Consider the following 72,089-nt stretch of genomic DNA (forward strand, 5'->3'; position numbering starts at 1 on the left):
AAACTTTTTACAAGGTGAGGCGGTCGGGAGCCTTTCTTTCCCTGGTGGACCGCCTCGGAACAAATGTCTGTTCTGGTGTGTTGGCTGTGCCCTCGCTGGGTTGGCGTGTTGTTGGCCGTGCAGGGCTGCTGGGTGAGTCTGGCCTTGCTGGGCTGTTGGTTGTGATGGGTTAGATTTCCTGGTCCGGGGTGGTGTCGTTGATCCTTTGGGTATGTGTTGTGGGTTCGAAAAAGGTGGTGTCTGCTGTGGGTTGTTCAGGGCAGTCTGTGAACCGCAGCCTCGTTTGGTCCAGGTGCTTTCTGCAAATTTGTCCATTGTCGTTTGACGACAAACACCCTACTCCCTTCTTTAGCTATCACCGTGCCCGCGATCCACTTGGGACCATGTCCATAGTTTAGCACATAAACAGGGTCATTCAGATCACTTTCCCGTGACACAGTGGCGCGACCAACATTTACATTTTGTTGCTGCCGCCTGCTCTCTACATGATCATGCAGGTTGGGGTGTAAGCGAGAGTCTGCTTTTAACTGTCTTTTTCATGAGTAGCTCAGCCGGGGGCACCCCTGTGAGCGAGTGGGGTCTCATGCTATAGCTGAGCAGTACTCGGGACAGGCGGGTTTGAAGTGAGCCTTCTGCGACCCGTTTAACGCTCTGTTTGATGGTTTGTACTGCCCGCTCTACCTGCCCATTGGAGGCTGGTTGAAACGGGGCCGAGGTGACATGTTTCATCGCATTGCGGGTCGTGAATTCCTTAAATTGGGCACTGGTGAAACATGGCCCGTTGTCACTGAGCAGTATGTCAGGCAGGCCGTGGGTGGCAAACATGGCCCTCAAGCTTTCAATGGTGGCGGTGGCGGTGCTTCCCGACATTATTTCACATTCAATCCATTTTGAAAAAGCATCCACCACCACCAGGAACATTTTACCAAGAAATGAGCCTGCATAGTTGACATGGATCCTCGACCATGGTCTGGAGGGCCAGGGCGACAAACTTAGTGGCGCCTCTCTGGGCGCGTTGCTCAACTGAGCACATACACTGCATTGCCGTACACAGGACTCGAAGTCAGCGTCGATACCGGGCCACCACATGTGGGATCTGGCTATCAATTTCATCATTACTATACCCGGGTGTGTGCTGTGGAGGTCCGAGATGAACGTCTCCCTGCCCTTTTTTGGTAGCACTATGCGGTTATCCCACAACAGGCAGTCTGCCCGAATTGACAGCTCGTCCTTTCGCCGCTGGAACGGCTTGATTGGTTCTTGCATTTCAACCATGATGCTGGCCCAGCTCCCAAGCAGTGCCCAGTTTTTTACTACGGACAGCAGAGGATCTTGGCTGGTCCAAGTCCTAATCTGGCGGGTCGTAACAACTGATTTATCATTTTCAAACGCTTCCATAACCATCAACAATTCAGCGGGCTGCGCCACCATCAACAAGTTTGCAGGCTGCGCCATTTCCACCCCCGTGGTGGGCAATGGTAGCCGACAAAAGGATCCGCACAGTTCTCAGTGCCTGGCCTGTAGCGGATGGTCTAGTTATATGCTGAGAACGTGAGTGCCCACCTTTGTATGCGGGCTGAGGCGTTAGTATTTATCCCCTTGTTTTCAGCGAACAGGGATGTGAGGGGCAGCTGATCGGTTTTGAGCTCAAATTTGAGGCCAAACAGGATCTGATGCATTTTCTTTACCCCGAATACACACGCTAATGTCTCTTTCTGAATCATGCTGTAGGCCCTCTCGGCCTTAGACAAGCTCCTGGAAGCATAGGCGACAGGTTGCAACTTCGCCGCAATGTTAGCTTGTTGTAACACACACCCGACTCCGTACGACGACGCGTCACATGGTAGCACAAGTCTTTTACACGGGATATACAATACAAGCAGCTTGTTGGAGCATAAAAGGTTGCTGGCTTTGTCAAAATCAATTGCTTGTTTTTTTTCCCCATACCCAGTTCTCACCTTCGCAATAACACATGTAGGGGCTCTAAAAGGTGCTTAACCCCAGTAGGAAGTTACCAAAATAGTTGAGCAGTCCCACGAACGACCGCAGCTCCGTGACGTTCTGTGGCTTGGGCGCGTTCATGATAGCCTCTGTCTTGGCGTCTGTGGGCCGAATGTCGTCCGCCGTGATCTTTCTCCCCAAAATCTCGACTTCTGTTGCCATGAAGATGCATTTCGACATCTTCAGCCGCAGCCCTACGCGTTCCAGTCGCTGGAGGACCTCCTCCAGGTTTTGTATGTGTTCGGCGGTGTCCCGGCCCATAACCTATTGGATCCACTTGGTCCCAGAGGCACGACCCATTCACCACAAGGCGCGAGCGGTACCTCACATGATGAGGAGAGAGTGGAAATCGAGCTGAAAGACCACCGTGTGTGATACCGACTTGAGTAGGCTCTCCATGTTTCTCTGGAAGATCGCTGCAGCCGACCGAATTCCAAACTGGCATATTTTGTCGCTGAACAGTCCCTTGTGCGTGTTGATGCAGGTGAGGCCCTTCAAAGACTTCTCCAGCTCCTGCGTCATGCAGGCCGAAGTCAGGTCAAGCTTGGTGAACGCCTTGCCTCCTGCCAGCGCGCCAAATATGTCGTCTGTCTTAGGTAGCTGATATTGGTCATGTAGCGAGAAACGATTCATAGTTACTGTATAATCGCCGCATACCCTGACCGTGCCATCACTTTTGAGTACTGGAACAATCGGGCTGGCCCACTCGCTGAATTCCACTGGAGAGATGATGCCCACATGTTGCAGCCTATCCAGCTCGATTTCCACTCTCTCCTCATCATGTGAGGTAACGCTCGCGCCTTGTGGTGAATGGGTCGTGCCTCTGGGACCAAGTGGATCCGCACCTTCGCCCCGGAAAAGTTTCCAATGCCTGGCTCTGAAAGGGAAGGAAATTTGTTCAGAACGTGGGTACATAAGGCCTCATCGACATGTGATAGCGCTTGGATGGTATCCCAGTTCTAGTGGATTTTGCCCAGCCAGCTCCTTCCAAGCAGTGTGGGGCCATCGCCCGGGACAATCCAGAGTGGTAATTTGTGCACCGTGCCCTCGGAGGTAACCTTGACCATGGCGCTGCCCAGGACAGTGATAAGCTCTTTGGTGAACATTCTCAGTTTCGTGTGGATGGGGCTTCGGGCTAATCTGAATGCCTTGTTGCACCACAGTCTCTCAAACATCTTTTTACTCACGATGGATTGGCTAGCGCCAGTGTCCAGTTCCATGGTTACGGGTAAGCCATTCAATTTTACATTTAGCATTATAGGTGGACATTTCGTCGAAAATGTGTGCACCCCGTGTACTTCAGCATCTGCCTCCTCTCTCTGAGGCTCTAAATTGCTTTGATCCACCATGGACCGATCTTCCTCTGCCACATGGTGGTTAGCAGGTTTTGCAGAGCTTGCAGCGCATTCGCAAGCCCGTTGGAGATGCCCCATTCTTCCACAGCTCTTGCAAACATACCCTTTGAAGCGGCATGAATAGGCTGAATTGAAGCCTCCACAACGCCAACAAGGTGTAAATTGCCTTGCATTCAACCTTTGTTGGGGACTCTGATTCATCTGGGTCACCTGAGGCCTGCTGGTGGTTTCTGCCCTGTACATGCCTGCTCACAAATACAGTTCCACTTAATTTATGAACATTGCTAGCACTTGTGTTCTGAGAGATTTGTTTGCTGTTATCACTGGTGGACATAAATACCTGAGTTATTGCAATGGCCTTACTGAGGGTCGGTGTCTCTACAGCCAAAGGTTTCCGTAGGATGGTCTCCTGGCCAATGCCCAGTACAAAAAAGTCTTTGAGCATTTGCTCCAGGTAGCCATCAAAGTCACATTATCCTGCAAGTCGCCTTAGCTCGGCGATGTCGCTCGCCATTTCCTGACCTTCAGATCGCTGGCACGTGTAGAACCGACACCTCGCCATAGCACGCTCTCCCTCGGGTTAAGATGCTCCCGAACCAGTGTACAGAGCTCCTCATACGACTTATCTGTGGGTTTCACTGGAGCCAGAAGATTCTTCATGAGGCTGTAGGTCTGAGCTCCACAGACTGTGAGGAGGACCGATCTCCTTTTTGCAGCACTTCCTTCTCCGTCCAGCTCATTGGCTACAAAGTACTGGTCTAGCTGTTCGACATAGGCTTCCCAGTCCTCACCCTCCGAGAACTTCTTCAGGATCCCCACAGTTTGCTGAAAGTTTGTGTTGGATTCGTATTTTCGTCACCAGTTATTATGGTCCAAACACAGATGATGCTGCATACAGGGAGGTAAAAGTAACAGTGACCTCAGTCTTTCAGAAGACACTCCAGAGTGAGGAACTGACATTAGGGGCCGGCTTAAATACAGTGCTCCCAAGGGGTGCTGGGATCCCATGGGACTTCAGGGGATGAGCTCCTTGGTGGCGGAACATGTGAGTGCATGCTTTACAGAAAGACAACACATACGTTGCCTCAACTTTGATTTCTGCCAACATCCCTTGTGTTTAACCTTCGCCGCACCTCCGCCAGGGTCTCTCACCGTTCCTCCACCACGACCTCTCACCGTTCCACCACCACGATCTCTCGTCACTCCTCCACCACGACCTCTCACCGCTCCTCCACCACGACCTCTCACCGCTCCTCCACCACGATCTCTCACCGCTTCTCCACCACGACTTCTCACCACTCCTCCACCACGACCTCTCACCGCTCCTCCACCACGACTTCTCACCGTTCCACCACCATGACCTCTCACCGCTCCTCCACCACGACCTCTCACCGTTTCACCACCACGATCTCTCACCGCTCCTCCACCACGACCTCTCACCGTTCCACCACTACGATCTCTCGTCACTCCTCCACCACGACCTATCACCGCTCCTCCACCACGACCTCTCTCCGCTCCTCCACCACGACCTCTCACCGCTCCTCCACCACGATCTCTCACCGCTTCTCCACCACGACCTCTCACCACTCCTCCACCACGACATCTCACCGCTCCTCCACCACGACCTCTCACCGTTCCACCACCATGACCTCTCACCGCTCCTCCACCACGACCTCTCACCGTTCCACCACCAATATCTCTCACCGCTCCTCCACCACGACCTCTCACTGCTTCTCCACCACGACCTCACACCGCTCCTCCACCACGACCTCTTACCGTTCCACCACCATGACCTCTCACCGCTCATCCACCACGACCTATCACCGCTCCTCCACCACGACCTCTCACAGTTCCTCCACCACGATCTCTCACCGTTTCTCCACCACGATCTCTCACCGTTCCTCCACCACGACCTCTCACCGTTCCTCCACCACGATCTCTCACCGTTCCTCCACACTGAACTTCCCGCTCCTCCGCTGTACCTGGGTCCCGCCGATATTCCTGCCCATGCACCAAACGGCGACCTGGGTTTTGATGACGTGCAGCAGAGCAGGTCCCCAGCCGTCCTGGTTAACCCTTGCCACTGGACCAAGACCTCGCTCTGTCAAGCCCGTGTGGTAGCTGGTGTGAATTGTCACACCACGTTAAAACAATCCACCCACAGGCATCTTCCACCCTTTGATTGGAGTTCAGGACTGGAACATCGGGTCCTTCATTGAAACACCTGTGAACCCATGTGGAAGTAAGCATTCCTCGTTCGAGGACCCACCTATGATGATGATGATGATTATGTGTGGGACCTTACCAAATGCCTGCTGGAAACCATCAGATTCAATCTAGTAAGATCCGTCCCTTGATTCACTTTTCAATGACCTTGCCTTAGGAAGACTATCTTGGCTTTGGAGGGAGCACTGTGTAGGTTTTCCAGAATTATACCTGGATTCCAAGGTTTAAATTATGATATGAGATTACACCCATTGGAAATTAGAGGGTCGAGCAGTGATTTGATCAAAATTTGCAAGGTAATAAGGGAACAGATAGAGAGATAGAGAGAAATGATTCCCGCTGGTTGGGGAGTCCCAGACTAGGGGCCATGGTCTAAACATTAGAGCCAGACGTTTCAGGTGTGAAATTAGGACACATTCCTGCACACACAGGGTGGGAGAGGTTTGGAACTCCCTTCTGCAAAGGGCAGTTGGTGCGGGGTCAGTTGGTCATTTTACATCGCATTTTGACCAAAACTATTAAGGAATATGGGCCAAAGGTGGGTATATGGAGTTTCGTCACAGATCAGCCATGATCACATTGAATGGCGGAACCGGCTCGAGGAGCTGAATGGCCTCCTCCTGTTCCTGTGTAACAGGCACGAGGGGCTGAATGGCCTCCGCCTGTTCCTGTGTAACAGGCACGTGGGGCTGAATGGGCCTCCTCCTGTTCCTGTGTAATAGGCTCGAGGGGCTGAATGACCTCCTCCTGTTCCTGTGTAACAGGCTCGTGGGGCTGAATGGGCCTCCTCCTGTTCCTGTGTAACAGGCACGTGGGGCTGAATGGGCCTCCTCCTGTTCCTGTGTAATAGGCTCGAGGGGCTGAATGACCTCCTCCTGTTCCTGTGTAATAGGCTCGAGGGGCTGAATGACCTCCTCCTGTTCCTGTGTAACAGGCTCGTGGGGCTGAATGGGCCTCCTCCTGTTCCTGTGTAACAGGCACGTGGGGCTGAATGGGCCTCCTCCTGTTCCTGTGTAATAGGCTCGAGGGGCTGAATGACCTCCTCCTGTTCCTGTGTAACAGGCTCGAGGGGCTGAATGGGCCTCCTCCTGTTTCTGTGTAACAGGCACGAGGGACTGAATGGGCCTCCTCCTGTTCCTGTGTAACAGGCACGTGGGGCTGAATGGGCCTCCTCCTGTTCTTGTGTAACAGGCTCGAGGGGCTTAATGGGCCTCCTCCTGTTCCTGTGTAACAGGCTCGTGGGGCTGAATGGGCCTCCTCCTGTTCCTGTGTAACAGGCACGTGGGGCTGAATGGGCCTCCTCCTGTTCCTGTGTAATAGGCTCGAGGGGCTGAATGACCTCCTCCTGTTCCTGTGTAACAGGCTCGAGGGGCTGAATGGGCCTCCTCCTGTTTCTGTGTAACAGGCACGAGGGACTGAATGGGCCTCCTCCTGTTCCTGTGTAATAGGCTCGAGGGGCTGAATGACCTCCTCCTGTTCTTGTGTAACAGGCTCGAGGGGCTGAATGGGCCTCCTCCTGTTCCTGTGCAACAGGCTCGAGGGGCTGAATGGGCCTACTCCTTGTTGGGAGTAGGCCCATCTCCACAGCAAGTAACTGTCCACATCTGCGTGTTGCAGACTGGCGCAATCCAAGATCCACGATTACGAGCTGAGGGACGCACTTAAAATTGGTGTAGTTACCGCAAAGGCAGGGTGGGGAAGGGCCACAGTTTAAAGCGCTTCTGACACGGTAAACCCCGGGGCAGGAATCAGTATAAAACTCCCCTCGGGCCGTACTTGTAACTTCTTTATTATGTACATGGAGCACCATGATCTGTAAACACCTATGTAGTGCCATGTATAATGTAAGGTCTGTTTCGTGATGCACGTTGAAAAAAAGTGTAAATATACCGTCACCCATTCCATGTACTGTATAGTGACACGTGTGATGTAATTTGTTGAATGTACTACAAGGTATCCTGTATTGTACCGAATTGTACTGGAACTGAAAAGCAAGGGAATATATCGACCGGAACTGCCGTCAGCACCCAAGTGTAGTGTATGGGGTTACTGACCGCAGCTAAATGTACTGAACTGCTTTTGAATGTACTGTACAAATTTTTATATGAATAAAGTATTTTTTTAAATAAAAAAACAATCTCTGCCTGACACCGGGGAAACAGTGATACAGACCTTGGAGCAAGGATCTGGTTATTGCCAAACAACAAAGGAAATATTAATTCTGGAAGAACAATGACCCCGACGTGATTTGAACACACAACCTTCCAATCAAGAGTCAGACACACTACCGTTGCACCACGAGATCCACACAATGAACTGGAGATGTTCGTCTATATGAAGGTTCTGTAATACAAGGGGCTTTATAATCCCCGCCCATTCCCACCAGGTATCACAAGCAGCGCTCACCTGACAGGCACCGTATGGTTTCTTCTTAAACATTTCTCTTGCGTTCACGGGAAACTATCATTAATTAACCCCTCACCGCCTTTTGCACAATGAAGCAAATGCTAACTCAGGAACAGTCCATACTTCAATCATTTGTCCTGTTCTTTGCATCTTAACTCGAAAACCATATCCCATTTTACTCACTGTTTTTTCGCTTTCTGGTTCAAAATTTTCATTGCCAATGACACCACGAATCTGGGGCAAATTTTATCAAATTTGCCAGCACCGGTTATTCCTACCGTGTACACAAAATACAATCAGTAGTGAAGATAAAATCCCAACATTGCGTATTTTCAGATTCAACGCAGTAGCATTTCAAATAAAGTGAAAGAATTTTACACTCAAAAGATTTGCAAGTGTTGCTTGTATTTGTGTCTTTAATTAAACTTTGTGGCGTCTGACTCCCGTTCATGCCACTGCTTAATAAGAAAGGAGGGTTTGAATTGACCAGACTGCAGTGCCCCTGATATTTGTCAGCTCATCCTTTATATTCAGTGATTTCTCGACCTTTGATGGGCTGCAGTGTAGCGGATATCACGTTGGCCTCACATTGAGTACAGTTGAGGGGGATGTCTCATCAGGGGAGGGCAGCAGCAGCCAAGTTCATGGCACCGTGGCTGGCTCTGCTGCACAGGAGGACAGGAAAAAGAGTGGGACAGCGATAGTGATAGGGGATTCGATTGTAAGGGGAATAGACAGGCGTTTCTGCGGCCGCAAACGAGACTCCAGGATCGTATGTTGCCTCCCTGGTGCAAGGGTCAAGGATGTCTCGGAGCGGGTGCAGGACATTCTGAAAATGGAGGGTGAACAGCCAGTTGTAGTGGTGCACATTGGTACCAAAGATTTAGGTAAAAAAAAAGGATGAGGTCCTACGAGATGAATTTAAGAAGCTAGGAGCTAAATTAAAATGTAGTACCTCAAAAGTAGTAATCTCGGGATTGCTACCAATGCCACGTGCTAGTCAGAGTAGGAATCGCAGGATAGCTCAGATGAATACGTGGCTTGAGCAGTAGTGCAGCAGGGAGGGATTCAAATTCTTGGGGCATTGGAACCGGTTTTGGGGGAGGTGGGACCAGTACAAACCGGAAGGTATGCACCTGGGCAGGTCCGGAACCAATCTCCTAGTGGGAGTGTTTGCTAGTGCTGTTGCGGAGGAGTTAAAAGAATATGGCAGGGGATGGGAAGCAATGCAGGGAGACAGAGCGAAACAAAATGGAGACAGAAACAAAAGACAGAAAGGAGATGAGTAAAAGTGGAGGGCAGAGAAACCCAAGGCAAAAACCAAAAAGGGCCACTGTACAGCAAAATTCGAAAGGGTCAAAGTTTAATAAAACGGCAAGCCTGAAAGCTCGATGCCTCAATGCGAGGAATATTCAGAACGCAGGAGAGGGCTCTGAGCTAGTTCGTGTGGGTGAGAGCGCAGATAAACAGGACCCCAATAAAGAATGCAAAAGGCAGGAGGCAACAGAGCAGAGTAGCACTGGGGTAAGTGTAAACCACAAGGTGATAGGCAGGGACAATATGTATGAATATAAAGGGGCTGCAGGAGGGGTCAAAACTAAAAATCATGGTTTAAAAACCAGTATTAAACATTCTACCTAAACGCACGCAGCATTCAAAATAAATTAAATGAGTTGACGGCACAAATCATGACAAATGGGTATGATTTGTTGGCCATTACAGAAACGTGGTTGCAGGTTGGCGAAGACTGGGAATTATACATACAGGGGCAGCTGACAATTCGGAAAGATAGACAAGAAGGGAAGGGAGGTGGGGTAGCTCTATAACGAAAGGATGATATCAGGGCAGTTGTGAGAGATGATATTGGCTGTAATGAACAAAATGTTGAATCATTGTGGGTGGAGATTAGAGATAGTAATGGGAAAAAGTCACTGGTGGTCGTAGTTTATAGGCCCCCAAATAATAACTTGACGGTGGGGTGGGCAATAATCAAGGGAATAATGGAGGCATGTGAAAAAGGAACGGCAGTAATCATGGGGGATTTTAACCTCCATATTGATTGGTCAAATCAAATCGCACGGGCCAGCCTGGAGGAGGAATTCATAGAATGCATACGGGATTATTTCTTAGAACAATATATTACAGAACCTACAAGGGAGCAAGCTATCTTAGATCTGGTCCTGTGCAATGAGACAGGAATAAGAAACGATCTCCTAGTAAAAGATCCTCTCTGAATGAGTGATCGCAGTATGATTGAATTTGTAATATAGATTGAGGGTGAGGAAGTAGTGTCTCAAACGAGCATACGATGCTTAAACAAAGGGGACGACAGTGGGATGAGGGCAGAGTTGGCTAAAGTAGACTGGGAACACAGACTAAATGGTGGCACAATTGAGGAAAAGCAGAGGACTTTTAAGGAGCTCTTTCATAGTGCACAACAAAAATATATTCCAGTGAAAAAGAAGGGCAGTAAGAGAAGGGATAACCTGCCGTGGATAACCAAGGAAATAAAGGAGAGTATCAAATTAAAAACCAATGCATATAAGGTGGCCAAGGTTAGTGGGAAACTAGAAGATTGGGAAAATGTTAAACGACAGCAAACAATGACTAAGAAAGCAATACAGTAAGGAAAGATAGATTACGAAATTAAACTTGCGCAAAACATAAAAACAGATAGTAAACGCTTTTAACGATATATAAAACGGCAAAGAGTGACTAAAGTAAATGTTGGTCCATCAGAAGATGAGAAGGGAGATTTAATAATGGGAAATGTGGAAATGGCTGAGACCTTAAACAATTATTTTGCTTCGGTCTTCACAGTGGAAGACACAAAAACCATGCCAGAAATTGCTGGTCACAGGAATGTGGGAAGGGAGGACCTTGAGACAATCACTATCACTAGGCGGGTAGTGCTGGACAGGCTAATGGGACTCAAGGTAAACACGTTCCCTGGTCCTGATGAAATGCATCCCAGGGTATTAAAAGAGATGGCAGAAGTTATAGCAGATGCATTCGTTATAACCTTCCAAAATTCTCTGGACTCTGGGGAGGTACCAGCGGTTTGGAAAGCAGCTAATGTAACGCCTCTGTTTAAAAAAGGGTGTAGACAAAAGGCAGGTAAATATAGGCCGGTTAGTTTAACATCTGTAGTGGGGAAAATGCTTGAAACTATCATTAAGGAAGAAATAGCGGGACATCTCGTTAGGCTTAGTGCAATCAAGCAGAGAGAGCATGGATTCATGAAGGGGAAATCATGTTTAACAAACTTAATGTAATTCTTTGAGGATATAACGAGCATGGTGGATAGAAGTGTACCGATGGATGTGGTATATTTAGATTTCCAAAAGGCATTTGATAAGGTTCCACACAAAAGGTTACTTCCGAAGATAGAAGTACGTGGAGTCAGAGGATATGTATTAGCATGGATCGAGAATTGGCTGGCGAACAGAAAGCAGAGAGTCGTGATAAATGGGTGCTTTTCAGGTTGGAAATCGGTGGTTAGTGGTGTGCCACAGGGATCGGTGCTGGGACCACAACTGTTTGCAATATACATCGGTGACCTGGAAGAGGGGACAGAGTGTAGTGTAACAAAATTTGCAGATGAAACAAAGATTTGTGGGAAAGCGGGCTGTGTAGAGGACACAGAGAGGCTGCAAAGCGATTTGGATAGATTAAGCGAATGGGCTAAGGTTTGGCAGATGGAATACAATGTCGGAAAGTGTGAGGTCATCCACCTTGGGAAAAAAAACAGGAACAGGGAATATTATTTGAATAGGGAGAAATTACAACATGCTGCGATGCAGAGGGACCTGGGGGACCTTATGCATGAATCCCAAAAAGTTAGTTTGCAGGTGCAGCAGGTAATCAGGAAGGTGAATGGAATGTTCGCCTTCATTGCGAGAGGGATGGAGTACAAAAGCAGGGCGGTCCTGCTGCAACTGTATAGGGTATTGGTGAGGCCGCACCTGGAGTACTGCGTGCAGTTTTGGTCACCTTACTTAAGGAAGGATATACTGGCTTTGGAGGGGATACAGAGACGATTCACTCGGCTGATTCCGCAGATGAGGGGCTTAACATATGATGATAGATTGCGTACACTGGGTCTTTACTCCTTGGAGTTCAGAAGGATGAGGGGTGATCTCATAGAAACATTTAAAATAATGAAAGGGTTGGACAAGATAGAGGCAGAGAAGTTGTTTCCACTAGAAGGGAAGACTAGAACTAGGAGGCACAGCCTCAAAATACGGGGGAGCCAATTTAAAACCGAGTTGAGAAGGAATTTCTTCTCCCAGAGAGTTGTGAATCTGTGGAATTATCTGCCCAAGGAAGCAGTTGAGGCGAGCTCATTGAATGTATTCAAGTCACAAATAGATAGATTTTTAACCACTCAGGGAATTAAGGGTTGCGGGGAGCGGGCGGGTTAGTGGAGCTGAGTCCACGGCCAGATCAGCCATGATCTTGTTGAATGGCGTAGCAGGCTCGAGGGGCTAGCTGGCCTACTCCTGTTCCTAATTCTTATGTTTCTTGTGTTTCTTATGGAGTAGGCGTCTACTACAACCAAAAACATTTTTGAAAGGACCTGCGTAGTCCTCGTGGATGCGTGCCCAAGGCTTGGTGGGCCTGGACCAGGGGCTAAGGGGGGCTTCCCTGGGCGCATTAGCCAGCTGGGCAAACGTGTTGCACATGCGAACACAAAGTTCCAGATCTGCGTCTATCCCTGGACACCAAATGTGTGACTTGCCAATTGCCTTCCTCATGACAATGCCCGGGTGCTCATTGTGGAGTTCTCTGATGAACACCTCTCTGCCCATCTGGTTTCTACGCGGTTTCCCCACAGTAGGCAATCGGCTTGAATCGAGAGTTCATCCCTGCGCCTGTGAAATAGTTTAACTTCCTCAGGGCCTACCCTGTACGTGGCTGCCCAGTCCCCATTCAGGACACATTTCTTGACTAGAGACAATAGCGGGACTCTATTTGTCCAGACTTTAATCTGACGGGCTGTCAAGCGTGAGCCTTCGCTTTCGAAAGGTTCAACAGCCATGACCATCTCAGCACCATGGTCGGCAGCACCCTCAGTGGTGGATAGTAGGAGCCTGCTGAGTGCATCGGCGCAGTTTTCGGTGCCCGATCTGTGCCGAATTGTGTAGTCATACGCGGCTAACGTGAGTGCCCACCTCTGTATGCGGGCCGATGCGTTTGCATTTATGGCCTTGTTGACGGCCAAAAGGGACGTTAGGGGCTTGTGATCTGTCTCCAGCTCAAATTTCCTGCCAAACAGGTACTGGTACATTTTCTTTACCGCATATACACATGCGAGCGCCTCCTTTTCTACCATCCCGTAGCCCCTTTCTGCCTGGGACAGACTTCTGAAGGCCTAACCTACCGGCTGTAACTGACCCTTGGCATTGACAAGCTGCAACTCACACCCGACACCATAGGATGATGCATTGCACATCAACACAAGTTTCTTACATGGGTCATATAGTGTAAACAGAGTGTTGGAACATAACAAATTGCGTGCTCTAATAAAAGCCCTTTCCTGGCTGTCCCCCCAGACACTTTCGCGAACTTTTTGTAGGCTCTAGCAGCGTGCTCAATTTGGGAAGAAAGTTACTAAAATAGTTCAGGAGCCCCAGGAACGAATGCAGCTCCGTCGTGTTACGGGGTCTGGGTGCTCTCTGGATCGCTTCCGTTTTGGAGGCAGTAGGGCTGATCCCGTCTGCTGCTACCCTCCTCCCCAGGAATTCTACCTCTGGAGCTAGGAAGATGCACTTCGCCTTCTTCAATCGCTGCCCTATCCTGTCCAGTCGGCGTAGCACCTCCTCCAGATTGTGGAGGTGTTCTTCAGTATCTTAACCCGTGATCAGGATGTCGTCCTGAAAAACTACCGTCCCTGGAATCGACTTGAGGAGGCTTTCCATATTTTATTGGAAGATCGCGGCAATCGAGCGAATCCCGAATGGACATCTGTTGTACTCAAACAACCCCGTGTGTGTCGTGATGGTGGTCAGCTTCTTCGACTCACTCGCCAGCTCCTGGGTCATGTAAGCTGAGGTTAGGTCTAATTTTGAAAAAGGTTGGCCACCGGATAGCGTAGCAAAGAGGTCCTCCGCTCTAAGTAGCGGGTACTTGCCTTGGAGTCACACCCAATTGATCGTGGCCTTGTAATCACCACATTTCCTGACCGACCCATCCGCCTTGAAAACCGGCACAATCGGGCTCGCTCAGTCACTGAATTCGACTGGCGAGATGATGCCTTCCCTTCGCAGGCGGTCCAATTAGCCTTCTATCTTTTCCGGCATCACGTACGGCTCCGCCCTGGCCTTGAGGTGTACTGGCCTGGCGTCCTTGTTTATGTGAATCACTACCTTGGCCCCCATGAAAGTGCCAATGCCGGGTTGAAATAATGAGTCAAATTTGTCCAGGATCTGTGAGCATGATACTCGCTCCACAGAGGAAATTTCATTGACATCGCCCCATTTCCAGTTCATGACAGCAAGCCAACTTTGTGGGTCACGACGACCGTGGCGCTGCTTAGCACCGGAATGATCTCCTTTGTGTATGTTCGTAGCTGTGCGTCAATCGGCAATAATTTTGGCCTCCTGGCCTTGGACGCCCACAACATTTTGAGCTATTTGATACCCATCAGGGACTGGTTGGCCCACGTGTCTAGCGCCACTGATACTGGGATGCCATTGAGGAGCACATTCATCATTATCGGTGGCGTGCTTGTGTATGAACTGTATACGTGCTCCACATGAACTCGCTGAACTTCAGCTGCCAGCGATTTCCCCCAGTGTCCATTTCTACAATTTCTGCAGGTATTTTGCTCATCTCTGCAAACTCCGGCTGAGTGTGTGCCTCCACGCCTCCAACATGAGCTGCTGTTGGAAACAAAAGGTCTCTTACCAGTCGATCGTCACTGACTGCCCCGTGATTGTCCTTGAGTGCACCATCAACAGGTGTTGATGGCCCCATTACTGGCCGCATTGTCCCTTGCAATGACGTGAATCGCCGTTCAGCTTGCCATTGTCTCTGTCGAACTCCCCCTCTGGGTTCGGCAACATATTGGGGCATGCTTGACTGCCCTTGGCTGCCTGGAGAAATGTGTGATGCTTTAACAATGTTGAAACTCTGCGCAACCATTGCTTAACACAGTACCTCTCGTCTGTTCTGCTAGTGGCCATGCTCGCGTGGTTTAAATCCCAGTTTCTCGTCGCCATTGATACGTCCTTACTATACAGTGGAAATGCACACGAGGCCCTTGCTTCAGAGAAGGTCAGTCTGTGACCTGTCCTTTGTTCCTTAGCACTCAAGTGATTTAAGTGGGTGGAGCTTCCCCTTTTATACCTGAAGGTCCAGGTTAGGAGTGTCTCCCACAAGTTCACCACCTCGTGGTCATTGTTCTCACAGTGTACAACTTAGGTCAGATTATACATGGGTTACAATGTTGGTTGAATACATGACAGTCCCGGCCTCACTCACTCTGGAGCTGGGGACGAGCGATCAGTCGATGGGTTGTTTGCGGCTTCGATCTGCTGTTGTGAAGCGAGGCGGAGATGCAGGATCCTTTAAAAATCTCGCACAACTCAACTGAAAGCAGCCGGAACGTGCAGATTTGAGAGGGGCTTTCTGCACCGTCAGGGCTGGAAACGGGAGGCAGTGAGAGACACTGTGTAGAGTTTGAGTGTGTACAGAACTGTACAAAGAAACCAGCCAATGTTACAGGGCTGTGAAACACTGCATTTTGTTAATAGTATAGTATTAGGCAGTCCCTCGTATCGAGGATGACTTGTTTCCAAACTAAAAAGGGATGAGTTTACAGGTTTTTCGATGAGGGACCTGACAATCTAGGTCCCGAACTGCATCCTGAAGGGTGGAAGATGCCTGTGGGTGGATTGTTTTAACGTGGGGTGACCGTTACACACCAGCTACCACACGGGCTTGACAGAGCTCGGTCTTGGTCCAGTGGCAAGGATTACCCAAGACGACCATAGACCAAGCTCTGCTGCATGGACCGAGTGTGTACACATGCGCCGACTATCCATAGATCGCAGTGTGGGCTGGCCCGTGTTGTCCCTGGGCCCTCGCCTCTGTTGAGCCCCGATCACGACGCTCCTGGGCCCCGATCTGTCAGCGCTAATCTGCCCCGATCAAAAATGGAGCAGTCAGAAACAGGACATCAATAAGTCTCTCTTATCTTGGAGACATCAAATATCAACACTGTTATTTGAAATATCAAAATATTAAAATCCAGCCTAGTTGAAGGGTTATTAACATCAGCAGAAACAAACACCAACTTTGTTAATATTGAACCATTCATGTCAATTATTCCGTTTTTTCTAATATTTAATTGAACAATGTTCAAAATGTTTTCACCCGGTTTCAAACCAGGTACTTTCTGCGTGCAAGGCGAACGTGATAACCACTACACTACAGAAACACTGCGATTGATAGGGTGTTCGGAACATAACCAGAGCTTTAACCGACACAGCTGGCCGATACTTCAGGAGTTGGTTTTACGAGAATAGAATGACGGTGCTATATTTATGAAGGCTGTGAATGTGGCAGGAATTGATCTCGTGTTTCCCAGATTTTAAACATCGGAAAAGGAGCGAGTGGTTCGGATCTGGAATGCACGGCTTGAAAGGGCGGTGGAGACAGAATCAATCTTATCTTTCATACGGGAGTTGGATAAGTGTCTGAAGGAAAAACAATTGCAGGGCTACGGGAAAAGGGCGGGGGAGTGGGACTCGCTGAGAGTCGGCACGGGCTCGATGGGCCGAATGGCCTTCCGTGCTGTAACCATTCCATGATTCGATAAGTTAGTGGCACATTTCACAGTGTGGGTGGAAGCAGAACATTGCAAATGGATATGGATTGAGTCGGCAAAACTAGAGGCATGAGATTCGCGGGGCGTGGAAATTCGGCAGTTTAATGACTTTGAAAGGAACATTTTTGTTTTTTGCCGTTTCGGTCAGAGACATGTTTGTGAAAGGAATTTTTTGCAGAAAGGGATGCAGCATTTAACCTTCTGCCTTAACACTTCTTTCTGGGAGTCAGGTCACGTTTCGTTTCAATGTTATTCTTGCAGAATTGCTATAAGAACATAAGAACATAAGAATTAGGAACAGGAGTGGGCCATCTAGCCCTTCGAGCCTGCTCCAACTTCCCCAACATCGGGAACAATCTATCCGCATCTAACCAGTCCTGTCCCATCAGAATCTTGTATGTTTCGATGAGATGCCCTCTCATCCTTCTAAACTCCAATGTATAAAGGCCCAGTTGATCCAGTCTCTCCTCATATGTCAGTCCAGCCATCCCGGGAATCAGTCTGGTGAACCTTCTCAGCACTCCCTCAATAGCAAGAACGTCCTTCCTCAGATTACGAGACCAAAATTGAAAACAATATTCCAGGTGAGGCCTCACCAAGGCCCTGTACAACTGTAGTAAACCTCCCTGCTCCTATACTCAAATACCCTAGCTATGAAGGCCAACATACCATTTACCTTTTTCCTGCTTGCTGTACCTGTATGCCAACTTTCAGTGACTAATGAACCATGACACCCAGGTCTCGTTGCACCTCCCCTTTTCCTAATCTGCCACCATTCAGATAATATTCTGTCTTCACATTTTTGCCCTCAAAGTGGATAACCTCACATTTATCCACATTATGCTGCATCTGCCATGAATTTGCCCACTCACCTAACCTGTCGAAGTCAGCCTGCAGTCTCTTAGCGACCCCCTCACAGCTCACACCGCCACCCAGTTTAATGTCATCTGCAAACATGGAGATATTACACTCAATTCCTTCATCCAAATCATTGATGTACATTGTAAAGAGCTGGGGTCCCAGCACTGAGCCCTGCGGCACTCCACTAGTCACTGCCTGGCATTTTGAAAAGGACCCCTTTATCCCGAATCTCTGCTTCCTGTCTGCCAACCAGTTCTCTATCCACATCAGTATATTACCTCCAATACCATGTGCTTTGATTTTGCACACCAATCTCTTGTGTGGACCCTTGTCAAAAGCCTTTTGAAAGTCCAAATACACCACATCCACTGTTTCTCCCTTGTCCACTCTACTAGTTATATGCTCAAAAATGCCAGAAGATTTGTCAAGCATACATCCATCCCTTTCATAAATCCATGCTGACTTGGACCTATCCTGTCACTGCTTTCCAAATGCGCTGCTGTTTCATCCTTAATAATTGATTCCAACATTTTCCCCATGACTGATGTCAGGCTAACCGCTCTATAATTACTCGCTTTCTCTCTCCCTCCCTTCTTAAAAAGTGGTTTTACATTAGCTAACCTCCAGTCCATAGGAACTGATCCCGAGTCAATAGACTGTTGGAAAATAATCACCAATGCATCCACTATTTCTAGGGCGACTTCCTTAAGTACTCTTCGATGTACACTATCAGGCCCCAGGGATTTATCATCCTTCAACCCCATCAATTTCCCACCTCATAAGGATATCCTTCAGTTCCTCCTTCTAACTAGGCCCTCGGTCCCCTAGTACTTTTGGAAGGTTATTCGTGTCTTCCTTTGTGAAGACGGAACTGAAATATTTGTTCAATTGGTCTGCCATTTCTTTGTTCCCCATTATAAATTCACCTGAATCCGACTGCAAGGGACCTACAGTTGTCTTCTCTAATCTTTTTCTCTTCACATATTTACAGAAGTTTTTGCAGTCAGTTTTTATGTTCCAAGCAAGCTTCCTCTCATAATTCATTTTCCCCCTCCTAATGAAACCCTTAGTCCTCCTCTGTTGAATTCTAAATTACTCCCAGTCCTCAGGTTTGCTCCTTTTTCTGGCCAATTTATCAGCCTCGTCCTTGGTTTTAACACTAGCCTTAATTTCACTTGTTAGCCACGGTTGAGCAACGTTCTCCGTTCAATTTTTACTCCAGAGAGGGATGTGCAATTGCTGAAGTCATCTGTGTGATCTTTAAATGTTTGCCATTGCCTATCCACCGTCAACCCATTAAGTATCCTTGGCCAGTCCATTCGAGCCAATTCACACTTCATACCGTCAAAGTAACGTTTCCTGAAGTTCAGGACCCAAGTTTCTGAATTAACTGTGACACTCTCCTTCTTAGTGAAGAATTCTACCATATGATGTTACTCTTCCCCAAGGGGCCTCGCACAACAAGATTGCTAATTAGTCCCTTCTCATCACACATCACCCAATCAAGGATCGCCAGCTCTCTTCTTGGTTGAGAAACCATTCATAATACACTCCATGAAATCCTCCTCCACCACATGACTGCCATGTGGTTCGCCCAATCACTGTGTAGATTAAAGTCACCCATGATAACTGCTGTACCACCACTGCGCACATCCCTTCTTTCTTGTTTGATGCTGTCCCCAACCTCACCACTACTAACCAGTGAGACAGACATTGCACCAAGGATCTGGTTATTGTGAAACAGCAATTGCTAAAAGAACAGTGACCCCGAAATGATTTGAACACGGAGCCCTTTGATCTAGAGGCAAACGTACTACTTTTGCACCACAAGCTCTACACAGTAGTTAAGGGATGTTCGTCTATATGAAGGTTCTGCAATACAAGGGGCTCTAAAATTCCCGCCCATTCCCACCAGGTATCACAAGCAGCGCTCACCTGACAGTCACCGGATGGTTTGTTCGAAAACTTTTCTCTTGCTTTCACAGGAAAGCATCATTAATGAACCCCTCACCTTCTTTTGCACAATCAAACAAATGCAAACTCAGGGACACTCCATACTTCAATCATTTGTCCTGTGCTTTGCATGTTAACTGTTAAACCATATCCCATTTTACTCACTGTATTTTAGCTTTCTGGTTCAAAGTCTTCATTGCCGATGACACCACGAATCTGGGGCAACTTTTATCAAATTTAACAGCACCGGTTATTCCTACCGTGCACACAAAATACAATCAGTAGTGAAGATAAAATCCCACCGTGCGTATTTTCAGATTCAACGCAGTAGGATTTCAAATAAAGTGAAAGAATTTTACACTGAAAAGATTTGGAAGTGTTACTTGTATTTGTGTCGTTAATTAAACTTTGTGACGTCTGACTCCCGTTCATGCCACTGCTGAATAAGAAAGGAGGGTTTGACGTTGACCAGACTGCACTGCACCGCATACTTGTGAACTCATCCTTTATATTCAGTAATTTCTCGCCCTTTGATGGGCTGCAGTGTAGCGGATATCATTTTGGTCTCACACGCGAAAGGTCCTCGGTGGATCCGTTTTCTTTCACTCAAAGTTATCTATTTATTGAAGTGAAATAAAAAGCAATTAAGTAATAAGGGAGCCCTTTTGCCAGGAGAATAAATAGCAAATAAAAACAGCAAATGCTGGAAATCTCAGCAGGTCAGGCAGCATTTGCAGGGAGACTAAACTCGCCTCCGATTGTTCACCCACAGCAAGTTTAAACATAATGTTTCGACCCAGGAACCTTTTGCGTATAAAGCAAACGTGATAACCACTACACTACAGAAACCTCTGGCACAACAGCCCCAACAGAGGGGAGCTGACCAGTGAGCTCCCTCTGTGCTGATCGGGAATGTGTTGGCTCACCTTAAAGAACTTCTGTCCCACACTGAAAATTCTCAATCCTTCTCCTCCGCTGCCCTTTACATAAATGTCATGGATCACCCAGCCACCGTGTTCACTTCCACATCCTCACAGTGGGGCCACAGAGGCTCCTACCGTCTCCCCGCGATCAGCGAACTCACCCAGTTTACAAAATTAAACCCCGAACACGTGCCCGGCAAATGCAGCAGAAGCCAGATAGTCTGTAAGCTCGGTCTATCACAGAAAGTATTGGTATTCATGGTGATTACAGCAATTATTAATCGTCTCACAGACCTCAATTATTTTTATGCGATGAATTGATCGAGGATTGAAACCAGGTTAGTGCGCCAGATCTTAACCCCTTGACTAGCAGGGAACAGTTACGATACATGTCGATATATTTATATATGAAACTGCATGTCAATGGCTTGCTACCTAGACCTCGTGGTGCCCACGGTAGTGTGTCTAACTTTGAGTGAGAGAAATTGTTCCACAGTGACACCTGTCATGTGTTCTACATGGTTACTGCTTGTACTATTACAAGGTGTGCACCAGAGGGCACTGCAGTGGGAGACTTGTAGCTTACCTGCTCAGGTGTGCCCGGCCTAGTATAAAAGGCAGGCCACCAGATGTGATCCTCACTCTGTGGTTATCAATAAAGGACTAAGGTCACTATAGTTCAAGAACGACACATTGTCTCGTGGAGTCATCATCAGAGCATCTGAAGGTATAACAATTGCCGACGAGATTACGGACCTTCACACGAAAAAAGCTAAACTTGGTACGTTGCAGCAGTTTGCTGATGGTGATGATTGGGAAGCCTTTGTGGAGAGGCTCGACCATTTCTTCACAGCAAACGACCTGGCAGGTGACAACCCGGCCACACTGGCTGATAAGTGCAGAGCTATCCTGCTAACCAGTTGTGGGCCCACCGTCTATGGCCTCGTCAGGGACTTGCTGGCACCAGCGAAGACAACGACCAAGGCGTACGAGGAGCTTGTAACACTGATCCAAGAACAACTCAAGCCCAAAGAGAGCTTCCTCACAGCAAGACAGCGGTTTTATACACACCGACGGCCCGAAGGCCAGAAGATCACGAAATATGCTGCAGACCTCAGGAGGCTGGCGGCACCGTGGGGTTTTGGTGACCACCTCACCGAAGCACTGCGGGATATCTTTTTCATCGGAGTCGGCCACGGGGGCCTTCTTCATAAGCTACTGTCAGCGGATACCACAGTCACACTGCAGAAGGCCATCTCCGTGACCCAAGTATTCATGACCTCGATCTGTGGCTCGAGACGGATGGCTCATCCTCAGTACTCAAACCCGGCAAGTACTGTGCACAGACTGGTGCCTTTTCGAGGCTGGACTGTAGAACGTGAACCTTCTCAGTGGAGAGAGAACAGGCCCCCCATTCCCTTAACTCAAAGTCCATGGTCAGATCAGCCTTGATCTTATTGAATGGCAGAGAGGGATCGAGGGGCCGAATGGCCGACTCCTGTTCCTATTTCTTATGTTCTTATGTTAATCATTTAAGGAGCTTGAATTATTGATGAAGTTTTCTCCCCTATCTGATTTTATACACTATGTGTTTAGGAGACTGTTTGAAAATGTTCACTGCTCATGCAACAAGGAATCTGGGGCGAATTTTGTTCAATTTATTTCACAGCAAAAGTAGTCTCCAAAGTAATGTTTCTACACGGGTTCAAACCGGGGACTTTTCACGTGTGGTTCTCCACAGTGGTGGAGATTGTGCTCGAGTTTAAAATGGTGCACTCGATCCACTTTGAAAATGCATCTACAACTACGAGGAACATTTTGCCCATGAATGGGCCCGCATAGTCTACGTGCACCCGCGACCACGGTTTGGTAGGCCAGGGCCAGGGGCTCAGTGGTGCTTCCCTGGGGGCATTGCTGAGTTGGGCACAAATAGTGCACCTTCGGAGGCAGAGCTCCAAGTCCGCGTCAATACCAGATCTGGGATCTGGCTATGGTGTTCATGAGAATAATCCCCGGGTGCTCGCGGTGGAGCTCCAGGACAAATGCCTCTCTGCCTCGCAGATGCATGAATACACGGCTGCCCCACATCAGGCAGTCTGCTTGTAGTGATAGCTCATGCATGCTCATGTGAAAGGGTTTTAATTCCTCGGGGCAGGCATCACGAGCCTCTGCCCAGTCACCGGTTAGGACACATCTTTTTACTAAGGTTAACGCGGGGTCGCTGGCCGTCCAGGCTCTGATTTGGTGAGCTGTTATGTGCGACCCTGTGGACTCAAAGGCATTGATTGCCATGACTATCTCACAGTCCTGTTCGTCAGACCCTTCCGTGGGCGCCAGGGGTAGCTTGCTGAGCGCGTCGGCACAGTTGTCTGTACCTGGTCTGTGCCTTATGCTATAGTCGTAGAACGCCAGCATGAGTGCCCACCATTGAATTCGCGCCGAGGCGTTGGCGTTTATTGCCTTACAGAAACTTCTGGTACAACAGCCCCAACAGAGGGGAGCTGCCCTTTGAGCTCCCTCTGTGCTGATCGGGAATGTGTTGGCTCACCTAAAACAACTTCTGTCCCACACTGAGGGCTCAAGTTTCGGGTGGAGTTGCTCCTAGTTTTTTGGAGTAACTAGCTTACTTTGGAGAATGTTAGAAATTGCAATTGTCGGATAATAGTTTGCTCCAGTTCTACTGAGTTAGTTGAGGTTGGCTTCAGGTCAGGTATTTTTTTTCAAAAGCGGGTGTGTCCAGACACTCAGGCCTGTTTTGCAAGTTTCGGCAGTGAAAACTTACTACAAGCTAATTTAGGCTGGAGTAAGTGCCCACTTTTGTAAGTTCAGAACACCCTTACCTAGAGGTAAGCTCAGTGCAGGCACAGACAGAGAGGGCGTGGGAATTAAACACAAAAAAGACTGAAGCATTAAACACATCACTTAAAATGTCCAAAAACCTCTTTTGATGATATCTTGCCTTATATCTGCTGAATGAGGATAGTTGCTTCTCTTTTTATAAATAAACAAGTGTTACCTCGCGGCTGAGGCAGGCACATTCCGGCTGCTTTCAGATGAGCTGTGAGAGATTATTTAACGGCCGAGGGTCCTGTAGCCCCCCACACCAGGATATCCTCTCCCGCGGGATTTTCCTCAGCCTGTGCTCGGTGTACGGGGAGCTTTGGCCCGGTTCAGAGGTAGTTTGCATCTCAGGGATGGACAATAACCCTCTGAGCTCTGGAACTGGGAATTGCGAATAACTAATGAGTTGTTTGTGGGTTTGAAATGCGGCTTCGATCTGCTGGTATTAACCGAGGCAGGGGCTGTGAGACATTGCATTGTGTTCAGGTTTAATCACAGCAATATCTGCAGTCAGGAGCTGAAAAGGACGAAGAGCTGAAAAAACACAAGAAAAAAGCTAAGAAATGTCAGCAATTGTGGTAAACTCTTTAATCTGTTTCCTGCTCGTTTAGTGGTGCGGCGCTTACAGAGGGAGCCCGGATTCAGAAAGTAACTCTTTCATTAAAAATCTTTAAAAGAATGACATGCAACTAATTAAAGTGTGTGTCGGGAGATGGGGGTGGGTGAAGATTATTTGTTTTATTCACCATTCATTAACCGACAGCGTTGTTTTGTAGAATTGTTACTGAGGGTCAGTGGAAACTTCAATAACTGAACTTTAATCATTCAAGGATTTTGAATCATTGATGAAGTTTTCTCCCCGATCTGACTTTACACACTCTGCATTCATGAGAGTGGTTTAAAATGTTCAGTGCTCATGCGACAAGGAACCTGGGGCGACTTTTGTTCAATTTATTTCACAGCAAAAATAGTCTCCAAAATAATGTTTCTGGCCGGGCTCGAACCAGTGACCTTTCGCGTGTGAGGCGAATGTGATAACTGCTACACTACAGAAACGCTGTGGTTCAAGTAATCTTAGGAATATAACCAGAGCTTTAACCTACTCAGCTGACCGATACTTAAGAAGCTGGTTTACGAGAATAGAATGACGGTGCTATATTTAGGAAGGCTGTGAGTTCGGCAGGAATTGATTTCGTGTTTCCCAGACTTTACACATAGGAACAGGGGATGGCCATTTAGCAGCGAGTGGTTAGGATCTGGAATGCACGGCTTGAAAGGGAGGTGGAGGAAGACTCAATCTTATCTTTCAGACGGGAGTTGGATAAGTGTCTGAAGGAAAAACAATTGCAGGGCTACGGGGGAAGGGCGGGGGAGTGGGTCTCGCTGAGAGTCGGCACGGGCTCGATGGGCCGAATGGCCTTCCGTGCTGTAACCATTCCATGATTCGATAAGTTAGTGGCACATTTCATAGTGTGGGTGGGAGCACAACATTGCAAAGGGACATGGATTGAGTCGGCAAAACTAGAGGCATCTGATTCAGGAGATTCGCGGGGTGCGGAAATTCGGGTGTTTAATGACTTTGAAAGGAACATTTTTGTTTTGTGCCGTTTCGGTCATTGAAATATTTGTGAAAGGAATTTTTTGCAGAAAGGGATGCAGCATTTAACCTTCTGCCTTAACACTTCTTTCTCGGTGTCAGCTCACATTTCGTTTCGATGTTATTCTTCCAGAATTGCTATTTTCTTTGATGTTTCACTATAACCAGACCCTTGCTCTAAAGTCAGTCTCACTGTTTCCCCAGTCTCCTGTTGATGATACCAGCAATGAACATTTTGACCCAGACCCCGAATGCACAGTGTGTAAAATGGTTTATGGTTTCAGAGTTCACTTGCAGAGTACAGAAGAAATGATTCAATTAAGGGATTCCTTCAGTTAGCATTTCTTTAATTGTGCAAAAGAAGATTGTGGGTTAATTAATGATGATTTTCCATGAAAACAACATTAAATTAAAAGAAATGCAATCGCCCAACATGGGGCTCAAATCCACGACCCTGTAATTAAGAGTCTCATGTTCTAACGACTGAGCACGCCGGGCTTCTGGCTAACGCTGGATTTTATTGCTCATTGCAGCCAGGCGCCTGTTGGCCACCCGCAGCCTGGATACACTAACGTCCCAACAGCTCATTGACTGTCGGAGTGGGACTGTGCGGTGCTTCAGAAGACAGGTCGAAAAAGCAAAATTCACTGATTCCGTCCCATGTGCTCCTCCGATCAAGAATAGCAACACACTAGAAATGCTTCAATAATGGCTACACCTGAGCTCCACATTGGTCAAGCAGTTGGCTCGTTGGTCTAGGGGTATGATTCTACCTGTGAGCAGATCCTGGGTTCAAATCGCAGACGAGCTTTCAGTTTACCCACGAATTTTGAAATTGCATCGAACTTTTGCAAAGAAGGACTTGCATTTCTGCAACACCTTTCAGGAACTCATGACGCCCCAAAGCGCTTTACAGCCGTTGAGTAATGTTTGAAGTGTTGTCGTGTGGGGAAAGATGTGCCAAAATCACCCCACACGAACCCCAAATCTTTGCTAAGGAGTTCGGTGCAAAGAATCAGGTATCTCAGGGACTTGGACTTTCTATGAATGAGTTCTGCGTGCACCTGCATTCAAACTTGAAACAGCAACTGGACTTCCATCTCACGGGAGCAGCGTGTTGCGGTTAGTGAGTAGGTGACCAGGTTGATGTGAGCCACTTTCAATCTTTGAAATTTCACCAAACAAAGAAACGGTGAATCCAACTGTCCCTGTAAGCGACAGATTTAAGGGATCGGTGCACCAAACAGAGCTGGAACACGCGCAGTGCAGTAATAGGGTCCGCACCATTAAATGTCAGAGTTATTAAGCAGACAATAATTAAACATACACTTAACAACAGTACTTACAACCAAACCTTGCGAATGTTCGCCGAATAATTCAAACACGTTATAGTTCCCTGCTCGGTGTACAAATTGATCAAACATTAATCGGATTCTAAACTATCTGTTCCAAATGCCACATTTTATATCTTTCCCTTACCCCTGCTACGTGACAATTTAAACTTTTAATAGTATTACCGAACACAACTGCCCAACTTCTGATGGAAGGTCATTAACCTGAAACGTTAACTCTGTTTCTCTCTCCACATATGCTGCCTGGCCTGCTCAGTGTTTCCAGCATTTCTCTTTTATTCGCCAAACTTATAATCAGAGTATCACTTCCCTTGTCATCTAACTACACTCCTTCCTGATATGTAGCCTTGTCTGACAAACAGGCTCCTTTCGCACGATTCAGGCATTCATTGGAAATATAACCTCTTAACGTTAACAATTATGTGATGCGTGTAACTATGTAATACTTGCCACCAGAGGGCGTGACTGTTGGAGTCCTAATGGTCACCTGACCACACGTGCAGGTCCAGTATAAAAGGTTGGCTGCCATGTTGTTCAGGCACTCTGGAGTTGTAATAAAGAAGACTAAGGTCACCCTAAGTTTAGCTCACAGTACTCAGCCTCGGGGAGTTCTTCTATACACAACAATTGGCGACGAGTAACAGAATACGAACCTTCACACAACCATCGCTACTGTTGGAATATTAGAGAGATCCGCAGAGGGTGATGATTGGGAAGCCTTCGTCGAGCAGCTCGACCAGTACTTTGTGGCCAACGAGCTGGAAGGAGACACTAACGTGGCCAAGCACTGTGCGGTTCTCCTCACCGTCTGTGGGCCTAAAATATAGAGCCTCATCAAGAATCTGCTCACACCAACAAAACCAACGGAGAAGGAATATTCAGACTTGTGCACACTGGTTTGGGACTACCTCAAGCCGAAGGAGAGTATCCTCATGGCCAGATATCGTTTTTACACGCACCATCGCTCCGGGGACCAGGACCTGGCAGATTATGTCACTGACCTGAGACACCACGCGGGAACTTGCGATTTTGGAGCTGCGTTGGGGCAAATGCTGTGGGACTTTTACGTGCTGGGCATCAGCCACCAGGTCATTCTTCGAAAGCTGCTGGCTGCTGAAACCATAGACCTGAGCAGGGCCATCGCGATCGCCCAGGCTTGCATGACCACGGACGATAACACCAAACAGATATCTTTTCAACATCGAAGCTCATCGGAAAGTACTGTGCATAAAATCATGTCGCTAGCAGACCGAACTGCATATGGCAGGGCCTATACCTCTGCGGCTGCAAGACCTGTGATGAATCAGAGTCCGCCATCTGGGATGAATGTGAATCTATTAGTACCGTGTTGGTGCTGCGGGGGTAATCATCGGGCCCATCAATGTCGATTCAAGCACTACGTGTGCAAAGGCTGCACAACGATGGGGTACCTCCAATGAATGTGCAAACGTGCTGTGACATACCACGTGGCAGAGGATGATCGATCCGGCACGGATCATGCAGCACAGGCAACTCAACCCGAGGAACAAGGACTCCAGGTGCCGGGTGGGATGTTCAATTTTATCAGGGAGGCTTTGAGGGTGTGCCCGAAACGTTTCCTCTGCCCACCTGGGGCTCGCTTACCGTGTCGGAGTTCTGAGTGGAGTGTTTGCTTAGGGAGTCTCGTGTTGGGCATGTGGACAATGTGGCCCGCCCAATGGAGCTGGTCGAGTGTGGTCAGTGCTTCAATGCTGGCAATGTTGGCTTGATCGAGAATACTGATGTTGGTGCGTCTGTCCTCCCAGGGGATTTGCAGGATCTTGCGGAGACAGGCCTGGTGGTATTTCTCCAGTGATTTGAGATGTCTGCTGTATATTGTCCATGTCTCGGAGCTATACCACGGGGCAGGTATCACCACCGCCCTGCACACCATAAGCTTGGTGCCAGATTTGAGGTCCTGGTCTTCAAATACTCCTCCTCAGGTGATCGAAGGCTGTGCTGGCACACTGGAGGCGGTGTTGGACCTCGTCATCGATGTCTGTTGATAGTAGGTTCCCGAGGCGTGGAAAATTGTCCACGCTGTCGAAGGCCACACTTACAGCCTTCCTAAATATAGCACCCTTATTCTATTCTCTTAAAACAAGTTCCTGAATTCTCGGCTAGCTGTGTAGGTTAGAGCTATGGTTTTATCCTAAGATAGATTCTATCACAGTGTTTCCGTAGTGTAGTAGTTATCACATTCGCCTCACACATGAAAGGTCCCCGGTCCGAAACCGGGCGGAAAGATCTTGAAAACTTGAAAATGAGCCGAATGGCTGACTCCTGTTCCTAACTCTTACGTTCTTATGATCTCTTGACCTTTCACAGGAGAACAAACCCTCTTCTGAACATGCATGAGAAAGCTCCAGAAAATATTTCCCCCCGAGGCGCTTTTGCCTGTGAGGCGAACGTGTTAACCGTTACACTGCGGAAACATCTCCAGTTTCAGCACCAGATTACCAAAATTAAACCTAATGAGATCGGGATAAAAGTTCCTCACATGCTAAATATCTGATTGATGGTCGACAAAAGAATGAACAAACTTCAGCACCAGGTCAGACGGAAATGTTAAGCGAGCAGTTGGACTGCTGAATTGCACTTTTAAGGAGTTGGTGATGACAAAACAAATGGGTTCCGCTCAAAGATAAGAAAAGTCACAAGTGGGATTCGAAACCACACCTTCAGAGAAAACTGCAATTTGAACCCAGCACCTTAGACCGCTCGACCATCCTGACTATGCAGTGCCGGGTATGGCCACCTGCAGGTTGATTTTGAACTTTTGTGTCCTGTCACATGAAATAAATGAGGGCAGCAGGCGCATCTCTGCCTGACACCGGGAAAACAGTGAGACAGACATTGCAGCAAGGTTCTGGTTATTGTCAAACAGCAAATGAAATATCAATTCTGGAAGAAAAATATCCAAAAGAACAGTGACCCCAACGTGATTTAAACACGCAACCTTCTGATCTGGAGTCAGACACACACAATGAGACTTACACAGTAAGTTGGAGACGTTCGTCTATATGAAGGTTCCTGCAATACAAGGGGCTTTAAAATCCCCGCCCATTCCCACCAGGTGTCACAAGCAGCGCTCACCTGACAGTCACCGTATGGTTTGTTTGAAAACTTTTCTCTTGCTTTCACGGGAAACCATCATTAATTAACCCCTCACCTTATTTGCACAATCAAACAAATGCTAACTCAGGGACAATCCATACTTCAATCATTTGGCCTGTGCTTTGCATCTTAACTCGAAAACCATATACCATTTTACTCACTGTATTTTAGCTTTCTGGTTAAAAGTCTTCATTGCCGATGACACCAGGAATCTTGGGCAACTTTTATCAAATTTAGCAGCACCAGTTATTCCTACCGTGCACACAAAATACAATCAGTAGTGAAGATAAAATCGCACCGTGCGCATTTTCAGATTCAATGCAGTCGCATTTCAAATAAAGTTTAAAGAATTTTAAACTGAAAGGATTTGCAAGTGTTACTTGTATTTGTGCCTTTAATTAAACTTTGTGGCATCTGACTCCCGTTCATGACACTGCTGAATAAGAAAGGAGGGTTTGACATTGACCAGACTGCACTGCCCCTGATAGTTGTGAGCTCATCCTTTATCAACGGCTACCTACCTAGACCTCGTGCTGCTCATGGTTTCTCGCCCTTTGATGGGCTGCAGTGTAGCGGATATCACGTTGGCCTCACACGCAAAAGGTCCCCGGTGGATCCGTTTTCTTCACTCAAACTTATCTATTTATTGAAGTGAAATAAAGAGCAATTAAGGAATAAGGGAGTCCTTTTACCAGGAGAATAAATAGCAAATACTGGAAATCTCAGCAGGTCATGCAGCATTTGCCAGGAAACTAAAGTTGGGATCTTTCCCGTGTAAAGCAAACGTGATAACCACTACACTACAGAAAACTCTAGTACAATAACCCCAACAGAGGGGAGGTGACCAGTGAGCTCCCTCTGTGCTGATCGGCTCACCTCAAACAACTTCTGTCCCACACTGAAAGTTCTCAATCCTTCTCCTGCGCTGCCCTTTACAAAAATGTCAGGGATCACCCAGCCACGTGTTCACTTCCACGTCCTCACAGTGGGCCCAGAGAGGCTCCTACCATCTCGCCGCGATCAGCAAACTCACCCAGTTTACAAAATTAAACCCGGAATACGTGCCCGGAAAAGGGCAGGAGAAGCCAGATAGTCTGTAAGCTCGGTCTATCACAGAAAGTATTGGTATTCATGGTGGTTACAGCAATTATTAATCGTCTCACAGACCTCAATTATTTTTATGCGATGAATTGATCGAGGATTGAAACCAGTTTAGTGCGTCGGGTCTTAACCCCTCGACCACCAGGGAACAGTTACGATACATGTCGATATATTTATATATATTTCTATATGAACCTAAATATCAACGGCTACCTACCTAGACCTCGTGCTGCCCACGGTCGTGTGTCTAACTTTGAGTGAGAGAAATTGTTTCACAGTGACACCCATTTCAACTTTTGTTCGCTTTTAAACACTAGAAACTGAGACGGGGGAATAAATACAGAAACCAAAGCCCAGGGATATAGACAAGAGGAAGAGAGAACGGGAAAGATACTGTCCCCACCCAGAACTAATGCAGAAACCCCTCTGCTGCGCTCGGGGTGACCACCCACAGCCTGGATACACTAACGTCCCAACAGCTCATTGACTGTCGGAGTTGGACCGTGTGGTGCTTCAGAAGACAGGTCGAAAAAGCAAAGTCACTGATTCTGTCTCATATGCTCCTCCGATCAAGACTAGCAACGCACTAAAAATGTTTCAATAATGGTTACACCTTAACTCCACATTTATCAAGCAGTTGGCCCGTTGTTATGGGGTATGATTCTTGCTTCGGCATTGTTACTTGAAATTTGCGAGAGTTCCCGGACGAGCCCACAGTTTATCCATGAATTTTGAAATTGCATCGAACTTTTGCAAAGAATGACTTGCATTTCTACAACACCTTTCAGGAACTCATGACGCCACAAACCGCTTTACAGCCGTTGAGTTATGTTTGAAGTGTTGTAGTGTGGGGAAAGATGTGCCCAAATCATCCCACATAAACCGCAACTCTTTGCGATGGAGTTTGGTGCAAATAATCAGGTGCCTCAGGGATTTGGACTTTCTATGAATGAGTTCTGCTTGTACCTGGGTTCAAGCTTGTAACAGTAACTGGGCTTCCATCTCACGGGAGCAGCGTGCAGCGGTTAGTGAGTAGGTGACCAGGTTGATGTGCGCCGCTTTCAATCTTTGAAATTTCACCAAAAAAAGAAACGGTGAGTCCAACTTCCCTGTAAGCGACGGATTGAAGGGATTGGTGCTCCAAACAGAGCTGGAACACGCGCAGTGCAGGAATAGGGTCCGCAACATTAAATGTCAGAGTCATGAAGCAGACAATAATTAAACATCCACTTAACAACCGTACTTACACCCAAACCTTGTGAATGTTAGCCGAAGAACTCAAACATGTAACAGTTCCCAGCTCGGTGTACAAATTGATCAAATATTAATAGGATTCTAAATTATCTGTTCCAAATGCCACATTTTATAACTTTTCCTTACCCTGCTTCGTGACAATTTAAACTTTTAATAGTATTACCTAACACAACTGCCCAACTTCTGATGGAAGGTCATTAACCTGAAACGTTAACTCTGTTTCTCTCTCCACAGATGCTGCCTGGCCTGCTCAGTGTTTCCAGCATTTACACTTTTTATTCTCCAAACTTATAATCAGAGTATCACTTCCTTTGTCATCTAACTACGCTCCTTCCTGATATGCAGCCTTGTCCTATAAACTAGGCTCCTTTCGGATGATTCAGGTATTCATTGGAATGATAACTTCTTAACGATAACAATTTTGTGAAGTATGTAACTATGTAATACTTTCCACCAGAGGGCGTGACTGTTGGAGTCCTAATGGTCACCTGCCCACACGTGCAGAGCCAGTATAAAACGTAGGCTGCCATGTTGTTCAGGCACTCTGGAGTTGTAATAAAGAAGACTAAGATCACACTAAGTTTAGCTCACAGTACTCAGCCTCGGGAAGTTCTTCTATAGACAACAATTTGCGACGAGTAACAGAATACAAATCTTCACTGCAACCATGGCTGCTGTTGGAATATTAGAGAGATTCACAGAGAGTGAAATAAATGAGGGCAGCAGGCGGATCTCTGCCTGACACCGTGGAAACAGGGAGACAGACCTTGGAGCAAAGGGATATGGATGGAGTCGGCAAAACTAGAGGCATCTGATTTAGGAGAGTCGCGGGGCGTGGAAATTCGGAAGTTTAATGACTTTGAAAGGAACATTTTTGTTTTGTGCCGTTTTGTTCAGAGAAATGTTTGTGAAAGGAATTTTTTGCAGAAAGGGATGCAGTATTTAACCTTCTACCTTAACACTCCTTTCTGGGTGTCAGGATCACATTTCGTTTCAATGTTATTCTTCCAGAATTAATATTTCATTTGCTGTTTGACAATAACCAGACGCTTGCTCCAAGGTCTGTCTCACTCTTTCCCCAGTGTCAGGCAGAGATACGCCTGCTGCCCTCATTGATCTCATGTGACAGGACACAAAATTTGAAAATCAACCTGCAGGTGGCCACCCACAGCACTAAATAGTCAGGATGGCCGAGCGGTCTCAGGTCACTATCTCCTCTGGAGATTGGGTTCTAATCTTATGTCAAACGTTTCTTATATTTAATCATTAGGCAGAACCCATTTGTTTTGTCACCACCAACTCATTAAAAGTGCGATTCAGCAGTCCACCTGCTCGCTTAACATTTCCGTCTGACCTGGTGCTGAAGTTTGTTCATTCTTTTGTAGAACGACAATCATATATTTTGCCCTGAGCATGTGAGGAACTTTTCTCCCGATCTCATTGGGTTTAATTTTGGTAACCTGCTGCTGAAAGTGGAGATGTTTCCGCAGTAACGGTTAACACCTTCTCGTTTTTGGAGTTCTTGCTCAACTTTCTCCTTGAGTGCATATGGTACGGAACTGGGCTTATAGTAAACCAATCTAGCGTCCTTCTGTACCCTGACACTCACCTTGAAGCCTTGGATCGGACTGCCCGTTTCGCAGAACACCTTTGGATACTTCCTGATAACCTATCCGTTGATGCAAATCTCGCTTCCACACAGAAAATCTTACTCCAATCCAGCTTCAGTGAGCTGAATCAATTTCTTCCTTGTCAGGCAGACTTGTCTCCTTTCACTACTATTCGAGGCAAGTTCTGAAATTGATCTTTATATTTCACCGGTGCAGTGATACGACCTACCACAGGAATTTACTCTCCCGAGTAGCCTCGCAGCTCTATCTTGGATGTCTCCAGTTGGAAATCACGCAATTTGTCGCGGTAGAGTGACTCCGGTATTACACTCACGGATGCACCCGTGTCAATTTCCATTGGTATCTTGAATCCTGCAACATGTATGTGGATTATAATGCTTTGCGAATCGCTGTCCGTTAACCTCGTGCTCCTGATGATGTGTAACTCTAACATCTCCTCGTCCTGTTGTTGTTCTTCCATACTATGTAGTCTCTTGGGATTTCTACTCATAGCTTTGAACGCTGGACTCATAGCTTTAAAAACAGGTTTACCCTTCAGTTGGAAGCCTTCGCAAGTTGCCCAGTCTTTCTGTAGAAGAAACACGCTGCTTTCACGTGTGGACAACTTTGAGCAATGTGTTGTTCCAGGCACCGACAGCATGACTTCGACGCTCTGGTAGAATTTCCAGTTTCTGAGGCTTTGAGCTCCCTTGTTATACCTTCAAATGCTCTGATTATGACTCCATGAGACAATATGTCGTGCTTGAACTGTAGTGACCTGAGTCCTTTATTGATAACCACAAAGTGAGGATCACACCTGGTGGCCTGCCTTTTATAGTAGGCCAGGCACAACTGTGCAGGTAAGCTACAAGTCTCTCACAGCAGTGCCCTCTGTTGGCACACCGAGCAATAGTACAAGCAGGAACCATGCAGAACACATGACAGGTGTCACTGTGGAAACGTTTCTCTCACTCAAAGTTAGACGCACTACCGTGGGCGCCACGAGGTCTAGATAGGTAGCCATTGACATTCAGCTTCATATATAAATATATATAAATATATCGACATGTATCGTAACTGTTCCCTGGTGGTCGAGGGGTTCAGACCCGGCGCACTAACCTGGTTTCAATCCTCGATCAATTCATCGCATAAAAATAATTGAGGTCTGTGAGACGATTAATAATTGCTGTAATCACCATGAATACCAATACTTTCTGTGATAGACCGAGCTGACAGACTATCTGGCTTTTCCTGCCCTTTGCTGGGCACGTGTTCGGGGTTTAATTTTGTCAACTGGGTGAGTTCGCTGATCGCGGGGAGACGGTAGGAGCCTCTGTGGCCCCACTGTGAGGATGTGGAAATGAACACGGTGGCTGGTGATCCGTGACATTTCTGTAAAGGGCAGCGGAGGAGCAGAATTGAGAACTTTCAGTGTGGGACAGAAGTTGTTTAAGGTAAGGCAACACATTCCCGATCAGCACAGAGGCAGCTCACTGGTCAGCTCCTCGCTGTGGGGGCTGCTGTACCAGAGGTTTCTGTAGTGTAGTGGTTATCACGTTTGCTTTACATGCGAAAGGTTCTTGGTTCAATCCCAGGCAGAAACATTCTGTTTAAACTTCTTGTGGATGAACAATCGGAGGCGAGTTTATTCGCCCGGCAAATGCTGCCTGACCTGCTGAGGCTTCCAGCATTTGCTGTTTTTTTTGCTATTTATTCTCCTGGCAAAAGGGCTCCCTTATTCATTAATTGCTCTTTATTTCACCAATAAATAGATAACTTTGAGTGAGAGAAAACGGATCCACCGGGGACCTTTTGCGTGTGAGGCCAACGTGATATCCGCTACACTGCAGCCCATCAAAGGTCGAGAAACCACTGAATATAAAGGATGAGCTGACAAATATCAGGGGCAGTGCAGTCTGGTCAACGTCAAACTCTCCATTCTTATTCAGCAGTGGCATGAACGGGAGTCAGACGCCACAAAGTTTAATTAAAGACACAAATACAAGTAACACTTGCAAATCTTTTCAGTGTAAATTTTTTTTTTACTTTATTTGAAATGCTACTGCGTTGAATCTGAAAATACACACGGTGGGATTTTATCTTCAGTACTGATTGCATTTTGTGTGCACGGTAGGAATAATCGGTGCTGATAAATTTGATAAAATGTGCCCCAGATTCGTGGTGTCATCGGCAATGAACACTTTGAACCAGAAAGTTAAATTACAGTAAGTAAAATCGGTTAACATGCACAAGAACGTAAGAACATAAGAAATAGGAGCAGAAGTGGGCCATACGGCCCCTCGAGCCTGCTCCGCCATTTAATACGATCATGGCTGATCTGATCATGGATTCAGGTCCACTTCCCTGCCCGCTCCCCAAAGCACAGGCCAAATGATTGAAGTATGGAGTGTCCCTGAGTTAGCATTTGTTTGATTGTGTAAAGAAGGTGAGGGGATAATTAATGATGGTTTCCCGTAAAAGCAAGAGAAAAGTTTTCGAACAAACCATCCGGTGACTGTCAAGTGAGCGCTGCTTGTGATACCTGGTGGGAATGGGCGGGGATTTTAAAGCCCCTTGTATTGCAGAACCTTCATATAGACGAACATCTCCAGCTCACTGTGTCGCCCTCGTGGTGCAACGGTAGTGTGTCTGACTCCAAATCCGAAGGTTGTGTGTACAAATCATGGCGGGGTCATTGTTCTTCCAGAATTATTTTTTCCTTTGCTATTTGGCAATAACCAGACCCTTGCTCCAAGGTCTGTCTCACTGTTTCCCCGGTGTCAGGTAGAGATACGCCTGCTGCCCTCAATTATTTCATGTGACAGGACACAAAAGTTCAAAATCAACCTGCATGTGACCACACACAGCATTGAATAGTCAGGATGGCCGAGCGGTCTAAGGTGCTGTGTTCAGGTCATTATCTTCTCTGCACGTGTGTTCAGCTTGAATTCCAATTCTGACAATGATTATCATTAAACGGAACACATTTGTTTGACACCACGGCCAACTCCTTCAAAGTGGAAATCAGCAGTTCAGCTGCTCGCTTAACATTTCCGTCTGACCTGGTGCTGAAGTTTGTGAAAGAGAGTCAGTGCAGAAGATTAAACCTTTCACCTTATTCCTGAGCACCACCTTCTTACCTGAGGCCAGAAAGTCTCAAGCCGTGCATTCCTTATCCGAACCACTCGAAATGGCCAGCTCCTGTTCCGATGTGTATAGTCTGGGAAACACGAGATCAATTCCGACCACACTCACAGCCTTCCGAAATATAGCACCTTCAATCTATTCTCGTAAAACCAGCTCCTGAAGTATCGGCCAGCTGTATAGGTTAAAGCTCTGGTTATATTCCGAGCATTGCGTCAATTGCAGTGTTTCGGTCGTGTAGTGGTTGTCACATTCGTTTGAGACGTGAAAAGTCCCCGGTTCGCAACTGGGCGTAAACATTTTGAACATTGTTCAATTAAGGATTAGAAAAAATTAAATAATTGACATTAATAGTTCAATATTAACAAAGTTGGTGTTTGTTTCTGCTTAATGATTAAAAATAATAAACACCAGAAGTGGAATTTGAACTCTTGTCTTCAGGATAGATTTTGAACTGAACATAGCACCTTCGACCGCCCAGCCATCCTGACTATTCAGTGCTGTGTGTGGCCACATGCAGGTTGATTTTGAACTTTTGTATCCTGTCACATGAAATAAATGAGGGCAGCAGGCGTATCTCTACCTGAGACCGGGGAAACAGTGAGACAGACCTTGGAGCAAGGGTCTGGTTATTGTCAAACACCAAATGAAATATTAACTCTGGAAGAACAATATCCAGGAGGACAGTGACCCCGACATGATTTGAACACAAAACCTTCTGATGTGGAATCAGACACACTACCGTTGCACCATGAGACCTACACAGTGAGCTGGAGATGTTCCTCTATATGAAGGTTCTGCAATACAAGGGGCTTTAAAATCCCCACCCATTCCCACCAGGTATCACAAGCAGCGCTCACCTGACAGTCACCGGATGGTTTTTTTCTTCACCGTTTGTCTTGCTTTCACGGGAAACCATCATTAATTAACCCCTCACCTTCTTTTGCACAATCAAACAAATGCTAACTCAGGGACACTCCATACTTCAATCATTTGTCCTGTGTTTTGTCTCATGTATAGAATGACTCGACAGACTTATTACTGTAAACTCACTCGGCTGAAAACCTGGTTCAACTTTATTTACTCCCAAAGTGCCCACGTGACATGGTACTCGCTCGAATATACCAGGGCCCGCGCACACGCGCGTACAGCCGGATGACCTCCGACAGTGGCGCCCCCTGGTCTCTATTGACCCCAAGCATCAATACATGATACTTTCCATGCGACTGTTAAACCATATCCCATTTTACTCACTGTATTATAATGGGCGGGGATTTTAAAGCCCCTTGTATTGCAGAACCTTCATATAGACGACCATCCCTTAACTACTGTGTTAACCTCGTGGTTCAACGGTAGTGCGTCTGATTCTAGATCAAAGGGCTGTTTGTTCAAATCATGTCGGGGTCACTGTTCTTCAAGATGTGTTGTTTCACAATAACCAGACCCTTGCTGCAATGTCTGTCTCACTGTTTAGTAGTGGTAAGGTTGGGGACAGCATCAAACAAGAAATAAGGGATGTGTGCAGTGGTGGTACAGCAGTTATCATGGGTGACTTTAACCTACATATTGATTGGGTTAACCACATGGTAGTAATGTGGTGGAGGAGGATTTCCTTGAGTGTATTTGGGATGGGTTTCTCGAACAATATGTTGAGGAACCAAAAAGAGAGCTGGCCATCCTCGACTGGGTGATGTGTAATGAGAAGTGAATAATTAGCAATCTTGTTGTGCGGGGCGCCTTGATGAAGTGTAACATAGAATTCTTCATTAAGATGGAGAGTGTCACAGTTAATTCGGAAACTAGGGTCCTGAACTTAAGGAAAGGGAACTTTGACGGTCTAAGGTGTGAATTGGCTAGAATAGACTGGCCAAGGATACTTAAAGAGTTGACAGTGGATAGGCAATGGTAAACATTTAAAGATCACACGGATGAACTTCAGCAATTGTACATCCCTGTCTGGAATAAAAATAGAACGAAGAACGTTGCTCAACCGTGGCTAACAAGGGAAATTAAGGATAGTATTAAAACCAAGGAAGAGGCACATAAATTGGCCAGCAAAAGCAGCAAACTTGAGGACTGGGAGAAATTTAGAAATCAACAGAGGAGGACGAAGGGTTTCAGTAGGAGTGGAAGCTTGCTTGGAACATAAAAGCTTCTGTAAATATGTGAAGAGAAAAAGATTAGTGAAGACAAACGTCGGTCCCTTGCAGTCGGATGCAGGTGAATTTATAATGGGGAACAAAGAAATGGCAGACCAATAGAACAAATACTTCGGTTCTGTCTTCACGAAGGAAGACACGAATAACCTTCCGAATGTACTGGGGACCGAGGGTCCAGTGAGAAGGAGGAACTGAAGGATATCCTTATTAGGCGGGAATTTGGGTTAGGCAAATTGATGGGATTGAAGGCTGATAAATCCCCAGGGCCTGATAGTCTGCGTTCCAGAATACTTAAGGAAGTGGCCCGAGAAATAGTGGATGCATTGGTGGTCATTTTCCAACATTCCATCGACTCGGGATCAGTTCCTATGGACTGGAGGGTAGCTAATGTAACACCACTTTTTTTAAAAAGGAGGGAGAGAGAACACGGGTAATTATAGACCAGTTAGCCTGACATCAGTAGTGGGGAAAATGTTGGCATCAATTATTAAAGATGAAACAGAAGGGCATTTGGAAAGCACTGACAGGATCGGTATAATTCAGCATGGATTTGTGAAAGGGAAATCTTGGTTGACGAATCTTCTGGAATTTTTGAGGATGTAACTCGCAGAGTGGACAAGGGAGAAGCAGTGGATGTGGTGTATTTGGACTTTCAAAAGGCTTTTGACAAGGTCCCACATAAGAGATTGGTGTGCAAAATCAAAGCACATGGTATTGGGGGTAATGTACTGACGTGGATACAGAACTGGTTGGCAGACAGGAAGCAGAGAGTCCTGATAAACGGTCCCTTTTCATAATGGCAGGCAGTGACTAGAGGAGTGCCGCAGGGCTCAGTGCTGGGACCCCAGCTCTTTACAATATACATCAATGATTTGGATGAAGGAATTGAGTGTAATATCTCAAAGTTTGCAGATGACACTAAACTGGGTGGCGGTGTGAGCTGTGAGGGGGACGCTAAGAGGCTGCAGTGTGAATTGGACAGGATAGGTGAGTGGGCAAATGCATGGAAGATGCAGTATAATGTGGATAAATGTGAGGTTATCCATTTTTGGGGCAAAAACACTGGGGCAGAATATTATCTGAATGGCGGCAGATTAGGAAAAGGGGAGGTGCAACGAGACCTGGGTGTCATGGTTCATCAGTCATTGAAGGTTGGCATACTAGTGCAACAGGCATAGAAGAAGGCAAATGGTATGTTGGTCTTCATAGCTCGGGTATTTGAGTATAGGAGCAGGGAGTTCTTACTGCAGTTGTACAGGGTCTTAGTGAGGCCTCACCTGGAATATTGTGTTCCGTTTTGGTCTCCTAATCTGAGGAAGGACATTCTTGCTGTTGAGGGAGTGCAGCGAAGGTTCACCAGACTGATTCCCGGGATGGCTGGACTGTTATCTGAGGAGAAACTGGATCAACTGTGCCTTTATTCAATGGAGTTTAGAAGGATGAGAGGGTATCTCATAGAAACGTATAAGACTCTGACGGGACTGGGCAGGTTAGATGCGGGTAGATTGTTCCCGATGTTGGGGAAGTCCAGAACCAGGGGACATAGTCTTAGGATAAGCGGTAGGCCAATTAGGAAGGAGATGAGGAGAACCTTCTTCACCCATAGAGTTGTTAACCTGTGGAATTCCCTGCAGAGGTGTATGGGGAGCTTTGGCTGATATTTGGCCGGACCCCAGCACAAAAATATCAGCATTTGATGTTTTGCGAAATGTCTTGGTTCCTGCAACAAGGTGGCCGCACATGCGCCATGAACCGTCCAAGATGGCGGCCAGTGACCCCGCTGACCCGGGCCTGTCACCACGGGGCCATCCCAGAACCTGTGTCCTGTGATTGGAGCCTGGGACCTAAAGCAGGTGTTTATGAGGCTCACCAGCCCACTTACGGCTCCAATTCCTGCCCCGCACCGACAACTGACCATCTCCTGTCCAATATCATCTGGGCTCCACCAATGTAACAAATAGGGTGGATAAAGGGGAATCAGTGGATGTGGTGTATTTGGACTTCCAGAAGGCATTGACAAGGTGCCACATAAAAGGTTACCACAAAAGATAAAAAAAGCATGGGTTTGGGGGTAATATATTAGCATGGATAGAGGATTGGCTAACTAACAGAAAACAGAGAGTCGGGTTAAATGGTTCATTCTCGGGTTGGCAATCAGTAACTAGTGGTGTGCCACAGGGATCAGTGCTGGGAACCCAACTATTTACAATCTACATTAACGACTTGGAAGAAAGGACCGAGTGTAATGTAGCCAAATTGTTGGGGTGGAATCTATATTAAAGAATATGACTCAGACACCCATCTGCTCAAGTGGAAAACACTCAAGTTTATTGTATGTATACAGAGACTCAGCCGAGTTGGAGATCAGTCTAAAAGCTCTGCAGCCTGTTGCCCCCGAAGTCGCCGGCTGGGCCCGGCCGTTCCATATTTAATTTCACAACCCACAAGCACGTGCGTCATTGTGGTTGAAATGGAAGAAGAAAAACCTTTCACAATAAAGTACATGGGACCCTGAGGTCAGCGTTTCGGTCATTCGGTTCCTCCTTATCTGAGAAAAAACATGCATACATCTTTTTGCACTGCAACCATACTTTGTCCAACTTCTTCTTTCCCCATGACTCAGAATCAGCAGACTTTATTTGACCATTTTAACATCGCCAGAATGCATAAAGCGGGGTTTCTAAAAATTCCCACTGCACTGATGATACAAAGATGGGAGGCAAAGCAATGTGTGAGGAGGACACAAAAAATCTGCAAAAGGACATAGGCAGGCTAAGTGAGTGGGCATAAATTTGTCAGATGGAGTAAAATGTAGGAAAGTGTTAGGTCATGCACTTTGGCAGAAAAAAAAATCAAAGAGCAAGTTATTATTTCAATGGAGAAAAATTGCAAAGTGCTACAGTACAGTGGGACCTGGGGGTACTTGTGCACGAAACAAAAATTTAGTATGTAGGTACAGCAAGTGAACAGGAAGGCCAATGGAATCTTGGCCTCTATTGCAAAGGGGATGGAGTATAAAAGCAGGGAAGTCTTGCCACAGTCATACAGGGTATTAGTGAGGCCACACTTAGAATACTGCGTGCAGTTTTGGTTTCCACACTTACGAAAGGATATACTTGCTTTGGAGGCAGTTCAGAGAAGGTTCCTAAGTTGATTCCGGAGATGAGGTGTTGACTTATGAGGAACGTTTGAGGAGCTTGAGCCTCTACTCATTGGAATTCAGAAAAATGAGAGGTGATCTTATAGAAACGTATAAGGTTTTGAAGCAGCTTGACAAGATCGGTGCATAGAGGATGTTTCCACTGATAGGGAAGACTAGAACTAGGGAGCATAATCTTAGAATAAGGGACCTCCCATTTAAAACTGAGATAAGGAAACATTTCTTCTCCCAGAGCATTGTAAATCTGTGGAATTCACTGCCTCACAGAGCTGTGGAAGCTGGGTCATTGCATAACTTTAAGAGATTGAAAGTTTCTTAACCGATAATGGATTAGAGGGTTATGGGGAGTGGGCAGGGAGGTGGACCCAAGTCCTATTAAGCCATGATCCTATTAAATGGCGGAGCAGACTCGATGGGCCGTATGGCCTACTCGAGCTCCTATTTCTTATGTTCTTATATTACCCTCCCCTTAAGTGCTGACTCTGTCTGGGTTCAGTTCTAAACGCACTGGTTCCCTTCCCCTGAAGGAGCTGACTCTGTCTGAGTTCAGTTCTACACTCACTGGTAATCCTCCCCTGAAGGTGCTGACTCTGTCTGTGTTCAGTTCCACACTCACTGGTTCCCCTCCCCTGAAGGTGCTGATTCTGGCTGGGTTCAGTTCTAAACTCACTGGTTCCCTTCCCCTTAAGGAACTGACTCTGTCTGGGTTCAGTTCTACACTCATTGGTTCCCCTCCCCTGAAGGTGCTGACTCTGTCTGGGTTCAGTTCCACACTCACTGGTTCCCCTCCCCTGAAGGAACTGACTCTGTCTGGGTTCAGTTCCACACTCACTGGTTCCTTCCACTGAAGGTGCTGACTCTGTCTGGGATCAGTTCTAAACTCACTGGTTCCCTTCCCCTGAAGGTGCTGACTCTGTCTGGGTTCAGTTCTAAACTCACTGGTTCCCTTCCCCTGAAGGTGCTGACTCTGTCTGGGTTCAGTTCTAAACTCACAGGTTCCCTTCCCCTGAAGGTACTGACTGTGGCTGGGTTCAGTTCTACACTCATTGGTTCCCCTCCCCTGAAGGTGCTGACTCTGGCTGGATTCAGTTCCACTCACTGGTTCCCCACTCCTCCACTGAAGGTGCTGACTCTGTCTGGGTTCTGTTCTAAACTCACTGGTTCCCTTCCCCTGAAGGTGCTGACTCTGTCTGGGTTCAGTTCCACACTCACTAGTTCCCTTCCCCTGAAGGTGCTGGCTCTGGCTGGGTTCAGTTCCACACTCACTAGTTCCCTTTCCCTGAAGGTACTGACTCTGGCTGGGTACAGTTCTACATTCACTGGTTCCCCTCCCCTGAAGGTACTGACTCTGGCTGGGTTCAGTTCTACACTCACTGGTTCCCTTCCCCTGAAGGTACTGACTCTGTCTGGGTTCCGTTCTACACTCATTGTTTCCCTTCCCCTGAAGGTGCTGACTCTGTCTGGGTGCAGTTCTAAACTCACTGGTTCCCTTCCCCTGAAGGTGCTGACTCTGTCTGGGTTCAGTTCTAAACTCACAGGTTCCCTTCCCCTGAAGGTACTGACTGTGGCTGGGTTCAGTTCTACACTCATTGGTTCCCCTCCCCTGAAGGTGCTGACTCTGGCTGGATTCAGTTCCACTCACTGGTTCCCCTCTCCTCCACTGAAGGTGCTGACTCTGTCTGGGTTCAGTTCCACACTCACTAGTTCCTTTCCCCTGAAGGTGCTGACTCTGGCTGGGTTCAGTTCCACACTCACTAGTTCCCTTCCCCTGAAGGTACTGACTCTGGCTGGGTTCAGTTCTACACTCACTGGTTCTCTTCCCCTGAAGGTACTGCCTCTGTCTGGGTTCAATTCTACACTCATTGTTTCCCTTCCCCTGAAGGTGCTGACTCTGTCTGGGTTCAGTTCTAAACTCACTGGTTCCCTTCCCCTGAAGGTGCTGACTCTGTCTGGGTTCAGTTCTAAACTCACAGGTTCCCTTCCCCTGAAGGTACTGACTGTGGCTGGGTTCAGTTCTACACTCATTGGTTCCCCTCCCCTGAAGGTGCTGACTCTGGCTGGATTCAGTTCCACTCACTGGTTCCCCTCTCCGCCACTGAAGGTGCTGACTCTGGCTGGGTTCGGTTCCACACTAACTAGTTCCCTTCTCCTGAAGGTGCTGACTCTGGCTGGGTTCAGTTCCACACTCACTATTTCCCTTCCCCTGAAGGTACTGACTCTGGCTGGGTACAGTTCTACACTCACTGGTTCCCCTCCCCTGAAGGTACTGACTCTGGCTGGGTTCAGTTCCACACTCACTGGTTCCCTTCCACTGAAAGTGCTGACTCTGTCTGGGTTCAGTTCTAAACTCACTGGTTCCCTTCCCCTGAAGGTGCTGACTCTGTCTGGGTTCAGTTCCAAACTCACAGGTTCCCTTCCCCTGAAGGTACTGACTGTGGCTGGGTTCAGTTCTACACTCATTGGTTCCCCTCCCCTGAAGGTGCTGAATCTGGCTGGATTCAGTTCCACTCACTGGTTCCCCTCTCCTCCACTGAAGGTGCTGACTCTGTCTGGGTTCAGTTCTAAACTCACTGGTTCCCTTCCCCTGAAGGTGCTGACTCTGTCTGGGTTCAGTTCCACACTCACTAGTTCCCTTCCCCTGAAGGTGCTGATTCTGGCTGGGTTCAGTTCCACACTCACTAGTTCCCTTCCCCTGAAGGTACTGACTCTGGCTGGGTACAGTTCTACACTCACTGGTTCCCCTCCCCTGAAGGTACTGACTCTGGCTGGGTTCAGTTCTACACTCACTGGTTCCCTTCCCCTGAAGGTACTGACTCTGTCTGGGTTCAGTTCTACACTCATTGTTTCCCTTCCCCTGAAGGTGCTGACTCTGGCTTGGTTCAGTTCTACACTCACTGGTTCCCTTCCCCTGAAGGTACTGACTCTGTCTGGGTTCAGTTCTACACTCACTGGTTCCCCTCCCCTGAAGGTGCTGACTCTGGCTTGGTTCAATTCGACACTAACATCATTCACTTTGTTCCTGCATCAAGATGGCCGCGCATGCGCTGCGCTACTCACTGAATCAAGATGGTGGAACGCTGAACGTTCCTGCCTGTACGAAGATGGCCATCGTTAGCCTGGGCCTGTGACCGGGAGAAAGCCCCGAAGCTGCAACCGCCGATATTCCGGTTACTGATCCGGGCTTGCGGCGGGCACCGGTAGTTTGTAAAGCCTCTCCGGCTCCCCGCTGGCCCATTAGTCGCCTCCGCCCCGCTACAAATGATACTTCTGAGGAGCCCATCCAAATCTTGTCTCCTCCGCCATTACACGCACCGCGCATGCTCCAAACACAGCTAGGGTCCGCGCCTGCGCACCGAGTTCCTGTAGTCTGGGTGTGGCACATTCTCCCCCGCGGAGCATGCTGGATACATAAGACCATGAGGCATCGGAGCCCGAGTTTGCTCCCTATTCAATAAGATTTGATGGAACAGTCTAGTAGGAGCTTTACTCTGTATCTAACCCGTGCTGTACCTGTTCTGCAGTGTTTGATGGGGCATTAGACAGGGAGATAAACTCTGTACCTAATCAATGCAGGACCTAACCTGGGAGTGTTTGGGACAGGCTAGAGGGAGATTTAATCTTTATGTAACCCGTGCTGCATCTGCCTGGGAATGTCCGGTGAGACAGCATCTAACCTGTGTTGCATCTGCCCTGGGAATCGTTAATGGGACAGTGTAGGAGGAGCTTCACTCTTTATCCAACCAATGCAGTATCTACTCTGGAATGCTTGGGACAGGGTAGAGGGAGATTTCCACCGTATCTAACCTGTGTTGTGCCTGCCCTTGAAATGCATGGTGGGACAGTGTTGAGGAAGCTTTACTCGGTATCTAAGCAAGGTAAGTATATCCTTCTGAGATAAGGAGACCAAACGTGTGCACAGTACTCCGAGTGTGGTCTGACCAAGGCCCTGTACAAATGTAGAGTGAGATTTGAGAGGGTTACCCTTTATCTAAATTAAGCTGTACTTGCACTAGGAATGTTTATTTGGAAAATGTAGAAGGAGCTTTACTTCGTATCTCACCAATTCAGTACCTACCCTGGGAGTGTTTGATGGTACAGTGTAGATGGAGCTTTACTTGTTTCTGAGTCAGGATAAATCGTTAATTTTTCAATTGGCAAACTAGCTCCAGCATTGTCATAGGCATCAGTGCTCAGTCCTCAATCTATATTAATGACTTGGATGAAGGGACCGAGTGTAATCTAGAAAGGTTTGCTGATGATACAATGATGGGTGGAAAAGAAACATGTGAAGAGGATACAATAATCTGCAAAGGGATATATACAAGCTAAATTAGTGGGCAAAAATTTGGCAGATGGAGGGTAATGTGAGAACATGTGAGGTTATCGACTGAGGCAGAAAAAAATAGAAAAACAAATTATAAGTTAAATGGAGAAAAATTGCAAAGTGCTGCAATACAGTCACAACTTGGGGTCCTTGTGCATGAAACACAAAAGAGTTAGTATGTAGGTACAGCAAGTAATCAGGAAGATAAATGGAATCTTGGCCTTTATTGCAAGGTGAATAGAGTATAAATGAAGGGAAGTCCTGCTGCAACTGTACAGGATATTGGTGAGGCCACACCTAGAGTACTGCATACAGCTTTGGTCTCTCTATTTAACGAAGGATATACTTGCTTTGGAGGCTGTTCAGAGAAGGTTCACCATGTTGATTCTGGAGATGAGGGGGTTGACTTATGAAGATAGGTTGGGCCAGTACCCATTGGAGTTCAGAAGAATGAGCGGTGATCTTATCGAAACATATAAGATAATGAGAGGTCTCGACAAGGTGAATGCAGAGAGGATGTTTGCACTTATAGGGAAATCTAAAACAAGGGGACATAGTTTCAGAATAAGAGGCCACCCATTTAAAACTGAAATGAGATGGAATTGATTCTCTGAGAGTTGTAAATGTATGGAATTTCTGCCCCAGAGAGCTGTGGAGGCTGGGCCATTGAATATATTAAAGACGTAGATGGAGAGATTTTTGAGCGATAAAGGAATAAAGTGTTATGGGAAGCGAGCAGGGACCTGGAGTTGAGCCCATGATCAGATCAGCCATGCTTTATTAAATGGCAGAGTGGGCTCGAGGTACCAAGTGGCCTGCTCCTGCTCCTATTTCTTGTATTATAATCTACCCTGTGCTGTACCTGCCCCCGGGTTGGCTGTTGGGACAGTGTAGAGAGAGCTTTACTCTGTATCTAATCCGTGCTGTACATGCCCTGGGATTGTATGTTGGGACAATGCAGAGGGAGAGATTACTCTGTATTTATCCCGTGCTGTACTTGCCCTGGGAGTGTTTGATGGGACTGTGTAGATGGAGCATTATTCTGGATCTAACCAATTCTGTATATACCCTGGAATGCTTTGGACAGTGTACATGGAGAAATATTCCATACCTAACCAGTTTTGCACCTGCCCTTCGAATGTCTGGTGGGACAGTGTTGAGGGAGCTTTACTCTGTACCTAACGCATGCTGTACCTGCCATGGGAATGTCCGGTGGAACAGTATGGAGGGAGATTTACTCAATATTTAAACCATGTTGTACCTGTTCTGGAAGTGTTTGATGCGGCAGAGTAGAGGGAGCTTTACTCTGTATCTATCCCGTGCTGTAGTTGCCTTGGGAGTGTTTGATGTGACAATGTAAAGGAAGATTTATTCTGTACCTGCCCTGGAGTGTTTTATGGGTCAGTGAACAGGGAGCTTTATTCTGTATCTAACCAATGCAGTATCTACTCAAGAATGCTTGTGACAGGGTAGAGGGAGATATACTCCATATCTAGCCTGTGTTGTACCTGCCCATGGAATGTCTGGTGGGACAATGTTGAGGGAGCTTTACTCAATATCGAAGCAAGGCAAGTATATCCTTCCTTAGATAAGGCGACAAAGCTGTGCACAGTACTCCAGGTGTGGTCTCACCAAGGACCTGTGCAATTATAGAGTGAGGTTTGAGAGGGTTACCCTTTCTCTAAATTATGCTGTACTTGCCCTAGGAGTTTTTATTTCGAAAGTGTAGAGGGAGCTTTACTCTGTATCGAATCAAAGCAGTACCTGCCCTGGGAGTGCTTGATGGGACAGTGTAGAGGAAACTTTACTCTGTATCTAACCTGTGCAGTCCCTATCATGGGAATGTCCAGTGGGAAAGTGTATAGCGATCCTCACTGTGTATCTAATCTGTGCTGTACCTGCCCTGGGAGTGTTTCATGGGACAGTGTAGAGGGAGCTTCACTCTTTTTCTAGCCCGTGCTGTACCTGCCTTGGGAGTGTTTGATGGGGCAGTGGTGATGGAGCTTTACTTTGTATCTGAGTCGGGATAAATGGATCATTTTTCTATTGGCAAACAGTGACTAGTGGGGTGTCACAGGGATCGGTGCTGGGTCCTCAACTATTTACAATCTATATTAATGTCCTGGATCAAGGGACCAAGTGTAATGCAGCCGAGTTTGCTGATGATACAAAGATGGATGGAAAGCAAATAGTGAGGACACAAAAATTTGCAAAGGGATATAGACAGGCTAAGTGAGTGGGCAAATTTTGGCAGATGGTGTACAATGTGGGAAAATGTGAGGTTATCTACCTTGGCAGATAAGACAGAAAAGCAAATTATAATATAAATGTAGAAAAATTGCAAAGTGCTACAGTGCAGTGGGACCTAGGGCTCCTTGTGCATGAAACACAAAATGTTAGTATGGAGGTATGGCAATAATCAGGAAGGCAAATGGAATGTTGGCCTTTATTGCAAGGGGGATAGAGTATAAAAGCAGAGAAGTACTTCTACAACTGTACATGGTATCGGTGAGGCCATACCTAGAGTACTACTTCCAGTTTTGGTCTCCGTATTTAAGGAAGGATAGACTTTCATTGGAGGCTGTTAAGAGAAGATTCACTAGATTGATTCTGGAGATGAGGCGGTTGACTTATGAAGATAGGTTGGGCATATATGATGATGAGGGGGCTCGACAAGGTGGATAGAGAGAGGATATTTCCATTCATAGGGGAAACCAAAACCAGGGGACAGAGTCTCCAAATAAGAGGCCGCCCATTTCTTATCTGAGGGTTGTAAATCTTTGGAATTCTCTGCGCCAGAGAGCTGTGGAGGCTGGGTCATTGAATACATTTAAGGCAGAGATAGACAGATTTTTGATCGATAAGGGAATAAATGGTAATGGGTAGCAGGCAGGTTTGTGAAGCGGAGTCCATGATCAAATCAGCTAAGATCCTATTAAATGGCGGAACAGGCTCGAGGGGCCAAGTGGCCTATTCCTGCCCTTGGAATGTCAGGTGAGACAATGTTAAGAGAGCTTTCCTCTGTATCTAAGCAAGGCAAGTATATCCTTCCTTAGAAAAGGAGACCAAAACTGTGCACAGTACTCCAGGTGTGGTCTCATCAAGGCCCTGTACAATTGCAGAGTGAAGTTAGAGAGAGAATTATATTTTATCGTAAATGTGCTAGGAGTCTTTATTTGGACAGTGTAGAGGGAGCTTTACTTGGTATCTAACCAATGCAGTACCTGCCCTGGGAGTGGTAGATGGGGCAGTGTTGAAGGAGCTTTACACTGTATCTAACCTATGCTGTACCTGTTCTGTGAGTGTTTGATGGAACATTGTAGTGGGAGAAGTTACTCTGCATTTAACCCGTGTTGGAGCTGCCCTGTGACTTTTGATGGGACTGTTCAGAGAGAGTTTTATGCTGGCCTTAACCTGTACTGTACCTGCCCTAGGAGAGTCTGATGGGACAGTGTAGAGGGAGCTTTACTCTGTATCTAACACGTGTGTAACTGCCCTGTGAGTGCTTGGGATACTGTAGACTGAGATTTACTCTGTATCAACCCTGGTAGTGTTTGGGACATGATGGAATGGGATTTACTTTGTATCAAACCCTTGCAGTACCGGTAGTCCTGACATCAGTAGTCAGGAAAATGCTAAAATCTATTATTAAGTACGTAGTAACAGGGCATTTCGGAATTAATAACAGGATTGTGCAGAATTAACACGGCTTTATGAAAAGGAAATTGTCCTTGAAAATCTGTTAACATTTTTTGTGGTAGCTAGCAGGATAGATAAGGGGGAAAGCACTGGATGTGGTATATTTAGATTTACAGAAGGAATTCAATGAGGTGCCACACAAGAGATTATTAAACAAAATTATGGCTCATGGGATTGGGTGTGAAATACTTGCAAGGATTAAGGATTGGAAAACGGAGAGGAGGAATAAACAGATCATTTTCGGTTTGGCACGCTGTAACTGGTGGGGTCCGAGCATCCCTTGGGAGCACCGAAGCAAGCCTCCCATGCTGTACCATCACTCGAGTTTGAATAATGGAGCTAAGGTCACACTTACACATGTCTGCAGTACTCATTTACATTGGCAATTTTTATGTTCATAATAAAGCAATGTGATAACGAACAATCACGCGAAAATGCAGAGAACTGTTGGTATCCTGCAGAAATTCTCAGAAGGGGATGATTGGGAGGCTTTCGTGGAGCGACTCGACCATTATTTCGTGGCCAACGAGCTGGAAGGGGATGAGAATGCTTCCAAACGAAGGGCGATCCTCCTCACCGTCTGTGGGTCAACAACCTCTGGCATCATGAAGAATCTTCCAGCTCCGGTGAAACCAACAACCAAATTGTATGAAGAACTGTGTCTGCTGGTCCAGGAGCACCTAAATCTGAAGGAAAGCGTTCTGATGGCAAAGTATCGATTTTACATATATCAACGGTCTGAAGGCCAGGAAGTGGTGAGCTACGTCGAAGGCGCCTTGCAGGACATTGCGAATTCGATGGATTCCTTGAGCAAATGCTAAGAGACTTCTTTGCGGTTTGGCATTGGCCATGAGGTTATCCTTCGCAAACTATTGACTGTTGAAACACCGAAACTGAGCAAAGCCATAACGATCGCCCAGGCATTATGTTCACCTGCGATAACATGAAACAAATTTTGCAACATAGAGGTTTTGGCAAGTACTGTACACAAAGTAATGTCGTTTTCAGACAGGAATGCATATGGCAGAACGTACACACCTGCAGCTGCACGACCTCAGATGACCCAGAGTCTACCATCAAATGTTAATGCGAGGCAGTTAACACCTTGTTGGCGCTGCGGAGGTGATCATCGAGCCCATCAATGCCGCTTCAAACACTGCTGTGGAACAATGGGACACCTCCAGCGAATGTGCAGACGAGCTGCGAACCCTGCTAACCACCACGTTGCAGAGGAGGATCGATCCATGGTGGATCAGGCTGAACTAGAGACTCGAACCGAGGAGGCAGAAGTGTACGGGGTACACACCTTCACCACGAAATGTCCACCGATCATGCTAAAAGTCGAACTGGATGGATTTCCAGTATCCATGGAACTGGACACGGGTGTGAGCCAATCTATCATGAGCAAAAAGGTCTTCGACACGCTGTGGTGCAACAAGGCACACAGGCCCAAACTTAGCTCCATTCAGACCAAGCTAAGAACTTACACTAAAGAGCTGATCCCTGTAATTGGCAGCGCAGCAGTAAAAGTCTCCCATGATGGAGCAGTGCACGAACTCCCACTATGGATTGTAGCAGGAGATGGGCCCACACTGTTCGGCAGAAGCTGGCTGTGAAAAATCTACTGGAACTGGGATGACATCCGAGCGCTCTCGTCCGTCGACTATGCCTCATGTGGCCAGGTTCTGAGCAAGTTCCCGTTGTTGTTTGAGGCAGGCATCGGAAGTTTCTCAGGGTTGAAGGTGCAGATCCACTTGGTTCCCGATATATGACCCATCCACCACAAGGCACGAGCGGTGCCATATATGATGCGAGAGAAAGTGGAAATTGAGCTTGACAGGCTGCAGTGAGAAGGCATCATCGCCACGGTGGAGGTCAACGAGTGGGCCAGTCGGATTGTTCCAGTTCTCAAAGGCAATACCATGGTCAGAATTTGTGGGGGCTATAAAGTAATGATTAACTGTTTTTCGCTACAAGAACAGTACTCGCTACCCAAGGCAGACGACCTATTTGCAGCCCTGGCTGGAGGAATGACGTACACCAAGTTGGATCTGACCACGGCCAACATGATGCAGGAGCTGGCGGAATATTCGAAAAGTGTCACCTGCATCAACACACACAAAGGTCTGATCATCTACAATAGAGGCTCGTTTGGGATTCGATCAGCTGCGGCAATTTTTCAAAGGATCATGGAGAGCCTGCTAAAGTTGGTTCTGCGCACCGTGGTTTTACAGGACGACATACAGGTCGGGACACCATCGAACACTTGAAGAAATTGGAAGAGTTTCTAAATCAGCTAGACCGCTTGGGACTCAGGTTGAAAAACTCGAAGTGTGTTTTTCTAGCACTAGAGATCGAGTTCTTTGAGAGAAAAATCACGGAGGCCATTAAGAATGCACCGAGACCACAGAACGTGACAGAGCTGTGTCATTCCTGGGACTCCTCAACTATTTGATAATTTCCAACCTGTGTTAAGCACCTTGCTAGAACCCATACATGTGCTGCTCCGCAAGTGAGATGACTGGGTAAGGGGGAAATCACAAGAGGCTGCTTTTGAGAAAGCAAGAAATCTGTTTATTCCAACAAACTGCTTGTTCTGTATAACCCATATAAACATTTACTGCTAGCTTACGATGTATCTTCGTACGGGGTCGAGAGTGTGTTACAGCAAGGAAACAAATCAGGAACATTGCAACCAGTCGCCTATGCATCTAGGAGTTTGTCCATGGCCGAAAGGACCTACAGCAGGATTGAAAAAGAAGCTCTGGCATGCATTTACGGGGTGAAGAAAATGCACCAGTATTTGTTTGGTCTCAAGTTTGATTTAGAAACCGACCATAAGCCGCTCATATCGCTACTCTCAGAAAACAAAGGGAGTAATACCAAAGCCTCTGCCCGCATCCAAAGATAGGCACTTACGCTGTCTGCATATAACTATCTAATCCACCACAGACCAGGCACAGAGAACTGCGCTGATGCTCTGTCGGCTACCATTGCCCACCACTGGGGTGGAAATGGCACTGCCTGCAGAATTGCTCTTGGTGATGGATGCATTCGAAAATGAAAAGTCACCCATTGCGGCCCGCCAGATCAGGACCCGGACCAGTCAGGATCCTTTACTGTCCCTTGTAAAAAAAACTGTGTCCTCCATGGGAGCTGGTCCAGCGTCCCAGTGGAGATGCGGGAAGAGATCACGCTGTTCCAGCGGCGCAAAGACGAAATGTCCATACAGGCGGACTGTGTTTTATGGGGCAATCACGTGGTTCTGCCTAAGAAATGCAGGGAAACATTCATACGCGACCTACACAGTACCCATCCAGGCATTGTAATGATGAAAGCTATAGCCAGATCCCATGTATGGTGGCCCAGCATTAACTCAGATTTGGAGTCATGCATGCGCCAATGCAACACTTGCTCTCAACTGAGCAATGCACCCAGGGAGGCAGTTTGTGGTCATGGCCCTCCAAACCGTGGTCTATGATCCACGGTGACTATGCGGGCCCGCTTCTAGACAAAATGTTTTTGGTTGTTGTGGATGCTTATTCAAAATAGATTGAGTGTGTAATAATGTCTGTAAGCACGTCCACTGTCACCATTGAAAGCCTATGAGTCATATTTGCCATGCAAGGCCTGCCTGATGTCCTTGCCAGCGACAATGGGCCGTGCTTCACCAATGCTGAATTAAAGGAATTCATGACGCACAATGGGATCAAGCATGTCACATCTGCCCCGTTCAAGCCTAAATCCAACGGCCAGGCAGAACGGCCAGTCCAAACCATCAAGAAATGCTTGAAACATGTGTCGGAAGGCTCCCTGCAGTCCCACCTGTCCCGAATCCTGCTCAGCCACTGCACCAGACCCCACTCACTCACCAGGGTCCCCCATACGAGCTGCTCATGAAAAGGGTGCTCAAAACAAGGCTCTCGCTTGTCCAGCCTGATCTCCATGATCACGTCAAGGACAAGTGGCATCGACAAAGCATGTACCATGATCACGCAAACTTGTCACGCAATATTGGAATAATGACCCTGTATTTTTATTCAGCTATGGACATGATCCCTAATGGGTTGCTGGCACTGTCATAGCCAAAGAAGGGAGTAGGGGGTTTCAGGTCAAACTTGCTAATGGACTAACTTGCAGAAAGCATTTGGACCAAACCAAACTGCGATTCACAGACAGCCATGAGCAACCCGAAGAGGCCACCACCAACTTCGGCCCTCCAACACACACACAAGTGGCAACTGACATCAAGGTTGACCACAAAGCTGAACTCACCATCCCCAACAGCCCAGCAAGGCCAGCTGCCCAGCAGCCCAGCGAAGAACAAACCAACTCACCCACACCTGCATTTGTACCGAGACGATCGACAAGGGAGCAAAACCCCCATATCGTCTCACCCTGTAAATAAGTGTACTATTGACTTTGGGAGGGAGTGGTGTTATGTATGCAACCTATATCATACCACCACCAGAGGGCATACCTGTTGGAGTCCCAATGGATCCCAACATCCTTTGGGAGCACTGTATATAAGCAGGCCTCTCGTGCTGTGCCATTACTCTGGAGTTTGAATAAAGGAGCTAAGGTCACACTTACTCATGTCTACAGTACTCAGTTATATTGCTTTATTATGAACATAACAACATTGGCCTTTACTACAAGAGGATTTGAGTATAAGAGTAAAGATGTCTGACTGCAATTATACAGGGTCCTGGTGAGACCGCACCTGGAGTATTATGCACAGTTTTGGTCTCCTTACCTAAGGAAAGATAAACTTGCTATAAAGGGAGTGCAATGAAGGCTCACCAGACTGATTCCTGGGATGGGGGTATTGTCCGATGAGAGATTGAGTAGACTAGTCCTATATTCTCGAGCATTTAATGAGAGGCAATGCCCCCATCCCATGAACTAATTTAAAGAAGAGATGAGTGAGATGTTTAAATTTGATCAAGGACACCAGACAAATTATTAGAGACACTCACTGTCCTTCAGGACCTGTGTCCAGGGGAGAAGCTGACGGGTTTATCCGATCATCTTTGGGTTAAATGTTGTGCTCATCGAGCTGAGCACCTCGTGCCAGCATCAAACACTCTCCAGTCGGGCACAGTTCGACTTAGATACAGAGTGAACCCATCAGTCGCTCCCCAGCACAGATACTGAGGGACAGGGAGTGTCGGGGACAATAACATTTCTCACACAATAAGGTATAAATTGATCCTGCACCTCTCCCCATTAATCCTGGGCTCCACTCGGGCCGATTCCTGCTCCTGTTTCCCTTCCTGCAACAGCACTGAGCTCAACCCAGCCCATAATGAGCAGGGCTCAGAGAAGGTGGTTGCTTGGTACTGCAGTCAACATAGAAACATAGAAACATAGAAAATAGGTGCAGGAGCATGCCATTCAGCCCTTCTAGCCTGCACCGCCATTCAATGAGTTCATGGCTGAACATGAAACTTCAGTACCCCCTTCCTGCTTTCTCGCCATAACCCTTGATCCCCCGAGTAGTAAGGACTTCATCTAACTCCCTTTTGAATATATTTAGTGAATTGGCCTCAACTACTTTCTGTGGTAGAGAATTCCACAGGTTCACCACTCTCTGGGTGAAGAAGTTTCTCCTCATCTCGGTCCTAAATGGCTTACCCCTTATCCTCAGACTGTGACCCCTGGTTCTGCACTTCCCCAACATTGGGAACATTCTTCCTGCATCCAACCTGTCTAAACCCGTCAGAATTTTAAACGTTTCTATGAGCTCCCCTCACATTCTTCTGAACTCCAGTGAATACAATCCCAATTGATCCAATCTTTCTTGATAGGTCAGTCCCGCCATCCCGGGAATCAGTCTGGTGAACCTTCGCTGCACTCCCTCAATAGCAAGAATGTCCTTCCTCAAGTTAGGAGACCAAAACTGTACACAATACTCCAGGTGTGGCCTCACCAAGGCCCTGTACAACTGTAGCAACACCTCCCTGCCCCTGTATTCAAATCCCCTCGCTATGAAGGCCAACATGCCATTTGCTTTCTTAACCGCCTGCTGTACCTGCATGCCAACCTTCAATGACTGATGTACCATGACACCCAGGTCTCGTTGCACCTTCCCTTTTCCTAATCTGTCACCATTCAGATAATAGTCTGTCTCTCTGTTTTTACCACCAAAGTGGATAACCTCACATTTATCCACATTATACTTCATCTGCCATTCATTTGCCCACTCACCTAACCTATCCAAGTCACTCTGCAGCCTAATAGCATCCTCCTCGCAGCTCACACTGCCACCCAACTTAGTATCATCCGCAAATTTGGAGATACTGCATTTAATCCCCTCGTCTAAATCATTAATGTACAATGTAAACATCTGGGGCCCCAGCACAGAACCTTGCGGCACTCCACTAGTCACTGCCTGCCATTCTGAAAAGTACCCGTTTACTCCTACTCTTTGCTTCCTGTCTGACAACCAGTTCTCAATCCACGTCAGCACACTACCCCCAATCCCATGTGCTTTAACTTTGCACATTAATCTCTTGTGTGGGACCTTGTCGAAAGCCTTCTGAAAGTCCAAATATACCACATCAACTGGTTCTCCCTTGTCCACTTTACTGGAAACATCCTCAAAAAATTCCAGAAGATTTGTCAAGCATGATTTCCCTTTCACAAATCCATGCTGACTTGGACCTATCATGTCACCATTTTCCAGATGCACTGCTATGACATCCTTAATAATTGATTCCATCACTTTACCCACTACTGAGGTCAGGCTGACCGGTCTATAATTCCCTGTTTTCTCTCTCCCTCCTTTTTTAAAAAGTGGGGTTACATAAAGCAGGGCCATTCAGCCCAGCAGACCCTCTCCTTGTCCCTTTAAAGGTGGAGAGCTGGGACATCCTGTCTCAACACACATCCCCCCTGTTCATGCTGAGAATCCCGGGGGAAGGCCCAAGGCCCAGAGTGTGAAACACAACCAAGGGGGAAAGAGGAGGAGAGAAGGGGAGGTAAATCAAGGAGTCGGGACTGAGGGCCACCAAGCTTCAGTTTTGGAGCCTATAGACTTCAGGAGGGGAAGAGTGAGTACTGTAGTTTCAGGATCCAGGGAGAGAACAAGGAACAGATGGGTAACTGGTGTGGATTCCAGCACAGTGAGGATGTAGGGGAGGGAGATTATTTCAGGCCGTGTATTAGGGGTGTAAGAGGGACAAGAGAGGAAAGGTCAGAGGAGCAATTACTGCAGCAGTGTCCATCAATAGTGAGAGAGAGAAGGTGGGGGTCAGAGTGGGCCCTGGACAGGCCGGTAAATTGTTTGTTTCCTGTGACCAGTTTTCCATCTGTCACAAATAGCCTCCTGTAGCCCAGTGACACAAACAGCCTATTAAACGCCACCAATGTCCTTTGGTCTTGTGAGGTCTCCCTTTCTGAAACATCGGTTGTTGTTAAAGCTTCTCATTCTGACTCGCTCACTGTCAGTTTTATTCCATGGGCTTCATCTTTGCTCATATTGGTAACACGCCCGGGATCACTAAACACAAAACCCAGTCTGTTAATCGCTTTCAGCTACCGGACTTAGCATATGCCCCACAGCATCTCTTCCACGTTCAATGTATGAATAGAGCATCACACCTGCAAAACTGGTTTAAGTTTATATCCACGCAGCAAATATATTTGAGAAAAGCCTGTCGGCCGATGAGGCACTGTTCAGGTGCCAGTTGGCTGCTGGTTTGCCCGACACCTTGCCTTTAATGGAAAATAACTGAACATTTCTCCCATCGCTGTAATTAAATGTGTCTTTCAATAAGCCTCGCGTCCTTGCTCATGTCTGCTGCAATTGTGTAGAAAGGGGATGTGTGAAGTGATGGTGTTTGTATGGAGATGTGAAGCAAGGAAACGCTATCTGTGTATGGCAGTGACACAGCCTTGTGGTCACAGGCAGAACAATGCAGCGATATCCTTCTGGTTATTGTTTGAGCAGAATCAGTTCATGAATGGTGAAGCTAAGAGGTGGCAGGGATTGGGAGCAGCGGCAGTAAATACAATCTAATAACTTTTGCTGAATGTGGCCCACGCCAAGTGCCAGGATATTGGATCAGGTCCACCATAGAAAATGACTTTGACACCCTGAGGTAGACAATGTCAACCGGATTCTCCCATGCACCAACCTAACAACTTCTTTACAAAATCAAGCTAGTTTGTAAGACATGACCATGTTTACCAGAATCTGTGTTCAGTATCTCTAATGGCACCTTCCCTTTGCCCATGATCAAAAACAGCATCTCTCAGGATCCCTTCAAGCACCTTCCCGATGATCGAGGTCATGTTGATGGGCCTTTAGTTCCTGAGCTCAGACTTGTGCCCCATTTGGAAAATGGGAACTACACGTGCTGGCTTCCAATCTCAGAACAATCCCTGACTCTACTGAGCTGCTGGGAAATATGGGCAAGGGGCTGACAGACCACCCGTCCCATCTCTTTAAACACCCTTGGGTGGATATCATCTGCACCTTACCTACTTCAAGATTAACCCGCATAGCGACTTTGCTGACAGTGAAGAGTGATGCGAAAGACCAAAGTGCCATTTGCACCCCTCAGTGTGACCCTGAAGGACTGTGTCCAGGCTGAAGTTCTCCCCCCCATACGATCCTCCCCCAGGTTGTCCTCACTGAGCTCCAGCCAGGTGATGATAAACACTCGGGAAAGACAAAAATCTACAGCAATGTGTTGAAAGCAACACGAATTTATTTGTCTATATCCAAAATATTAAACTCCAGTCCAGTTACAGGAGTTATTAACATCAGCGGAAACAAACCCCAACTGTCAGAATGAACACGGTTCAGTCGGAATGTAATTAACAGCAGCAATAACAACAGATCCCAACCCCTGCAGTCACTTGTGAACGCTCTGGTGCCTCAACAGATAGGATGGCCAAGCGAATCCCTTCCACACTCAGAGCAGGTGAACAGCCTCTCCCCCGTGTGAACTCGCAGATGTGTTTCCAGCTGGGACGGGTAGTTGAAACGTTTCCCACAGTCCCCACATTTACACAGTTTCTCCCCAGTGTGACTGCACTTGTGTCTCTCCAGTTTGGATGATAGGCTAAGCATTGTCCACACACAGAGCACGTGTACAGTTTCTCCCCGCTGTGAACAATGCTTTTTGCTTCCATGGTCAAAGGCTGATGATATTCTGTTCCCGATGAATCGAGTGACTCCGTCAGCTCTAAATGTGATGTTTGGTTTCAGCCTCCAGTCGACAAATCCTACCCTTTTAATACCCTGTAAAGTGCATTTCAGACAGGAAAAAGGGTGGGTGAGAAGAATCCACAAAAACATAAAGGCATGTTGAGAAATTGAGCTGAATGCACTTTGTCATTTGTGGGGTCAGCACTAGAAATAGTAACCATGAAAGCTGCCAGTTTGTGGTAAAACCAATTGGTTCAATAATGTCCTTCAGGGAAGGGAACCCACCTCCGTTGAAATCCCCACATGGGGAATTGTTGGTCCCACTTGGCTCAGGATAACTGGGGGTGAAACCCAGCAGCTCCTCCTCCATCTCCACTCCAGCTCAAACTGATGCAACAAACAGATCCACACAGGAGGCAAGGTATCCAAAGGATTTTTCTGACATTTGCAGCATAGTTGAGAGGTGATCTACTCTAAATTGCCCCAGATCTGGAGATTTGAGAGTCTAGATTTTGCTTTCTACCGGAATCCAGGTCAGCGATTGGAGCATCGGAACGGCCCAGGTACGGCAGGCGATGCGGCAAGCAGCAGAGGAGTGGTGAGGTCGGGGCTGAGAAATTGGGGCCCATGAGAGGCGAGAGTTCCGGGCTGAGAGCTTGGGACCCACGAGAGGCGACAGTTCGGGGTGGAGAGATTATGGCCCACGGAAGGCACGAATTTGGGGCCCGGAAGAGGCAACGGCCCAGGGACAGCATGGGCCAGACCACACTGTGATCTATGGCCAGTAGCAACATGTGCACTAGGTTTGTGCAGCAGATCTTGGTCTCCAGTCGTCTTGTTTAACCCTTGCCACTGGACCAAGACCTCGCTCTCTCCAGCCCGTGTGGTGGCTGGTGTACAATGGACACACACGTTAAAAGAATCCACGCACAGGCATCTTCCACCCTTCAATATGTAGTTCGGGATCTGGAATATCAGATCTCATATTGAAACATCTGTGAACTCATCACTTTTTGGTGTGGAAGTGGGTCATCATCGATTCAAGGAAGTGCCTAATAGTATACTGTACAGGAGGACAGGGAGTGACTTCCGCATCCAGCACCCTCCCTGTTACAGAGCGGCTGGGAATTGCTGGGCCTGCTTTTAAATGCAACCAGTTTTTTTCATGGTTTGAGGGAGGCGCTGCACCCGGGGATTGCTGGTACAGGGCCCGGCTCTCTGACTGAGGTCCTGAGAGCCGCACTCGGTGTTGCCCGGGGCCTGAGGGCCGCACAAGGTGTTGCCTGGGGCCTGAGAGCCGCAGTCGGTGTTGCCCGGGGCCTGACGGCCACACTCGGTGTTGCCCGGTGACTGAGGGCCGCACTCGCTGTTGCCCGGGGCCTGAGGGCCACACTCGGTGTTGCCCGGAGCCGTCCTCGCTTCGCTCAGTCCCCGGGAGCCTCACCGCACAGGGAGGTGCTTTCTGGGAACCAGCCCTTCCCACGCGTTGCCTCCCTGCTGATGGAGATAGGGCTTATTCCCCCGGGCGGAGCACTCTGGGTACAATCATTCGCCATTTTCAGGGAGTGGTACAGCACAGAAGGCTATGCGGCCCATCGAGTCTGTGCCAGCTCTTTGGTGGAGCTGCTCAATGAATCTCACTGCACTGCTCTTTACCCATAGCTCAGTATATTTTTCCCGGCACGTATTTATCCAATTCACTTTTAAAAGTTACTATTGAATCTGCTTCCACCACCCTTTCAGACAGTGCATTCTGGATCATAACAGTTCACTGGGTAACACATGGTCCCACATCTCACCTCTCATCATTGTGCCAATCATTGGAAGTCTGACCCCTCTGGTTACCTACGCTAATACCACTGGAAAGACTTTCCATATTTACTCTTTCTTCTAAATCATTCATAATTTTGTTCATCTTGGTCAAATCTCCTTTTACCCTTTCCTGATCTCTGGGGAAAACTTCACCAGGCTCTCCACATCACGGAAGTCCCACATCTCTAGCATCGTTCCTTCTGTACTTTCTCTAAAAGCTTGGCACCATTCCCAAAGTTTGGAGCCCAAACTTGAACACAATTCTCCAGCTGAGGCCTAACCAGTTTTTAAATAAAGGTTTGGCAAACTAAACATCAAATGCTGATATTTCTCTGATGGGGTTTAAAGGGCGAGATCCATCCAGTCAGTTGGATGTGTCAATGAGACTGCGAACCTAAAGAAGTGCATTTGGAGTGGAGATCCAGGGACATGTTGTGTAACCAGGCGCAAACACTCCTGAACTCCCCACACATGACTTGTTTCCCATTTGCCATGAAAGTAACGTGTTAGTTGCAACAATTAATTTGATTTGATTTCAAATAGTTTAGTATAGAAATTGAATTATGTTTTCATGATTTTTTTCCCCAACTCAGATTCAAGGCCTCAATTTTTCTCTTCGACAGTGTGCAGTCACACGATTCCAATTCTGCGATTGTACATGTGGATTCTAACCGTGGGAGGGTATATGGAGATTCTAACCCTGGCACGATACACAGGGATTCTAAACCTGACACTGTACATGGCGATTCTAACCATGGAACTGTATATTGTGTCCAGGCGCTCGGGCCCCCTTCGGAGTCGACCAGGCCTCTACTTCCCCACAATGCTCCAGGTGTGGTCTAGCCAGGGCTTTGTGCTGCTGCAGAGGGCTGGCAGCGCCCATGGATAGTATCAAGGGAGGTAGCTTGGTACTGACTTTCATTTTAAACTTTAAATCAACTTGGGAAACTTATAAATAACTTGGAAAAACTTCTTAAAAACTCCACAAGAAACTTTTAAAACTTCTGAAACAACTTAACCAACGTGGAAGAACATTCAAGAATTCTCTTGTTTTAAATTTTTTTTTATTGAGAAATTGAATACTGTACCCCAATCTAACTAGAAAATAGTTTGGTGTGTTTTATTAGCATTATTTTCAGTCATTTGAAACCAGGTTACACATGACGACGCCTGGCGAGCAGGTGTGCCTCCGACCAGGTGACATGGACATCAGCCCCCTTCCTCCTGCCTCCCTCCAGATTTATTTATTTATTTGTCTATATGCGAAATATTAAACTCCAGTCCAGTTACAGGAGTTATAATCAGCAGAAACAAACCCCAATTGTCAGAATAAACATGGTTCAGTCAGGTTGTGATTAACAGCAGATTCCAGCCCCTGCAGTCAGTTGTGAACTCGCTGGTGTGTCAGCAGGTGGGATGACCGAGTGAATCCCTTCCCACAATCAGAGCAGGTGAACTGCCTCTCCCCCGTGTGAACTCGCTCGTGTGTCGTCAGGTCGGATGACAGAAAGAATCCCTTCCCACACACGGAGCCGGTGAACGGCCTCTCCCCAGTGTGAACTCGCTGGTGAACTGAAAGGTCGGTTGACTGAGTGAATCCCTTCCCACAAACGAGGCATGTGAACAGCCTCTCACTAATGTGAATGCATCGATAAATTTCCAGTTCTGATGGTGATCTGAATCCCTTCTCACGGTCCCCACATTTCCACGGTTTCACCATGGTGCGGGTATCCTTGTGACTCTCCATGGTTGGATGATCAGTTGAAGCCTCGCCCACACACAACACGTTTACAGATTCTCCCCGCTGTGAATAGTCTGATGTTTCTTCAGGCCGCGTAACTGATGAAAGCTCTTTCCACAGGCAGTGCACTGGAACACTCACTCAGGTGTGTGTGTGTCTCGGTGCTTTTCCAGTCACACTGATATTTGCAATATTTTCTCTCAGGCAGAACAGACAAACATTTCTCCTTCCACTTTCAAAGGCCGATGATATTCAGGTCCTGATGAATCGATTGACTCTGTCAGATCTTGACGCGATGTTTAGTTTGTGTTTCCTGTCTGAAAATCTCCCCTTCTAATACGCTGTAAAAGGAGATAACAAAACTTTTCACTGTCAGTCCAAGACACAAATTCAGGATAGACACATCTAGGGCCCAAGTTTCGACAGGAGTTGCTCCTATTGTTTTGGTGTATCCGATAAATCACAATTCTCCACGTTTAGTTTGTTCCACTTTCAGTCAGTTAGTTCAGTTTCTTTTTCTAGCCACTTACGCCCGTTTTGGCCAGTTAAGCAAGTTTAGACAGCGAAAAGTTACTGCAAACTAACGTAGGCCTGAGTCCGTGCCCACTTTTGTACGCTGAGAAAAACATTGAAGACACTTTAGAAATCAGGCGCCGGTAGCCAGAGATGGCGGGCGGGGGAGGGGTTGTGGAGGGAAGGGAAGTTAGAGGATTTTCCAAAAGCATTAAACACTTCACTTTTAAAAATAAAAAACCATCATCAATAATAAATGATCAATAACTCAATCAATAAATAAAATTAAAAAAGAATCGAAAAATCAATCAATAAATAAAACATTAAACGTTGCTACCTCACCTACTGCAGCACCTATCCGTTCCGGAACACTGCGAGCCCTCCTGCAGCACACACAGCCCTGCCTGTCTCCTTACATTTTCAAGGTTGAAGAGGCGAGGCGAGATCCGAGTTTAGGCTGCGAGGCGTGGCGAGGCAGGCCACTCGGCCCGGTCTTGGGGCAGTGGACATCGCGTCGTTCCTTCGGCCAGGGATAGGGTCGCCCAGAGCCACGACACGCTGGGAGGGCCAGGAGCTATTGTTTACACACGCAGACTCCACTGCACTCACGGGCAGCTGCCGACACTCTTTTTAGCACATGGCTGTAGCTCCGCCCCCCGCTGCTTCTCTTGTGCTCAGTCCAAAACAGGCCAGATCACCGTGGAGAATCCCGAGGTAAGTACAAGCCTCACTTTTCCTTCTAGAAAGTCGGCGGCCCTGTCGGAGGTGCACCGTTCTATGGGTCAGTCGAAACTTGGCCTCCTAGTTTCCATGGAATATTCTTTCCTCTCTCGTTCTTCCAAAGCTGTAAATCCCTGTCCCACATATTGTCCCTCCTGCTGTGCTGAAATCCAAATCTACACACAATTCTAAACTTTCTCCTCCACTCCCAGTTTTCACCACCAATTCTGACTGGGGTCATAAATACACTCACTGGCACACTTCCTTCTCCTATAGGAGTGGACTCTGGCTGTGTTCAGTTCTACACTCACTGGTTCCCCTGCCTTGAAGGTACTGACTCTGGCTGGGTTCATTTGTACACTCACTGGTTCCCTTCCCCTGAAGGTAATGACTCTGGCTGTGTTCAGTTCTACACTCACTGGTTCCCCTCCCCGGATGGTACTGACTCTGGCTGTGTTCAGTTCTACACTGACTGGTTCCCCTCCCCTGAAGGTACTGACTTTGACTGGGTTCAGTTCCACACTAACTGGCTTCGCTGCATCTCCTCCCCTGAAGGTGCTGACTCTGGCTGGGTTCAGTTCTCCACTCACTGGTTCCCCTACCCTGAAGGTACTGACTCTGGCTGGGTTCAGTTCCACATTCACTGGTTCCCCTCCCCTGAAGGTGCTGACTCTGGCTGGTTTCAGTTCCACACTCACGGGTTCCCCTCACTCTCCTTCCCTGAAGGTGCTGACTCTGGCTGGGATCAGTTCCACACTCACTGCCTCCCCTCTCCTCCCCTGAAGATGCTGACTCTGTCTGGTTTCAGTTCTCCACTCACTGGTTAGCATAAGATATAGAAGCAGCAGTAGGCCATGGGGCCACTCGAACCTGCTCCGCCATTTAATACGATCATGGCTGATCCGATCATGGACTCAGGTCCCCTTCCCTGCCCGCTCCCCATAACCCCTTATCTTTCAAGAAAGTGTCTATTTCTGATTTAATTTATACAATGTCCCAGCTTCCACATCTCTCTGAGGAAATGAATTCCACACATCCACAACCCTCAGAGAAGAAATTTCTCCTAATCTCAGTTTTAAATGGGGCCCCTTATTCTAAGATTATGCCCTCTAGTTCGAATCTCCCCCATCAGTGAAGCATCCTTTCTGCATCCACCTTGTCAAGCCCACTCATAATCTTATACGTTTCGATAAGATCACTTGTCTATCTTCTGAATTCCAATGAGTAGAGGCACAACATATTCAACCTTTCCTCATAAGTCAACCCCTTCATCTCCGGAATCAACTTTGTGAACCTTCTCTGAACTGCCTCCAAAGCAAGTATATCCTTTCGTAAATACGGAAACCAAAACTGCACGCAGTATTCCAAATGTGGCCTCACCAATACCCTGTACAACTGTAGCAAGACTTCCCAGCTTTTTACTCCATCCCCTTTGTCATAAAGGCCAAGATACCATTGGCCTTCCTGATCACTTGCTGTACCTGCATATTGATCTTTTGTGTTTCATGCACAAGTACCCCCAGGTCCCGCTGTACTTCCGCACTTTGCAATCTTTCTCTATTTAAATAACTTGCTGTTTGATTTTCTTTCTGCCAAAGTGCATGACCTCACACTTTTCAACATGATACTCCATCTGACAAATTTTTGCCAAATCACTTAGCCTGTCAATGTCGTTTTGCAGATTTTGTGTGTCCTCCTCACACATTGCATTTCCTCCCATCTTTGTATCAACAAACTTGGCTACACTACACTCGGTCCCTTCTTCCAAGTCGTTAATATAGATTGTAAATAGTTGGGGACCCAGCACTGATCCCTGCAGCAACCCACTAGTTACTGATTGCCAAACTGAGGATGAACCATTTATCCCGACTCAATATTTCCTTATAAGTCAACCCTCTCATATCCGGAATCAACCTTCTCTCAACTGGCTCTACTTTCCTCCCCTGAAGATGCTGAATCTATCTGGTTTCAGTTCTGCACTCACTGGTTCCCCTCCCTCTCCTCTGTCCCCACCCTTTAAGGTGCTGTCTCGGGCTGGAATCAGTTCTATACTCACTGGTTCCCCTCTCATCCCTTGAGGATTCAGACACTGTCTGGGTTCAGTTCGACACTCACCGGTTTGCTCCCTCTCCCAAAGGAGCTGACTCTGGCTGGGTCCAGGTCGACACTCACTGGTTCCGCTCCATCTCCTCCCCGCTGAAGGTACAGAATCTGGCTGGGTTCAGTTCTACACTCACAGGTTCCCCTCCCCTGAAGGTACTGACTCTGCCTGGATTCAGTTGTGTACTCAGTGGTTCCCCTCCCTCCTATCTGCCCCGTCCCTTAAGGCGCTAACGCTGGCTGTGTTCAATTCGACACTCACTGTTTCACCTCCCTCCCCTCTCCAGCAGGCAGTGTTTAGGGAGTTAGGAGAGAGATTAAAAAGTAGGATCTCAAAGCTATTAATCTCCGGATTCCTCCCGATGTCACGAGCTAATGACTTCAGAAACAGGAGGATAGAGCAGATGAATGCCTGGCTGGAGAGATGGTGCAGGATTGAGGGCGTTAGTTTCCTGAGGCACTGGGCTGCTTCTGAGGAAGGTGGGATATGGACAAACCAAACGGGTTGCACCTCAACAGAGCCGGGACCAATATCCTCATGAGGGCGGGTTTTGCTAGTGCTGTTGGGGAGAGTTTAAACTATCTTGGCAGGGGCATCGGAACCTGAAAATAGATTCAGTAGGGAGGGGAGTAAAGCTGGAATTCTATAGCAAAAATAAAGAAAGTGAGTTTGAAGGAGAGAGGAAACAAGCAGGAAAAAAGGGTAAAAAAAACAACTTAAAGGCACTTTTGTCTAAATGCACGTAGCATTTGTAACAAAATAGATGAGTTGATGGCACAAATAGATACAAATGGGTATGATCTGATAGGAATTACAGAGACGTGGTTGCAAGGTGGCCAGGACTGGGAATTAAATATTCAGTGGTACTGGACAATCCGTAAGGACAGACAGAAAGGAAAAGGAGGTGGAGTAGCTCTATTGATAAAGGATGGAATCACTGCAATAGTAAGAAACGATATTGGCTGAAATGATGAGGATGTTGATACAGTTTGGGTGGAGATAAGGAGCAATAAGCAGAAAAAGTCACTGGTGGCTGTAGTCGATAGGCCCCCGTAACAATAGCTACTCTGTTGGTCAGCGCATAAACCAGGAAATAGTGGGGGCTTGTAAAAAGGGAACAGCAATAATCATGGGTGATTTTAACATCCATATTGATTGGACAAATCAAATTGGTCAGGGTAGCCTTGAGGAGGAGTTCATAGAGTGTATAAGGGACGGAAGCCTTCAGCAGTATGTAACGGAACCAACCAGGGGGCAGGCTATCTTAGATCTGGTCCTGTGTAATGAGACAGGATTAATAACCAATCACCTACTAAAGGATCCCTTGGAATGAGTGATCATAGCATGATCTGAATTTGAAATCCAGATGGAGGTTGAGAAAGTTGGATCTCTAACCAGCGTACTGAGCTTAAATAAAGGAGACTATGTAGGTATGAGGGAAGAGTTGGCTGAAGTGGACTGGGAAAATAGATTAAAGTGTAGGACGGTTGATGAACAGTGGGGTACATTTCAGGAGATATTGCACAACTCTCAAGAAAAATATATTCCAGTGAGGAGGAAAGGGTGTAAAAGAAAAGATAACCATCCGTGGCTAACTGAAGAAATAAAGGATGGTATCCAATTAAAAACAAGGGCATACAACGTGGCCAAAACTCGTGGGAGGACAGAAGACTGGGAAGCTTTTAAAAGCCAGCAAAGAATGACTAAAAAAAGTGATTAAGAAAAGGAAGATAGACTATGAAAGGAAACTAGCACAAAACATAAAAACAGATAGCAAGAGTTTCTATGGGGATATAAAAAGGATGAGAGTGGCTGAAGTAAATGTTGGTCCCTGAGAGGACAAGATCAGGGAATTAGTAATGGAGAACATGGAGATGGTAGAAACACTGAACAAATATTTTCTCTCAGTCTTTACGGTGGAGGACACTAAAAATATCCCAACAGTGGATAGTCAAGGGGCTACAGGGGCGAGGAACTTAACACAATCAATAAGAAGATGGTACTCAGTAAGATAAGAGGGACGAAAGGCGGATAAATCCCCTGGACCTGATGGCTTGCATCCTCGGGACTTAAGAGAAGTAGCAGCAGGGACAGTGGTTGCAATGGTTGTAATTTACCAACATTCCCTGGACTCTGGGGAGGTCCCGGCGATTGGAAAACTGCAACTTTAACGCCTTTATTTAAAAAAGGAGGCAGAAAAAAAGCAGGAAACTATAGACCAGTTAGCCTAACATCTGTAGTTGGGAAAATGTTGGAGTTCATTATTAAAGAAGCAGTCGCAGGATATTTGGAAAAGCAAAATTCGGTCAGGCAGAATCAGCATGGATTTATGAAGGGGAAATCATGTTTGACAAATTTGCAAGAATTCTTTGAGGATGTAATGAACAGGGTGGATAAAGGGGCACCAGTGAGTGTGGTGTATTTGGACATCCAGAAGGCATTTGACAAGGTGCCACGTAAAAGGTTACTGCACAAGATAAAAGTTCACGGGGTTGGGGGTAATATCTCAGCAAGGATAGAGGATTTGGTAATTAACAGAAAACAGAGAGTCGGATAAATGGTGCATTCTCTGCTTGGCAACCAGTAACAAGTGGGCTGCTGCAGGGATCAGTGCTGGGACCACAACTATTTACATTCGATATTAAAGGATTTGGAAGAAGGGACTGAGTGAAACGTTGCCAAGTTTGCTGACGATACAAGGATGGGAGGAAAGCAATGTGTGAGGACACATAAAATCTGCAAAAGGACATAGACAGGCTAAGTGAATGGCAAAAAATTTGGCAGATAGAGTATAATATTAGAAAGTGTGAGGTCATGCACTTTGGCAGAAAAAAATCCAAGAGCAAGTTATTATTTAAATGAAGAAAGATTGCAAAATGCTGCAGTACAGCGGGACCTGGGGGTACTTGTGCATGAAACAGAAAAGGACAGTATGCAGGTACAGCAAGTGATCAGGAAGGCCAACGGAATCTTGGCCTTCCTGATCCATGATTATGAAAGGATAGACTTGCTTTGGAGGCAGTTCAGAGAAGGTTTCGGGGATGAGGGGCATGACTTATGAGGAAAGGTTGAGTAGTTTGGGCCTCTACCCATTGGAATTCAAAAGAATGATAAGTGATCTTATCGAAACGTATAAGATTATGAGGGGGTGGGAAAGGTGGATACAGAGAGGATGTTTCCACTGATGGGGGAGACTCGAACTAGAGGGCATGATCTGAGAATAAGAGGCCACCGATTTAAAACTGAGATGAGGAGGAATGTCTTCTCTCAAAGGGTTGTAAATCTGTGGAATTTGCTACCTCAGAGAGCTGTGGAAGTTGGGTCATAGAAACATAGAAAATAGTTCCAGGAGTAGGCCATTCGGTGTTTTTGTGACTGAAAGGCTGTTTCCAGTGGGGTTCTGCAGGGCTCAGTGCTGGGTCCTTGTTTTTTGTGTTATATATCAATGACTTGGACTTCAATGTTGGGGGTATGATTAAAAAGTTTGCAGGTGACACTAAAATAGGCTGTGTGGCTCAGAATTAAGAAGAAAGCTGCACACTGCAGGAAGCTATAAATGTACTGGTCGGGCGGCAGTAAAGTAGGAAATGGAATTTAATCCGGATAAGTGTGAGGTAATGTATTTGGGGAGGTCTAACAAGGCAATGGATTACACATTGAATGCTACAACACTGAAAATTGTAGAGGATCAAAGGGACCTTGGAGTGTCGGTCGACAGACCTCTGAAGGTGGCAGGCCAGGTAGATAAGATGGTAAAGAAGGCATATGGAATACTTACCTTTATTAGTCGAGGCATGGAATACAAGAGCTGGGAGGTTATGCTTGAACTGATCAGGCCGCAGTTGGAATACTTTGTGCAGTTCTGGTCACCACATTACAGGAAATATGTGATTGTACTGGAAAGGGTACAGAGGAGATTTACAAGAATGTTGCCTGGACTGCAGAATTTTGGCTATGAGGAAAGATTCGAGATACTGGGTTTATTTTCTTTGGAACAGAGGACACTGAGGGGAGATTTGATGGAAATGTATTAAATTATGAGGGACCTGGATAGAGTGAATAGGAATGACCTGTTTCCCTTGGCAGAGGGGTCAACAAGGGGGCACAGATTTAAAATAATTGGTTTAGAGGAGATGTGAAGGGAAATTGCTTCACCCAGAGGTTTGTGGGGGTCTGGAACTCACTGTCTGAAAGGGTGGTTGACGCTGAAACCCTCACCACATTTGAAAAATATTTGGATGTGCACTTAAAGTGACATCACCTATCGGGCTACGGACCAAGAGCCGGAGAGTGGGATTAGGCTGGATAACTGTTTGTCACCCGCTTCGGACACGGTGGGATGAAATGGTCTCCTGCCATGCTGTAAATTCCGATGATTTTATGATTAATGACCTAGATGAAGGGACCGAGTGTAATGTATCCAAATTTGCTGATGATACAAAACTAGGTGGAACAGTAAGCCGTGAGAACACAAGAGTCTGCAAGATATATATAGATAGACTATGTTGGTGGGCAGTAAGGTGGCATCTGGAGTATAATGTCGGGAAGTGTGAGGTTATTCACTTTGGACGGAACAACAGAAAAACAGAATATCTTTTAAATGATGAGAAACATTTTAAACGTCAGTGTTCAGAGAGTTGTGGGGTGTGCTCGTGCAAGACACACAGAAAGTGACCATGCAGGTACGCAAGCAATAAGGCAGGCAAATGGTGTGTCCTTTATTGCAAGGGGGTGGAGTATAAGAGTAAGGAGGTCTTGCTACAATTGTACAGGGCCTTGGTGAGACCACACCTGGAGTACTGGGCATAGTTTTGGTCTCCTTATCTCAGCAAGGAAACACTTTCCTTGGAGACGGTGCAACAAAGGTGCACAAGATTGATTCTTGGGATGAGTGGGCTGTCTTATGATGAGATAGTGTGTAGAATGGGCCGATACACTCTCAAGTTTAGAATAATGAGGTGTGATCTCATTGACACATACAAGGTTCTGAACAGGACTGACAGGTTAGTTGCTGACAGGTTGATTCCACTGGCTGGACTGTCTCGAACTAGGGGGCACAGTCTCAGGATAAGGGGTCGGCCATTTAAGACAGAGATGAGGAGGAATTTATTCACTGAGAGGATTGTGAATCTTTGGCATTCTCTTCCCCAGAGGGCTGTGGACGCTCAGTCTATTCAAGGTTGAGATAGATAGATTTTTGTATGTTAAGGGAATCAAGAGAAACGGAGATCAGGCGGGAAAGTGGAGTTGAGGGCGATGATCAGCCATGATCTCATTGAATGGCGGAGCAGGCTCGAGGGACCTTATGGCCTACTCCTGCTCCTATTTCTTATGTTGATAACCAGGGGGCTCTAGATTTATTAGTCCCACCCTTTTTCTTGAAGGTAACATACTTCCTCTGATTCCTCATTATCTCCTCCTTGAATACCTCCCACTACTCTGAGACATGTTTTAACTTCAACATAAGAACATAAGATTTCAGAGCAGGAGTATGCCAGTCGACCCCTTGAACCTGCTCTGCCATTCAATGAGATCATGACTGATATTCTACCTCAACTCCACTTTCCTGCACTATTCCATATCCCTTGATTCCCTTAATATAAAAAAATCTGTCAATCTCCTTCTTGAATATACTCAAAGACAGAGCCTCCACAGCCCTCTGGGGTAGAGAATTACAAAGATTAATGAGTGAATATGCTTCTGCTCATCTCAGTCCTAAATGGCCATCCCCTTATTTTGAGATTGTGACCCCTGGTTCTAGACTCCTCAGCCAGAGGAAACGTCCTTCCTGAATCTATCCGGTCATGCCTTGAAGGAATTTTGTATGTTTCAATGAGATCACATCTCATTCTTCTAAACTCGAGAGAATACATGCCTAGTCTACTCAATCTCTCCTCATAGGCAATCCTCCCATCCCAGGAATTCAGTTTGGCGAAACTTCGTTGCCATCTTCAATAGCAAGCACATCCTTCCTTAGGTAAGCAATCAAAACTGTGCACAATACTCCAGGTGTAGTCTCAGTAGCGCCCTATATAATTGCAGTAAGACGTCTTTACTCTTGTACTCAACTCCTCTTGTTATTAAGGCCAATATACCATTTGCTTTCTT

At 47.0% G+C, this 72,089-nt stretch overlaps 1 protein-coding gene and 2 non-coding genes across 3 annotated transcripts; 1 reads left to right on the top strand and 2 right to left on the bottom strand.

Annotated features, from left to right (window-relative positions):
• Positions 1–24,382: 24,382 nt before the first annotated feature.
• On the bottom strand, positions 24,383–24,455 carry trnav-cac (transfer RNA valine (anticodon CAC)). The gene has a single exon. It is a non-coding gene; the product is annotated as a tRNA-Val (tRNA).
• Positions 24,456–34,979: 10,524 nt separating this feature from the next.
• On the top strand, positions 34,980–35,052 carry trnav-uac (transfer RNA valine (anticodon UAC)). The gene has a single exon. It is a non-coding gene; the product is annotated as a tRNA-Val (tRNA).
• Positions 35,053–62,287: 27,235 nt separating this feature from the next.
• On the bottom strand, positions 62,288–62,653 carry LOC139238105 (zinc finger protein 239-like). Its single transcript, XM_070867455.1, has one exon. The coding sequence runs from the start codon at positions 62,651–62,653 to the stop codon at positions 62,288–62,290; it is 366 nt and encodes a 121-aa protein (XP_070723556.1).
• Positions 62,654–72,089: the final 9,436 nt, after the last annotated feature.

Source organism: Pristiophorus japonicus, chromosome 25 (genome assembly GCF_044704955.1).
Source record: "Pristiophorus japonicus isolate sPriJap1 chromosome 25, sPriJap1.hap1, whole genome shotgun sequence".
Lineage (NCBI taxonomy): Eukaryota > Metazoa > Chordata > Chondrichthyes > Pristiophoridae > Pristiophorus > Pristiophorus japonicus.

Bases quoted from the DNA above. Each gene is read 5' to 3' on its own strand.
- LOC139238105 (XM_070867455.1), bottom strand. From the start codon at position 62,653: ATGGAGAGTCACAAGGATACCCGCACCATGGTGAAACCGTGGAAATGT.